The sequence below is a fragment of the Balearica regulorum genome, chromosome 12, assembly GCF_011004875.1.
Source record: "Balearica regulorum gibbericeps isolate bBalReg1 chromosome 12, bBalReg1.pri, whole genome shotgun sequence".
NCBI lineage: Eukaryota > Metazoa > Chordata > Aves > Gruiformes > Gruidae > Balearica > Balearica regulorum.
This window is the reverse complement of record NC_046195.1, coordinates 437,735-506,638: the sequence shown is the minus strand read 5'-3', so window position 1 is coordinate 506,638 and position 68,904 is coordinate 437,735. Positions and strand designations below refer to the sequence as shown.

The 68,904-nt window shown below is 50.3% G+C and overlaps 4 protein-coding genes, 3 non-coding genes and 1 pseudogene across 13 annotated transcripts in view; 4 read left to right on the top strand and 4 right to left on the bottom strand.

Moving 5' to 3' along the window:
- The window catches only part of SHF (Src homology 2 domain containing F), a 19,019-nt gene extending 4,243 nt beyond the window's left edge, over positions 1-14,776 (top strand). The window contains exons 1-7 of one of the 6 annotated variants that reach the window (XM_075764116.1): positions 2,252-2,273; positions 3,848-3,977; positions 5,055-5,273; positions 6,858-6,995; positions 9,946-10,117; positions 10,475-10,594; positions 14,015-14,776. In XM_075764116.1, coding sequence (XP_075620231.1) covers positions 3,944-3,977; positions 5,055-5,273; positions 6,858-6,995; positions 9,946-10,117; positions 10,475-10,594; positions 14,015-14,201 — 870 coding nt within the window. In that variant the 5' untranslated portion in view covers positions 2,252-2,273; positions 3,848-3,943 and the 3' untranslated portion in view covers positions 14,202-14,776. Of the gene's footprint in view, positions 1-2,251; positions 2,274-3,847; positions 3,978-5,054; positions 5,274-6,857; positions 6,996-9,945; positions 10,118-10,452; positions 10,595-11,249; positions 11,540-14,014 lie in introns of those variants that run through there. The other 5 variants (XM_075764111.1, XM_075764114.1, XM_075764115.1 and 2 more) reach the window with 5 other exon arrangements.
- An 11,268-nt stretch (positions 14,777-26,044) lies between these two features.
- On the top strand, positions 26,045-38,511 carry LOC142603574 (mitotic-spindle organizing protein 2-like). 2 transcript variants are annotated; one of them, XM_075765041.1, is made up of 3 exons: positions 26,045-26,218; positions 26,290-26,435; positions 38,236-38,511. In XM_075765041.1, exons 1-3 carry the CDS (start codon positions 26,076-26,078, stop codon positions 38,394-38,396), a joined length of 450 nt encoding a protein of 149 aa, XP_075621156.1. In that variant the 5' UTR covers positions 26,045-26,075; the 3' UTR covers positions 38,397-38,511. The 2 variants fall into 2 exon arrangements, with proteins under 2 accessions (XP_075621156.1, XP_075621155.1); XM_075765040.1 differs by lacking the exon at positions 38,236-38,511 and adding an exon at positions 26,507-26,848 and having other exon boundaries at positions 26,047-26,218.
- Positions 38,512-43,568: 5,057 nt separating this feature from the next.
- On the top strand, positions 43,569-43,640 carry TRNAM-CAU (transfer RNA methionine (anticodon CAU)). The gene has a single exon. It is a non-coding gene; the product is annotated as a tRNA-Met (tRNA).
- Positions 43,641-43,851: 211 nt separating this feature from the next.
- On the bottom strand, positions 43,852-43,925 carry TRNAI-AAU (transfer RNA isoleucine (anticodon AAU)). The gene has a single exon. It is a non-coding gene; the product is annotated as a tRNA-Ile (tRNA).
- A 73-nt stretch (positions 43,926-43,998) lies between these two features.
- TRNAM-CAU (transfer RNA methionine (anticodon CAU)) lies at positions 43,999-44,070 on the bottom strand. Its single transcript has one exon. It is a non-coding gene; the product is annotated as a tRNA-Met (tRNA).
- Positions 44,071-46,837: 2,767 nt separating this feature from the next.
- LOC104642510 (olfactory receptor 10A7-like) lies at positions 46,838-47,725 on the bottom strand. Its single transcript, XM_010311501.2, is given in 1 exon segment — positions 46,838-47,725. A coding segment is annotated over 1 exon segment (888 nt).
- Positions 47,726-57,702: 9,977 nt separating this feature from the next.
- On the bottom strand, positions 57,703-58,688 carry LOC104642511 (olfactory receptor 5AP2-like; annotated as a pseudogene).
- Positions 58,689-65,616: 6,928 nt separating this feature from the next.
- On the top strand, positions 65,617-66,567 carry LOC104642512 (olfactory receptor 6B1-like). The gene is given in 1 exon segment (XM_010311502.1): positions 65,617-66,567. A coding segment is annotated over 1 exon segment (951 nt).
- The last annotated feature ends 2,337 nt before the right edge of the window (positions 66,568-68,904 follow it).

The following is a 68,904-nucleotide window of genomic DNA, read 5'->3' as shown; positions in this document are numbered from 1 at the left end:
GTTGGCATAAATAATAGAGCGAGACCAGTGCTGCAGCAGGGATCTGGGTTTGCATTGCCGCGGCAGATAAATGTGTGAAAATCACTCACGTGCACAAAAAGGACGTGTGTCCAAGTGCCAGCGGTGCCCGGCTGCTCTCCGAAGGACTGGTCTGCACCAAGAGCTGCCCTGGGATGGTGGCTTTGCGTGTCAGGCTTTTTCTTCGCTTTGCACCCGATTTATTTTGAATCTAGCAAAGCTCGTGCTGTGGACGAGCAGATGAGGATGCCTCCGTACCGGGGCATCTGAGCGGCGCGCTGGGATCGGCCAGGCGGTGAGCAGCTCCCTCCGTGACACAGGAGGTGAGCGAAGCACGGAAATGCCTGGCCTTTGACCGAACCGGGGGACGGGGGACGTCTGGGCACCCTCGGGAGCTGCCCTGCCAGCAGCTGTGGCCCCCTCCTGCGCTGGGGGAGCGGCTGCGTGCACCGCAGCTGCCGCAGAGAGCCCTGCGCAGCTCGTAAAGTCCAGCGCTTGGATTAGGAAATGTCAGAGACGCAGTTTCCCGGGCAACCTTAATTCGGCCGTCCCTGTCCCTGTGCGAGGGCATGAGGGTGGAATCGGTGATTGCATGACCCCCAGCGTTTGCCCTCTGAGAGCCCTGTCCCGCTCCCGGCACTGGCTGGAGCCTCCGGCCCCTCCAGCCTCAGAGCTCCGGGTACTGTTCTCGCTTGCTCGATTGTGCGTCCCAAGGTTGCAGTGCTCCTGGAGACAGGAGTTGCCTTCCCAGCTTTTCTGTGGCTCTCCTCTGTAATATCTGACCATTTAAAAAATGAACAGGTTTACGTTCCCAGCACTCTATGATGGGGAGACTTTGCTCCTACAAAGAAGCATCCTTGAGATAGTGGAGAATTAAAGCCAGCGTGGCAAAACCCCACCAAACCTAGGGAGCTCAGAGACTGACCTGAGCCATTTGCCCTGGAGGTCTAATTGCCACTGAGTGCCTCTGTGCCCCCCTGCAAGCAAAGCACCCAGTTTTAGGGGGTCTCAGCAGAGATGTGGTAGGATTCCCCACCATCCTCTGCTTTCTAGAGCTGGAGGCACCGGAGCGGGCGTCGCTCTGTGAGCTTGCCGGAGCTCCTGCGTCCCTCCCTGGGGAGCCAGACCCAAGTGCTGAGGAAATACGGAGGGGGCTTTCCTCCGGTTGGGAAGCACGGCGGCCTCGTGTAGAGGAGCCTCTCAGCTGCCGAGCTGCTGTGCTGGTGCCCTGTCTTGTCCGAAGCTGCTCTGTGTTTACGGGGTGAGAGAGGGAGGTTCCAGGACTGGCGCCAGCAGCAAGCTGGGTCTATGTCTGTCTAGCAAAAAGCGTCTAGGAAATGGGGTTCACGGCAGGTTTGAAAGCGGGCAAGTTGGGCTTGGGGGCGGGAGGAACAAGCAAGTAACCCCTTTCTGAGCCCAGGCAGGTCAGCAGACTGTGTTTCACAGCCCCGCAGCATGCTTGGAGCCATGAGAGCTCTTTGCAAAGGGTGAGCATCGGGCATGGCGCTGCCCGTCCGCCTCGCGTGTCAAGCCTGTGCACTTGTGTGTGTTGGGACGCCCGCCTGTGTGCTCGTGCCTCCCTTGGCACTAGCGTATGTGCGAATGAGCTGTCGCCGGCGCGGGGCTGCGCTCTGCAGATGTCGTTGTGGCGGAGCGAAAGCCTCTTCGCAGCTTTCCGAGGCGTGGGTGCAGCCCGCGGGATCTCCCGGCTCTCTGGCGTGGCGGGCACCGATCTGCCATCAATATCTCGCTGTACAGCAAGTAGGGAGCACCTGCCTGCCGCAGGCTGAACCCCTCTTTGCCTTGGAGGGGGAAAAGGATGTTTAGAAAAGAGAGGGGCTTCCTGCAGTGAACTTGCAGTCGCTGTTGCTCCTCTCCCTGCCCTGCAGGCGTTAGGTCAGGACCCAGCCACTGAGCAGCTGCAAAAGTCACCAGCGACTTAAATTTCCTTGGGGGGGGGGGGGGGGCGTGGGGTTCGCCCCAGCGGTGGCAAGCGACAGGCTGCAGCCCCCTCCGTGTCCCCAGTGCCTGGCGGGGGCTGAGCGATGCCGCGTCTCCCTCGGATGACGGAGGCGAGAGCAGATTTCCTGTCTCCCGCTGCAAAGCCAGGGGCTGGCTGCTCCTGCAGCCCCGTCCCGGCTCGCTGGCACGGGGCCCTGCCTGCAGAGCCAGCCGGAGGTTTTGCTCTTTCCCTCTCATCCGACGGAGGCTGGTACCCCGAGCAGCCATCTGTCCTGCTGCTGCCTTGCTGAGGGGTGAGATCATTTGCTTGCTCTCATATTCGAACCCGCCTTGTGCTCGCCCGGGGTGGCTGGGAGCCCTGTGGCTGGCGGGGTTTGCTCCGGGGATGATGCTCTGCTGCTCACTCGTGTCCCGGTACGGAGGGATCAGGCTTGGAGAGCTGCCCCAGCTCCCCACTGCGTCTGCCGCTCGGGGAGCCCGGAGCCGGGATGTTTGCAGAGGAGGTGGTGAGCTGGGGCGCGGGGAGCTGCGTTCCTCCTGCAGCAGGAGGGGTGCGAAGGGTCGGGGCTGCGCAGAGGTGTTTACAGCTCCAGTTCCTGTTCCCTTTTCCTGCTGGGTTTTTCTGCTCGAGGCTATTGTCGGCCAGGAAGGAGGAAGAAGTGTTTTGTTTTAAGCTGGAGAGGAATGTGTGAACGGTGGCCCTGGTCTCCAAGGCTGGCCAGGAGCAGGGACAGTGTGGCGGTGAGGACAGAGCCCGGCACCGGCTGGGATTAGGCAGCCGCCGCACCGTGCTCGGGCCGTTTGGTGTTGGAGCTCTGCATAACTGGTGTAGTGGTGGCAAAACCCATCTCACCGGATGGTCCAGCCTGGGGTTTGCAGCTTGGTGGGTGAGAAGACCTCGGCAGAGGTGCTTGGGTGCACTCAGACCCTGCTGGAAATACCGGCTGGCCCCATTTTGGGACTGGAGGTGGGATGTACAGCTCCAGGCTTGCCGGGGGCTGCGGCATTGTGCGATGGGATGCTCTGGCCAGGAAGCTGCTGAGGTGCCGGAGCAGGCATGTGGCTGCAGCGCTGGAGGGGATCAAGCTCTGGGTCATGCCCCATATCCTACTGCAGGATCATCTCCTTTTTGCCAGTAAGGGCAACCCCTGGGCATTTTGTGCCATCCCTGTGACACGGCACTTGGGAGGCTCCTGGTCCTGCTTCCCAGTGACTCCTGACTGGGTGGAGGAGCCCCGTCTTGTGTTACTTGGGATGCGTGGGGGGACGCTGCAGGGCCCTGGGAGGGAGCGGAGAGGAAGCCGCGGGCTGTTCTTAGCCCGTTTGTTAAGAAATGTCTTCAAATGAGCCTGCAGGAGCCCTGGAAAATAACCAGTGAGTTCCCAGTTGTGCCAGTGCCAGCTGACACCCCCCCATACTGGGATCCATGCCCCTTCTCCGCCTCGGGTGAGGAAGTGTGGCTGCAATCAGGGAGAGCATCTGCGTGCCGTGGCGGGGGGACGGCACCGCCGTCAGCCCTGCGCCGCGGTGGGGGCCTTGACGGGGCGTCTGTGCGGGTGCTGGAAGCACTGAGCCGATGGTAAGGGAGGAGGCTGGGCCGCCTTCTGCTCTGCTTGGCTCCATCCCAGCTTTCGGGACAAAGGCTGGAGCGTTTCCACGGCTGAGCGCCGGTGCCTGGAAAGCCGCCGACTGCCAGCACCTGCTCTGCAGGGCTGCCATGATGCGGGGTCCGGGTCCTGGCTGCCGCTCTGGCTGCTGCTTGCAGAGCTCGCGGTGAGGTTTCAAGGGTTCCTGACCCTCCCCTCCCCTCCGCCTCCAAAAAGGCAAGGAGTACCCTAACCCTTCTCCTACCCTTCCCCTCTTCCAGCTGGCTGTCCTGGAGGACTATGCAGATCCCTTCGATGCGGCGCAGGTGGCTGGTAGCCAGGCAGGGCTGGAGAAGGTGACGGAGAACGATGGATACATGGAGCCATACGAAGCCCAGAAGATGATGGCTGGTAAGGTTGAAGGCTCCGCGCAGAGGCTGCTCTTTGCGCCTCTGGTCCCTGCTGTGTGAATTTGGTGGCCACCGTACTGCATTCCTTGCAGCCCGTGACAGCACCGGGTCCCCAGACAAGGCAAACCTGGGCGATTGCTGCGGTGGCACGCAGCCGCTTTGCAGGCAGATTCTTACGGCTTTAGCCACGCGCTGTGGGCTCGCCGTAGCCAGAGCACTCACAAAGGCTACCCGAGCAATAAAAGCACCTTGGCATTTCTGCCTGCGGTCCTGCCCCCTGGGACTATGGTGCCTGCCCGCCGGGCTTAGCCAGGAGAGACTTGACATTCGATGCGCCTGGCATAAAACTGAGATGGATGTGGGAGCTATTTAATTCGGTTAGGAGTGGGCCAGAGCGTGCCGTTGTCTGCTGCAGCAGCGGGGGCCCCAGTGGGCTTGTTTCTGGCTGGAAAGCAGGAGAGGTGAGAGCGCGCGCTCCCGAAGGCATCGCTCTTACCGCTGCGGAGCACACAGGGTCGCCGTGCCGGCTTGCGCGCTCCAGGCTCTGGCTCTGCTTTGCAGTCCCGTGGTTTTCCTGGAGCGACTGGCTTTTGGAAAAGCTCACGTGGCTTTTTTGGAGGAGGCCACTGCATTTCTTGGAAATAGTGGCAAGCGGCGAAGAGGCTGCTTGTGTCTGTGAGAGAGACTTTTGTTTTGCTTGAGGGAAGGGCATTTTATTAAACGAGCCACGCTAGGTGTCCAGGGAAGAAATCCAGTCTCGCTGCTCATGGGGAGTCAGGCTCTGGGATGCTCTGTCCCCGTGGACCCCACTTTGCAGTGCCACTCGAGACCAGGGATGCTGTACTGTGGGAAGAGGTGTCCTGGTGCTGTGGACTGCTCAGGACCCAGCTGCCCAGCAGCTCCCTCATTTCTGGCAGGCGCTTGCTGGAGGTTTGCGGGGACTCCTCCATCGCCGATTCTCCCTACCCCATGTCACCCTTGGGTGAAATTGAGCCCCATCATCTAGCAGGGCTTTGGGGACCATGGCCGGGCTGCGTGGGGCAAAAAGCTCACAGTCTTTTCCTTGTTCTCCTGCTAGAGATCCGCCAGAAGGGCTTACGGGAGGCTCCTGCTCGGCCGCTGCACCTCTACGACACTCCCTATGAGCCTGTGCTCGGAGGGCTGGATGTGGATGGCGACCGGCCGGCTTGCCCCAGGCCCAGGGAGTCCCGGCTGCCCGAGGATGACGAGCGGCCGCCGGAGGAATACGACCAGCCCTGGGAGTGGAAGAAGGAGCGGATCTCCAAAGCCTTTGCAGGTGAGTGATGGGAGCAGCCATAAAGGATGAACAGCAGCCATGAAGTGACTGATGCTGCGTTGCGTTTTGCAGGGGGTGATCTGGCTCCTTGGGGTTCCGTCGTCTTTTGGGGGTCGGTACTGTTGGCCTCTGCGTTTCCATGGCTCGGGGAGCACTCGTGCACTTGTGGGGGCTGTTTCTCTTCAGCAGAGAGCCGGGCTGGGTGGAGTGGTGGATGGAGCTGCCTTGGCAGCCTGTCCAGTGCCCATCTCGTTGCCTCTTCCCTGCCTCTAACTGATCACATCCTCTGGTGCAAGTTGACCCCCCCCCAACCCTGAATTTCAAGGGGGAGAGGCTTGACCCTGGGCTCAAGCAGATCCCTCCTTCCTTGGAGCAGGAGGAGAGCTGGGCGCTTCCCCAGGAGCCTTTGGCCAGGCGATTGTCCAGCCCCCCTGACCTATTTATCTGTGCTGCAGGATCGATGGTGTTTGTGTTTGTTAATGAGGAAATCCATGCTGTGCATTAGTGCTGGCTCCTCCGTCGGCGCTGGCTAATTGCCACGCTCTTATCTAGGATGCATTTTAATTGCAGCAGTGTGCGTCGGCTCTGCAGCCGGCGGTTGTCGGCGCTGCGCGGGGATGCTGGCGGAGAGAGGCGGGGAGATCGGGGCTTGGGAGTGCTTCACCTTTTGGGTTTGGGCTCTGTGAACTGGAGACGTGTGTGCTGGGCTTGATGCCGTGGCGTCTGCTCGTGCCTGGGGTTGTACTCGTGATGGGGGGACCCTCTGCCAGGCGCGAGGCTGGCGCCCATGGCACGCTGTGCTGAGGATTTGGCTTGTCGGGCTCTGTCATGAAACGCGGTGCGTTACCGGGCTGGGTTTGTGCTGAGGCGTCTGTGCTCTGGATCTGGGCAGATGAGCTGCCTTGCTTGATGTCCCTGGGTGGAGACGGCGTGTTCACAGGTCTGGTTTGTGTGTGGATGCTCCCCACGGTGCTTCGGGCTCGTTCTGAGTCCTGAGGGAATCAGGCTGCCATGCCCTGGGCCACGTTAGGGCTTGCTGCCTGTTTTCTCCGGGAGCCAGAGCAGGTCCTGCTGTGGCTCACGGGGCATTTCTCCTCTCTCCTGCGATGCCGGGATCTCTCTGCTGGCCCTTTCCCCCTCTGGGGGCTTGCGAGACCCCATACTGATGGGCACCGGGTACCGGCACGGGGCAGCAGCCCGCTGGCGCCTGGCAGGGGAACACAGACCTCCTGGATGGCCGGGAAGTGCCCGTGGCAAGACGGAGGCACAGGCAGGACAGGTGGCAATGGGATGCTTGGCCAAGGTCCCTCGACAGACGTGCACGTGAGACGGGAGGGATTGCAGACTCCCCTGCCACCCCAGAGAGGGTCGGCTGGGAAAGCCGACAGAGGAGTGGGGTCTCTTGGTGCCGGCGAGGGGACGATTTGGCCAAGCCAGCATAGGGCTCCCGGGAATTTAGTCCTCAGGTCTTTTCCCCCACAACTGCTTTCCTTCTCTGTGGGCCTGGTGTTGCTGACATTTTTTTTTCTAAGCCCTTTCTTTCTCTCTTTCTCTTTCTCTCTCTTACCCTGCCCCCCCATCTAGTTGAAATCAAGGTCATTAAAGACCTGCCATGGCCACCGCCGGTGGGACAGCTCGACAGCGGTGAAAGCCCCCCGGACGGTGAGGCCGGTGCCTCCGTCCCTCCGCAGCACGGCCAGCCCGGCTACGAAGACGCCAACGGTGGGTCTCGCGTGACAGCGGCGTGTCCGGGGGGGCTGCAGCTGGTGCTCGCCGCGAGCCTGCCTCGCTGCCCCGCCGGCGCCGAGATGCTGCGATGCCTCGGAGCTTGCCTGGACCTGGCAGGGCTCTGCCTGCGGTCGCTGCCAGACATCCACCCTCCTCCTGTGCCTTCCCCGAGCCCCTCCTGGCTCATTCACTTGTCCTGTGCCGGACACCAGACGTTTGTCCTTGCTTCTTCTGCATTTTCTCCAGCTCCACGATGCGTCTTCGCACGCAGCAGTCAGGCTGCACCAGGGGATTATTTGGTGGCAGAGTTATTACCTTCTCTTTTGTTCTCTCCTCTTTGCCTCCAAATTCCCAACGTTTGATGGCTGTCTTCTCGACAACTGCTCTGAGCCTTAGCTGATGTTTTCTTGTGACTTAATACCCAGGTCCCTTACAGGTGTGGTAGCAGCTAATTCAGATCCCACCACTGAAGCTGGGGTTGGTTTTCCCCGTGTGCCTCGCTTTGTCACTTAACACTGCTCCATCTCCTCCGCTATTTTATTACCTTGCTGCTCTGCGGCAGGAGGTCCCTCTGGATTCTCCGCTCTCGTTTTTGCTATCCTGAACAGCTAAATCTCCCCGGCACACTTTGTCATCTCAGGTTTGCCTTGTTGTGAAGCCCCTTCTGTGTGTGCCGAGCGGCAGAGCCCCTGCGTAAATTCCCCCTGGACTCCGCTGGCAATCTCGCGTATGAAAGTCAAACATCGCTGCTTCTCTTTTAACCCATTATTAATATTTTAAGAGCCTTGCTCTTACACTGTCGTGGATTAGGGTTTTTTCTAAGAGCATTAGGTGGGGGGGGTTTGTTGAAAGCCACCCAGACATTTGGGGTTGGAGAACTGGTATGGATCTGCGAGACGTGACTTTTTCCCTGCAAAGCGCCGGCGTGCCGTGTCTGCCCATGTGTCGCTAACGCTGCTCCTGGTAGGCACCGTGACGTGCCAGGTGCAGATGTCTGATTTCCTTATCTGCAGTTACCCAGATCCCTGCAGAGCTTCATCAAGAAAAAACAGTACGGCCTCCTGGGTGGGTTGGAGCACGAGGTTGCACGTGATGGATGATTTTGCCGCCAATCGTAGGGGCAGCCCAGAGCGATGCGGCTGCTCTGGCGGGGTACTGTCCCGAACCCCGCAGGGATGCCGAGATCAGTCCCAAAAAAGGAAGCTCTTGGCAGGGGGAAACTTCCCGATCCTCTCCCTGCAATGAACGCAGGTGTCAAGAAAAATTAATTTCTCTGCTATGCAGCCTCCTCTCTTCTCCCATCATTTATTCTCCCTGCAGTTGCTCTGACACGCATCCTGCTCCTGATGAACACATCAGTTTGTCATTTTTCCTGGTTTTAGCAGCACAGAGTCTCTTTTTTTCCCTGACTTGCTTTGTTGTGTTAAGTTTATCTTGGCAGAGTTTTGTCTTATTTTCTACTTCCCCTGTCTGGGGGTGACTTGAACTCCTTGAAGGATCTCTTCTTACTCCTAGGGGCTTGTTTTTAATATCCTGTTTAATCATGCACATGCCTCTGCCTCTCTGACAGGTGCAATGCGTTTCTTCTGAGCCTCTAACACGATGACTTTGTGCCGCCGGCAAACACTTCGGTGTTTTGATTGTCTGTCTTTTTAACGATCGCCCCAATTTCTTAAGGTGATGAGTTGAAATTGAAGCTTGGATGTTCTGTACAAGGGCAAGCCTGGCCAGTGAAAAGCCAGACTGCTGCAGAAGCAGGGCTTGTCAAGCCTTAATGCTAGGCACCTCCTCTCCAGGCTCCTTCTCGGGGGGGGGGGGGTTTCAAGCCATGCTAAGCCGCAGAGGATTTTGGCTGGGTTTCCTTCTGGCTGCGTTCCTCTCTCCTTGGCGCTGGCAGGGCTGGAGACCTGCTCGCCTGCGTAGGGCCCGGACAAGGCGTCCCTCAAAAAGCCACCTTAGAGGATGCCTTGCTAGAGAGAAAAACATCCCTCTCTGGGTATTTGCCTCTCCTGCAGCAGCGTGGCCTCGGCATCGCCCTCATTTTGCCTCCTGCTCCAGCAGTCAGGGAGCGGGGAAGCTGCCCAGCCCGGGACACCCCACTCGTCCTGGGGGCTGCGGCTCCGGGGCTCGGTCGCCTCCGGGGTGCCTGTGCCTCCACGGCATCAGCCGCCGGCAGCCTCGCAGCAAGGCAGCTCTGCCCGATCGATAAGTAATTTGTGCGAGGGGGCTCGCGTTGCAGGGGAGCAATAATGAACTCTCTGGAGGAGGGCGAAACAATATTGTTAATGCTGAAATCATCCCGCACGGAAATAACAGTCGGCGGGGGCTGGGTCCCTGGGGCATGTCTCAGTTAATCCCCTGCCGCTCACCGGGCCGCCGTGCTTTGTCCGTGCCCGTGGCTGGGCTGGTGCCAGGCAGGCGGCTGCGTTGGGGAGGCACCTTGCAGTCAAAATGTCCCCTTACCACCTCGGGGAATTTTTTTTTTCACTTGTGCTAGCAGAAATGTGTCCATCGTTTCCAAACTGAGTGCTCCCTTTAGCTCCACTTCCCCCCCCTCCCCTTTTATTTTAATTTAAATTTTTTTTTTTGTTTGTTATTGGAGAGCCTCTCCTTACTGCTTCTTACTTAACTCTAAGCCGTAACCGCTGAATCTCTGATTGCATTGGCAAAACCTCTCTGAACTTTTGAAACCTCGGGCGCTGCGAGGACCCACCCTGGTGCGGTGGGGACCCGACTTTTTCTCTCCTGGGGCACCGCAGCGAGCAGCAGTCCAAGAGCTGCCCTTGCTTAAAGCAGGGACACGGGGCAGCACAAGGGGACCCAGTGTGATGTGATGTGTTGTGGCTCTGGCTCTTCCTGTGGGCTCCCTCCGGGGGAGCAAAGCTGGGAGCCCAGCCTGTCCTCCTGTCCCCGCCGCCGTCTGTGACCTGTGTCTGTCTTACAGGTCCGTCGGAGGGGCTGGGGTACGGCCGCACCTCGCCCTGCAGGGAGGAGAAGGCCAGGGCAGCCCTCAGACATGGCTCCAGCAGCCTCAAGAGCACGAAGATGCTGATCGCCGAGCCTGGCCCCTTCGTTGGGGAGAGGATTGACCCTGCCCTGCCCCTGGAGAGCCAGTGGTGAGTCCTGCCTGCCCCGAGCGCTGCCCGACCCCTCTTGCCTGCTCTGGGATCCCCAGGGCAGACCAGCTTCATCCCTTCTTCCCTGGCCCCGCGTTTCTGCCTGCTTGTCCCTGCCGCCCGTCTCGCAGTCGTGGTGTCCCCGCGTGCCCTCTGCACCCCCCCTGAGCTACCCGGTGGAAGCCCTGCCCCTTGTCCCCCAGCCCCGGTGGTGCCACTCACATCCCTCTCCCTGAACGTGGCTGCTGTCCCCGGGGAGGTTCTGGGGGTGCTGGCATTGCTGCTGCCCCCGGGACAGTGTCCTTCCCGGGGTGTCCGCTCTCTGCCTGGCACAGCCAGTCCCTCTCCTGCCTCCAGCTGGTACCACGGGGCCATCAGCCGGACGGACGCAGAGACGCTGCTGAGGCTGTGCAAGGAGGCCAGCTACTTGGTGCGGAACAGCGAGACCAGCAAGAATGACTTCTCCCTCTCCTTGAAGTGAGTGAGCACGGATGGGGCTGAGGGGGGGGCGGCTGGACCCACAGCAGAGGTGACCCGGTGCCGTGGGTCACCCCTCGCGGGTGGGTGCCCCACGTGAACGTGTGCCCGTGCCGATGGGGTAACTCTGAGACGAGTGCGGGGTGGTCAGAAGTGGCTGGAGTACGAAGTCTGCACTTCTTTGTGGTGTGGCACAGGCTTCTGGTTTGGTGTCTGGCAAAAGTATCTCTCGGGAAGGCTTGTGGATCTGGAGGCATGCCGCTCTTCCCTTGGCAGTGCGAGCAAACCCTCACACGGGTAAAATGATGTGCCTCACTGCTCGAGTGTGTCTGGTTATAGCTTTCAGCTCTGGCTTCTTGTTACCTCCCTTTTTTTTTTTTTTTTTGTAGCTTAGTTTCATGGGAAAATAAAGTTTGTGCGATCCCGTTGTTGATGGAAACCCATCCCTGCCTCCCCAGCCCACATAACCCTTGCTGTAGACAGGCCGTTACGCTGCTTTGGTTTCGCAGCAGGGAAACCTCACCCCCACAGCATGGCTTGGTTTCTGCTTGGGGTTTTTTTGGGGGGCATCTTTGCACCCTTCCCAAGTCTTCCAGATTCGCTTAGTGCCAAAACTGCATGATGTTGCCCACAGCTCCTTGTCCAGCTCTTTCAGGACTCTTGGAACAGCCTGAACCCACAAAATCAAAGCTGTTACTGTCCTGGAGATGATGATGGATTAGCAAATACCTTCTTGTCCTCCTGCTGGATGAGTGCACTAGCTCTGTTCCTAGCAGATGTGAAAAAAGTATTTATTGAGCACTTCAGTCGCCTCTGTCCAACAACACGCTGCGTATCCCTACGCTTTTCTCAATTTACTTGAAGTTTCCCCAGTGGTCTCTGTACCTGCATTGCTCCCTGGTGGTTTCAGCCTCCCCCGTTTATTTCCCAGGGACACAATTGTGAATTAGATTGCTCCATCTCTCTCTTTTTTTTTTTTTTAATGCTCTTTTGCTGCCTTAAACACCAAGCCAGAGCAGATCTATAGCTGCAAATATTCTTTCTTCCTTCTGCACTTGTAGCTTTTTGATTAGACAGCAAGCCTTTCTGGAAAACCTCCCTCATTTCCTTTTTTTGTCAGAATTTTTACTGATGTTTTAATTTTCTCAGTATTTTTTTCCTTGCCCTGGCTTATGAGCAATTTTGAAACAACAGCTTCTGCTGGTTGATGAGCCGCGGTTGAGGCTGTGAGAGGTCCTCTCAACCATCGCCTCGTGTGTGGCATTAGTCAGCATGTGCGTTGGAGAGCCTGGGAGGTGGTGTTGGGGTTGCGGATGGGGCTTCCTGCCTCGCCAGCACGGGTGTCCCTTTCCATCTCTACCAGCCATTCACCCATTTCTTTGGGTTTTTTTTTTTCCCTTCTTCCTGCCCATCCTTAGCCTCGCGGCAAAAATGGCCAAATCCTCTTCTCAAACAGCATGTGCAGGCGGGACGTGGCCTTGCGGCAGCGTGCCACCCCCCCCAGAGGAGACTGCAGCCCATCCAGGGGCTGCTTGGGCACTGCCTGCCCACTGTGCCTCTTGCAGAGAGCCCACAGCCTTGGGAACGTGATTTTTTTATTCCGTTGCCTTTCTCTGTAGAGCCTTTTCAAGGAAAATCCCCTGGGACGCCTTTTATATAGCTGTAAGCAGGCTGTCTGCATCTCTATTTTTTTCTCAAACTCTTTTTTTTCCTTGAAGAAGGAGGCTCAGCTGAGGAGATGGTCTGAAAGAGAGCTCCGGTGCTGACCTAAAGCCCTTTTGTGCTGCTTTGAAGGAAAATATGCACAAGAGAGAGCAGCAGGAGCGGCTGTACCCATAGCGTGTCAGGTAGCTGGAAGGATTTAACCCTGCTGTGACAGTCCTGGCTGGTCCAGGCTAGGCAGCCCCACACTGCCCGTCATGGGCAGATTTGCAGTGTCGTTGCCTCAAACGCTCCGGGAACGAGTCCCTACTGGCTTGTGCCTCCATGAGAGTGGCTGAGGCCACGCTGCAAAGGTTTGGGTCCTTCCTCACGTCTGTAAGGTGCTCAGCAGAAGCAGCACCTGCCCCTTGTCCTCATCCTGCCCCCACTGCTGGCTGTGAGGCTGTCGGGTTTGCAGTATCTCTCCGGGGGTCTGATCCCAGTCACGTCCTTGAGCTTGTCACAAAGACCTGTGGAGCAATTTGAGCAAAACACAACCAGCATCGCCTCTCGGTGGACCCAGAGCCACTGCAGCTCCAGACCAGCACTGCTCCTGCACTGGGGTCCTGCACATCTCTCCCCTGCCAGCACGAGACAAGGGCTGGGTCCGTCCGCAGACAGGGTCCAGCGCCAGGGACAGCACCCGTGGGCGGCTGCGTGTGTTAGCGGTGTGCCTGTGGGTGCGTGCGCAGGATAAACCCGTGCGCCTTCACGCAGTGCCGTGCACGATGCAGCTCCTGCAGCTCTTCCCTGCGTCCTGCCGCTGGGACACAGGATGCGGCCGGCTATCGCTTTTCCTTGGCCCCTGGCAGGGGGCTGCAGCTCTCCCCCCTGCCCTCCCCCGGGGCAGCCGGCTCCTTGCCTCTCAGCTCTATAAATGGATTGCAAACCCATTCTGCTAATGCAGCTGGGCTGTCCATTACGGGCACCATCTCGAGCCGGGGGGATGGAACCGGCCTGCGCAGCGCTGGAAGCGGCTCAGCATTGCTGATGAGGTCCTGTCTGCTTTTAAGTCATCAATATTTTGCCGTAATGTGCATTCCAGACGCTGCAGACAGGCTGTGGCTCTCCTCGGAGACGCAAATTAATAGCAACAGGGCCATTAGCCCGTCACTTGGAATCAGCGCTCGTGGCAGGATCTGCCTGCGCAGCCTCACATGGCTCGGTGCCCGTGCTGTGCCGGGAAATGGCCTCGCTACGCTGAGCGGGTTTTATGGAGCCCGCAGTGTTGGCGTGGGGCGGGGGGGGGCAACGGGCTGCGGGCCAAAGGAGAAAATGCTGCTCTGCCACGCTGAGGCTGGGGATATGTGAGCCGAAGCCCTCCTGAGGTGCGAGCCAGGCGGTTGCGAAAAGGGGCGAAAGCCACTGCCCCTGCGTCACCCTGCAGTGAGAGCTGCTGCTGCTCCTGCCCTCACTTCCCACCCCAGCCTTGGGCACCGTCCTTGTCCCCGGATGGACCCCTCGCACTACTGCGTGGCCGTGCTCGCTGGGGGGGACGCAGTGCAGCGTGGCCAGCCGCAACCCTCCCTTGCGCCGTGGGCTTCGTCTGGAGTTGACCAAGAGCGGGATGGTGCGGGCAGGGCCGTGGCTGGGGACAGGAGCCAGCAGCATCCCTCCCTGCAGCTGTAGAGGCAGGCTGCCTGTCTCGGGGGGCGCAGGAGCTGACGGGAGGCTGGGGCCAGCTGCACCCCCTAACCCTACCTCGATCTCTCCTTGCAGGAGCAGCCAGGGCTTCATGCACATGAAGCTGTCCCGGACCCAAGAGAACAAGTACGTGCTGGGTCAGCACAGCCCGCCCTTCGACAGCGTGCCGGAGATCATTCACCACTACGCCAGCCGCAAGCTACCCATCAAGGGGGCTGAGCACATGTCCTTGCTTTACCCGGTGGCTATCCGTACCCTATAGTCCTCACCCACCACGAGCCAGGCTCGAGGCCAGGTGCACCCGAAACTGGCCCGTCCGCCGGGCCAAGCGCCACCGTGCCAAGGACAGGCTCTGGACCAGCAGCCCGCGAGCAGCTCGCTGGGCATGGCCGGTGCTGTTGGGGATTGCTGCAGCCGGACCCCTCGTCCCGCCCTCTCGGGGGGCTCCCGTGCACCGGTTTGCCTGCCTCCAGGCGGAGCTCAGGACGCAAGGACTGGAGCTGGGGCCTTGGAGAGGCCTGGGGGAGGAAAAGAGGGATAAATCATCCGTTAACAGGCCTGAGGTGCCTCCGTGAGGGTGCCTGGCTCTGCCCATGGGAGGGCACAGGCGAGGAGGCTGGCGGGGGGGGCGAGCGGGGGCCTGCCTGGGGCTAGCAAGGCACGGGGGGCCAGGCCAGCGGTGGCCCCCACCCGCACGGGTGCTCGGTATTCGCTGCCATCCTTTGCCAAATGTAAATAGTGACCGGTCTCAGCCGCGCGTGCAGCACCACTGCCTAATAAAGCGGTGCATGGTCACCTCCTGCTCCATGGGGACCGCGCGCCCGCATCCCACCTCAAGTAGAGGGTTGGTGTGGCAAGATGGTGGGGAGGGGGATTTTATTACACAAAATCTCTAAGCAAATTGATTTTTCCTTTGCTCGTGCATACTCAGACCTGTGTGCCCCAGCAGTCCGGCCAGCTCGCTCGTCTGAGACACAGGGAACAAGGGACACTGTGGTCACGTGCTCATGATATCTTTGGGACCCTTTGTGGGCAGCGATGAGCTGATTTTGGAATGCCTGTTATTCCCTGTAGAAGGGCGTGCTCCTTGGGATCTTCTGCCTCCTTGTTTTCCTTCACCCCTCCTAAGTCTTAGGCAAAATCCCTGGATTTCACAGATCTCCTGTTCTCCTCCTCTGGGTGTTTAGTGGCTCCAGTCCTGTTCTTTGTCTTCCTGACACCTTGTCTTTGGGCCAGCTTGTTCCTTCTCTTCATTTGACTGAAGCTACATCTGGTGCTTCTGTAGCATTTAATGCATACCTTGCCTTTTAACCTTGTTCCTGGTGTTGCTTGTTGCTGTACCCACGCACGTACGTTGCCTCCATCCGTGCTTCAGACTGAGCTCAGTCTCGCTGTCACTCCTCTGCAGCACGTTCCCTTTCCCCTCTGCTCCCCGGGTGGTCCCGCTGTGCACAGCAGAGGGGATGGCTGCAGCAAATTTGCTGCTGGACCAGCAAAACCTTTTGCATCAGTGGAGCAAAGCACTTGGGGCGTTGATGGGATGTGTTAGTGGTGGCTTGATGAAGGCTTTGTGAAAAAGCATCATCCTCCTCCCCGCTTGCTCCCAGGAAGGAGCTGGCCCTGCGGGTTCACTGGCGGGCGGATGGGGGTGATTGATGGAACTGCAGGGACCTTGTGTGGGTGAGTGCCGCAGCCACGGCAGGAACGCTGCTCTACCATGGGTTTTCCAGACTCGGTCTGTAGCTGGGGCATCACTGTCCTGGCTGCCCATTACAGTTTTGAGCTGCTCTGGGGACCGTCGGGCACAGCCAGTGTGGTCTCCGAGTGCACGCCATGGCTGGGAGCCTGCAGAAACTGTTGTTTTGTTCCGGGATGCCTCAGCCTCTGCCGCTCCTTAAAAGGCAGCAGTTTGAGCTCATCGGGTGCCTGGTGTCTCCTTACAGCCCTGCTTGGCTGCTGGCAGCTCCCCGGCTGCCTCTCTCCATCCCAGGGAGGCGTCTTGTCCGGCGGGGACAGAGGTGACTCCAGCTGGAGGGTTTTTTTCCCCAGCAGTGCCACACCAGAGCCTGCAGAAAGGGCTGGAGATGCAGGAATACATCTGCAGAGATGCTCTTGGATGCCCTTGCTGCATTTAAAAGGTTTCAAGGGCCCTTAGCAGCCCTGCTGTGCTCTGATGGCTCCAGCACAGAGCTCATCCCCGGGGGATACTCTGCCTTCTCCGTGGCGGTGACTGGCAAAGCAGAGGCTCCTCAAGTCCATGCAGCTGGGGAAGGAAGGCAGAGGAGAGCCTCCCCACATACTGTGTTGTGGGTTTTTTTCTTGAGAAACTGTGGCAGGGAGCAAACTGCCTGACAGCCAGTGCTGGCTGTGCCAGTGAGCTCACAGCCATATGGTGAGATGCTGCCCAAGCAGCCTGGCTCCATCTCGGGGGACATCTCTGCTGAGTGCTAAGCTCCCCAGAAACAGCCACAGACCAGCAGGACTGCTCTGGAGCTGGGCTTTTTGTGTTCAAGTGCTTCAGCTAAGCAGCTCTCAATGATATCCCCCCTCCGCCCTCTCTTCTCCAGGCTAAAGAATCCAACTCCTCAAGCATCTCCTTGTACAACACGTTCTCTGGCCCTGACCATCCTAGTGACCCTCTGCAGGACTCTCTCCTTGTACTTGGGGGTCTAAAACTGGACACAGTATCCAGTAGTGGCCTCACCAATGCCAAATAAAGGGAAATAACCACTTCCTTTGACCTGCTGGCTACACTGATACGATAACTTGGATTGGAAGGGACCTCAGGAGGTCTCTAGTCCACCCTCCTGCTCCAAGCAGTGTTAGCATTGACCAGAGTCAAGAAGGGTTTTTTTGGGAGAGAAGCAGAACTGCCCTAAGCCCAGCTAGGTTTTTTTTCCCCTCCTCATGGCATTACCAGGAGGGACTGCACCCCACGGATGAAGAGGGCTACAAATTCACTGCAACCTGAGGGCAACGCCTCCAGCCCAATGCAGCCTCCAGCTCCACATGGGCCCTCATAGTGGAGGAGGTCCAACAAGATGTCGGACCAGGGTGCAGGACGCAGAGCCATAGCGAAGAGCCAGCCCACGGCTTGACATCGGGTCACGGGATGGACGTGATCTCAAATGGGGCAGATCCAAGCAGGTCCCGGGTCCTGTTCAGACCTGAGGAAGTCTCATTTTGGGATTCCCACAGAAAGTATATGACTCTGGGTCTGGCTGGTGCATTGCATCCTCTGTGATGTGAGCTGATTAGGAGCTCCCCAGAAAATTTGGATTGAATCTCTCTTGCAAGGGTATTTTAGTGCTACCTTTTGCTGTCCCGTGACTGAAATGACTGCTGTTTGGAAATAAGAGGGAGGGCAGCCATGTGACAGGGCCAGAGAGGTGACGGAGGATCCCCATTCATGAGGATGCTAATCCCCAGGACGGACAAGGGTCTGAGCAACCTGATGTGGCTTTGAGGTTAACCCCGTTGGGAGCATGAACGCTGACCAGAGACCTTTGTAGCATTCCCAATCCACTTGTCCCGGCAATCCCCTGTGTCCTCCCGGCTGCCTCTGTTCCCTGTCCCTCCTCCCCGCAAGTGAAACAGCTCTGTCATTCATCGCCTGATCTCTTAGTCCCTTGCTAAGCCCTCCATAATCGCCAAGCTGCTTTAGCATGCTGCAGGCCCTGATAATGAAGGAAGGAAGTTTGTTTCATAATTGGATTAGTACTGCTGGGAACACGCTCTTGCACGGCGGTCAGGGCTGAGCTGGCGCGGACCCCGAGCCTTGTGCTGCTCCGCCTGGTTGTGGGCCAGCTTGGGGCTGCGCTTACTCCTGCGCAGGACTTCACTGGCCTCCTTGCAGGAGGAAGGCAACCAAGAGGGGTGAAAGGCTGATTCAGGGCAGAATTTGAGCTTGCCCTCCTTGGAAGCTGGGGTCTGTTTGCTGAATCTCTGTTGCAGTCCCTAATGTCTCCCACCTGCTAGAAATGAAGCCCTTGGGTTAGCCTCAAGCCCAACATCAGCCTCATCACCCACCCCAGCACACGCCATCAGGGCTCCTGAACACCTCATAGGCTGGAGAGCATTACGCTGAGATGTGTGTAGGCTGTGGTTCATCATCCATGCACCCTCCCTGCCCCTCTGGCCTGGAAAAGTTCCCTTAAGCCCAAGCCTAGTGATTAGTTCAAAACCCCAGCCCTAGAAGTGCTTGAATATCACTGAAAACACAGTGCCCTGTGTTCTGTCTCCAACCACAGCGATCTACAGAAGGATCAAATAACCCAACAACTCGGCTGCCAAAGTTTATAGCAAAGGAGAGAAATTTGTTCCTGATCCCTGCAGGCTACCAGCAAAACGTGCAGTGTAGCACATACATAGCACACGCATGCATGTGGCACACACATGGCCCAGCTGAATGCCTCCTTTCAAAGCTCATAAAGACCAACATATTTGACACAAGGGGCAAGTTTCAGCTCCTAACTCAGAGACCACCCTCGCTCAGTTCCTTCGGTATGTTTTCTCAGCATCATCTCAAACCAGTTACTTGCTCCTGGTACTCTGAAAATTGTCCCAAAACATCCATGCTTGGATGCCTCCACCTAATTTTCACTCAACATTTGTGAGCAGTTCTCTCCTCCTCCTTGCACAATTTTGGTAGCGTGTCTCCAAAACAGCACGCATGGGATGAGATCTTCCCAGTGCCTTGCTAGTGGTGTGGCTGCGTCCCTTCCAAAAACGTGTCCCAGCCATGATGACTCCACACTCCCAGCCCCGCACTGCTTGCTATTAACATTAGTGGGATCATCCCAAGACTGGGGTGGAGGAACAGTGCTAGAAGCATCTCGTTGCTCAGAGTCACCCTTTTTAATACAACCCATCATTTACTTGATTAGCTGGTTCCTCCTCTGCTATGTCCATACCTGTGACTTCCAGCATTGGAAACTGGTTCATATTGGGTGGCAAATGAAACTCCTTCCTTAAATCTAACCTACCTAAATGTGCTGGATCACCTTGTCTAAGTTAATTATAAAAAAAAAATCATTACATTACACTGAGACAATGCATCTGTGATAAATCCTGTTTCCATTTGCCTTCCTATCTTGAAGCTAGGCTTCCTTCAAAAAATCCTCAGAAATACATGAATGTCTAGATATGTTTTAATCCCTCTTTTCCCTTTTCTGGACATGGGAGGCACATTTGCTGCATTTGTTTGCTATTTGAGCCATATCCAGGTTATCCTAAATCTGGTCCTTCCTTCACAGTGAGGTGACCTTGCTCCTTTCCACCCTGATCTCATGCAGCACCTCCTGGTGGACCCTCATCTCATGCATTCAAAGCGTGTCCTCATCTGGTGGTTGTGCCTCAGGCATTCTCTGTCCTTCACATCTTGCTCAGCTTGATGACCTGCGCAGCTACAAGTCTTTCTCTTAATTTCCAGGGTAAATGTATGCATGCTGAATTTTTCTCCATTAAATGGTAGCGCACAGCAAGTCCTGATCTGTGCCTGCGTGGGACTGATGGGCTCTGCACATGTGTGTCCTCTCTCAGTGTTTGTGTACAGGGTGGCCTTGTTGCGCATGTACAGTGCACTGTGATTTACTGCCCATATGCAGCATTACAGCCTCTCTGCGCATGCACAGCGTGTCCTGATTTACTGCACGCATTAAGGGTTACCTCTCTGCAAATTCACAGCACGTCTGGTTTTAGTGTGCTCTCTCTGACCGTGCACAGCGTGTCCTGATTTACAGGGAAGGCTCCTGCATCTCTTTGCATCTGTGCAGAGCACCCTGAATTACTGCTCACACATGCCACTGCCCCTCTCCAAGGGGAACAGTCTGCCTGATTTGCCCCTTGTTGCATGCAGCGGTCTTGGCTTTACTGTGTGTGCAATGGGTGGGCACTCCATGTGGCGTAGTGTGGCCTCCATGTGCTCACGACATCCTAATTTATTGCACGTGCATTAGCTGCTTTCCCACGCAGGTGCCTTGCGGCCCCTGGACAGGCACATCACAGCGGTGCTTTCTGCATGTGTGCAAGGCACTAGTGTCGTGTCCCGACATCTGGGCAACTCCCAACTCTAGCTGGTAATTATGGTAAAGATTGCAGGCTCTGTGCTCCACCTAATTCCCTTTTCCTTCCACACACGCAGGCTGGCTGAGCATCCTCTACCCCCATCTGCTCAGCCCCTCTTGTAACCATGTCTTACAAGGGCTGAGATGCGGCCTGGCACCACCATGCTGGGCTGTCCTGGCTCGTGTCCTGCTCTGGAAACTGTGGGCTGTGTGGTCACTAGGTGTTAACGTCTTGCCAGAAGTAATGAAGGGTGTCTCTGGTTGGCTGCAGGACCCAGAGTCCTGTCAAATGTCATTTAAGTGTCCCAGGTGCTACCCAGATTGCAGCTCCAGTAACTGAGGGCTTCTCAGGGGATGTTTATGGGATCTCAATGACTTCTACTGACGTGTTGGCTTAGGAGAATGAAAGGGGAAAACTGGGATATCGGAGACCCCAGAAATGCTTCAGAGGGCAGAAGGGACCACGTAGTCCAGAGGAGAGCGTTGTCACTCGAAGGAGTTGCAGAATGTGCCCATCCAGGCCTACACCAAGAAATGTGAGGAAGGCGTGACCCACAGCCATGGCCTACAGCAGCCTGTGAAGGAAGCACGGGAGAGGCAGGGTCCTGTTTGTGATGCTGGTGAGCAGAGCATTCAGGGAGAGCTGCCAGTTGGAGCTGGCTGGGGCTGGGAAGGAGAAGGCACAAGCTGAGACTTCTCCGGTGTGTTGTAGGGAAGGTGGTTTCTAGTTTTCTTCTTTTTTTCCAGAGAGGGGCTGAGCTAAAAAGCATCTTGCCCTCTTCTGCTGTGGCTTGTAGCTAAGCCCCCAGATGCCACGGGCTGGGGGAAGTGGTCCAGGTGGGAACAGGAAGGGCTGGAGAGTGCATCATCCACGTGGTGAGGGCTCTTGCCCTTGCATTTGACTTCCAGCCAGTCTCAAAGGAAGCACCACATCATGCACCAGAGCAGGCAAGACAGCATGCACAGAGATGTTGCTTGGTCCCCTCTGCATCGCGGACCCTGCACTGACCCACTCAGCTGAGGGTCCCTCTCAAAGCCCATCCTTCAGGGCGAGCTCAGGCTTTATGGCTCTGGCATTGTCAGCCCTGCAGACAGCAGGGTAATTCGCGCTGGCAGCAGCTGCTCCCACTATCAGCACTGCAATAATTGTCCCTGCTGAGCAGGTCCCGCTCAGGGCCATTAGCAGTAAGATCCTTCTTTTATCATTGTACATCTCATTCCCATCTTGGCAGCTGCAGTAAATGTCTGTCTGTTAGCGAAGCCAAACACCCGTCAGGACGCAAGGTCAGGTCACCCTGTGGCGGGTGATGATTTTGACACGCTCGCAGGTTGCTCGGGGTGTGGAGTGGGAGCATCTCTCTCCCGTGGCTTGATGCAGGGATGAGACTGGGTCTGTCGTGGTGGCGCTGGGGGACGCAGCCATCCCTGCATCGTGGCCCCCCCCCAGCTCTGCTATCCATTCAGCAGCACAGCTGGAATATCTGTGATCTCTGCATGTGCCAGGACGGGGGGGAGCGGGGACAGGCGATCCCTCCCTGATGGTGGAGGCACTGCTCATTTCCATTTAGATAGAGGAATTTCAATCTCGGCTTGACGTCTCCTCACCATGGTGCAACTCAAGACGCAGATTTCCAATTTTCTTCCCCACGCAACGCCAGATGCTCTCTGCTGGCTTGGCAACTGAAGCACGTTAGAGATGCTGCAGCCTGGCAGAGATGGACAGTCGAATAGGTGAACACAGATGATTACCTGTGTGTAGCTCCATGGGGCAGCTGGCACGTATGGCTTCTCCGCACCCAAATTTGCTGCACTGCCTGTAGCCCAAAGTGCTCCTGTTGCCTCTCATAAGCCTCCTTCCCCACCCCTGTCCAGGGACAGGAGATTAAAACCCACATCCAGAGTCGGCCCCCTTGGTACTGGCTCCACATCTCTTGGGGGACAGACGATGGTCACACAAGGAGAAGTCACCCAGATGACCACGGCAATGAGAACAACAAGGTATTTCTGACTTCCAGTGGGAAAAATGTGAGAAGAAATCCAGCAAATGGTGGGGGTGAACTCTGATGGGATTCACCTCTCAAAGCGCGAAGAGGATCTTTGCCCAGGAACTAGCAGGGCTCATCAACAGAGCTTTAAACTAGGCTCGAAGGGGGGAGGGGGATAACATCAGGCTTGCCAGCGACATGTTGTGGGACAACGTGCCCAGGTTGGAGGGACGGGGTGCTGGTGAGGGCCCTCAGCCTACTGCTCAGAGACGTGCTGGACGCACTACAGCACGCTCGAAGCCTAGAGGAGATGAGCCAGGGGCTCCAGATGCAACAGGAACTAATGGGGTAACACTGGGAAGATACATCAAAAGAATTCCAGCCACCCCAGCCAATAAGCCTCATCGGGGGCACAACTGAAATGCCTCTACGCGAACACACGGAGCATGGGGAATAAACAAGAGGAGCTGGAGATGTGTGTGTACCTGCAAGGCTATGACCTTATTGGCATTACAGAGATGTGGTGGGATAGCTCCTATGACTGGAGTGTTGGGATGGAAGGGTACAGGCTCTTTAGGAAGGACAGGCAGGGCAGACGAGGAGGGGGCATCAGTGGCCAGCTGGAGTGCATGGAGGATGCACCTCATCCACGTGGGGATGGATGAGGAGCCGACCAAGAGCCTATGGGTCAGGATTAAAGGGAGGGCTGGGGCAGGGGACATCATAGCGGGGGTCTGCTACAGGCCACCTGACCAGGGGGACCGAGCTGATGAAGCCCTCTCTAGGCAGATGGGAGCAGCCTCACGCTCACAAGCCCTGGTCCTTATGGGGGACCTCAACCACCCCGACATCTGTTGGAGGGACAACGCAGCAGAGCACAAGCAATCCAGGAAGTTCCTGGAAGGTGTTGATGACAACTTTCTCCTCCAAGTGACAGAGGAGCCCACGAGGAGAGGTGCCGTGCTAGGGCTTATTCTCACCAATAAGGAGGGCCTGGTAGGGGATGTCAAGCTTAAGGGCAGCCTTGGCTACAGTAACCATGAAATGGTGGAATTCAAGATCCTCAAGGCAGCGAGGAAGGCACACAGCAAGCTCACTACCCTGGACTTCAGGAGAGCAGACTTTGGCCTCTTCAGGGATCTGCTTGGTAGAATACCATGGGACAAAGCCCTGGAAGGAAGAGGGGCCCAAGACAGCTGGCTAATATACAAGCATCACCTCCTCCAAGCTCAGGAGCGATGCATCCCAACAAAGAGGAAGTCAAGCAAAAACACCAAGAGGCCCCCATGGATGAACAAGGAGCTCCTGGGCAAAGTCAAACAAAAAAAGGAAGCCTACAGAGGGTGGAAGCAAGGGCAGGTAGCCTGGGAGAAATACACAGAAACTGTCTGAGCAGCCAGGGATCGGGTTAGGAAAGCCAAAGCCCTGATAGAAATTAGTCTGGCCAGGAATGTCAAGAAGAAGAAAAGTTTCTATAGGTATGTTAGTGATAAGAGGAGAACGAGGGAAAATGTGGGTACCCTCTGGAATAAAATGGGCGACCTGGTTACCCAGGATATGGAGAAGGCTGAGGTACTCAACGACTTCTTTGCCTCAGTCTTCACTGGCAAGTGCTTGAGCCACACTGCCCAGGTCACAGAAGGCAGGGACTGGGAGAATGCCAAACTGCCCACTGTAGAAGATCAGGTTCAAGAATATCTAAGGAACCTGAAGGTGCACAAGTCCATGAGACCTGATGAGATGCATCTGCAGGTCTTGAGGGAACTGGTGGATGAAGTGGCCAGGCCACTCTCCATCATATTTGAGAAGTCCTGGCAGTCTGGTGAAGTTCCCACGGATTGGAAAAGGGGAAACATAAGCCCCATTTTTAAGAAGGGAAAAAAGGAAGACCCAGGGAACTATAGGCCGGTCAGTGTCACCTCTGTGCCCTGCGAGATCATGGAGCAGACCCTCCTGGAGACTATGCTCAGGCACATGGAAAATAAGGAGGTGACTGGTGACAGCCAACACGGCTTCACTAAGGGCAAATCATGCCTGACAAACTTGGTGGCCTTCTATGATGGGATTACAGCGTTGGTGGACAAGGGAAGGGCAAATGATGTCACCGACCTGGACTTGTGCAAGGCATTTGACACTGTCCCGCACGACATCCTTGTCTCTAAATTGGAGAGACATGGATTCGATGGATGGACCACTCATTGGATAAGGACTTGGCTGGATGGTCGCATTCAAAGAGTTGTGGTCAACAGCTCAATGTCCAACTGGAGAACGGTGACGAGTGGCGTTCCTCAGGAGTTGGTACTGGGACCAGCACTGTTCAACATCTTTGTTGGCAACATGGACAGTGGGATCGAGTGCACCCTCAGCAAGTTTGCCGATGACACCAAGCTGTGTGGTGTGGTTGACACGCTGGAGGGAAGGGATGCCATCCAGAGGGACCTGGACAGGCTGGAGAGGTGGGCCCATGTGAACCGCATGAAGTTCAACAAGGCCAAGTGCAGGGTCCTGCACGTGGGTTGGCGCAATCCCAAGCACGACTATAGGCTGGGTGAGGAATGGATTGAGAGCAGCCCTGAGGAGGACTTGGGGGTATTGATTGATGAGAAGCTCAACATGAGCTGGCAGCGTGTGCTTGCAGCCCAGAAAGCCAACCGTGTCCTGGGCTGCATCAAAAGAGGTGTGACCAGCAGGTCAAGGGAGGTGATCCTGCCCCTCTACTCGGCTCTCGTGAGACCCCACCTGGAGTACTGCATCCAGCTCTGGGGGCCCCAGTACAGGAGAGAGATGGAGCTGCTGGAGCGAGTCCGGAGGAGGGCCACAAAGCTGATCAGAGGGCTGGAGCACCTCTCCTAGGAGGACAGGCTGAGAGTTGGGAGTGTTCAGCCTGGAGAAAAGGTGGCTCTGGGGACATCTAATTGCAGCTTACCAGTGCCTGAAGGGGCCTACAGGAAAGCTGGTGAGGGACTGTTCATCAGGGAGTGTAGTGACAGGACAAGGTGTAATGGTAAAGCTGAAGGAGGGTCAATTTAGATGAGATGTTAGGAAGAAATTCTTTACTGTTAGAGAGGTGAGGCACTGGAACAGGTTGCCCAGAGAGGTTGTGGATGCCCCATCCCTGGAAGTGTTTAAGGCCAGGTTGGATGAGGCTTTGGGCAACGTGGTCTAGTGGACCCCCTGTGGCAGGGGGGTTGGAACTAGATGGGCTTTGAGATCCCTTCCAACCCAAACCATTCTATGATTTGCACGTTCAGTTGCCCACGGTTAGATGGATACAGGGAAGCTCATGATCCTCGACGTGGTCTCCTCCACCACGTACTTACCATGCCTGTTCCTGCAGGAACAGAGAAACACCGGTTTCACTCAGCTAAAAATGTGACGGCTTGCGGCAAAGAAGCTGGAGAGGGTTGGTGGGAGCAGCCACCACCTCATGGGAGATGACCGAAGACTCCAGTCCAGAGGTCCGGGGCAGGTGTCTGCCTTGAGGAAGGAGGTCGGCTTAACGAAACCCAGAGGAAAGGGAGGCCACCGAGAGGCTCCCCCCAGCCAGCCGAGGGCACGTCCCGGAGCTGAGGCTGGGACGCACGCAGACACACAGTAAGTGGCCCACAACGAGCCTGAAGGCCCAGCTGAGGAAGACGCCTAGAGATCACCACGAGCGCGGCCTTACGGCCCGGGGAGCAGGAGGCCTTGCCCGTGGGAAACGCCGGAGGGAGCAGGGAGGGTGGAAGAGGCCCGGAGGCCCCGCCGAGCACCTCCACACGGCCGGGCAGGCCTCGGCTGCGGCTGGAGCGCGGCTGCCACCTGCCGGACCCGGGCGGGAGGAGCGGGGAATGGCCGGGGCCGAGCCCGCGGTGCTGGGACCAGGCCCTGGAGCGGGGCGGGGCCGAGAGGGGCGGGAGGAGCCGAGCATCGATGGGGCGGGGCCAGGCGGTGGGGGGCGGGGCCAGGCAGTGGGGGCGGGAGGAGCCGGGCGTCGAGGGGCGGGACCACGCCGTGAAGGGGCGGGGCTGGGCATTGAGGGGGCGGGGCCGGTCTGTGAGGGGCGGGGTGGGGCTGGTCCGTGAGGGCGGGGCGCGAGGCGCCGCCATGTCGGAGGTGGCGGCGGGGATGGCGGCTGCGGCGATGGCCGAGGCGCGGCTGCGGAGGAAGCAGTTGCTGAGCGCGGAGGAGGCCGAGCTGTTTGAGCTGGCGCAGGCGGCGGGCAGCGGGCTGGACCCCGAGGTGTTCCGGTGAGCGCGGCTACCGGTATCCCTGGAGCCCCCGGAGCCGCCGGTTCCGCCGCTGACGGGTGTCCCCGCAGGGTGCTGCTGGACCTGCTGCGCATGAACGTGGCGCCGCTCGCCGTCTTCCAGGTGCTCAAGTCCATGTGCGCCGGGCAGCGGCTGCCGCCGGGACCCGAGGGCGGACCCCCCGCCGCGCCGGCGCCGCTCCCCGCCGACACCCGAGGTAGGCGGTGGGCAGGGGCGGGCGGCGGGGGCGGCGGTGGCGGGCCCTAACCCCCGTGTCTCCCCGCGCAGAGCCCCCCGAGGACGGCCGGGCCCCCGCCGCGCTCCCCCCCGCCTCCGCCCTGCGGCCGCCGCGGCTCGGAGCCCGCCCGCCGCTCTCCCGGGCCCCCGCCGCGGCCTGCCCGCTGCCCCGCGGCCTGCCCGCGCCTCCCGCCGGCCGCACCGCTCGCCCCGCCGCGGGGAGGGGGCCGCGGGCCGGGCGGCCGGGCCCGAGGGGGGGCTCGGCCGGACCCCGGGGGGCCCGCTCGGTGTGAGCGGCGGAGCCGGGCCCGGCGGGGCTGTGGAGAGAGACCCTCCGGCCTGCTGCCCGTGCCCGTTTTTCCTTAATTTTTGTTACTTTTAGGCAATGTAGGGAGCGGGTGTGGAGGAGCGGTGCGGTGGGGGGGCGGCCGGGTTTTGTAGCCTCCTGGCTCTGCCCACCAAGCCTCTAACAAAAAAAACCCAAACCCAAATCCTTAATACACAAAGTTATACAATGCTGTTTCACTTGTATCTAACTAAAAAAAAAAAGTAAAGTTTCTGGTATGTTAGGAATCCCTGGGAGACGGGGGGAGCTGCTTCTGTCCCCCTGTACCGTGGCGGCTTCTGCCAGCGGTTTCGGTGCCCGGTGGGTGGCATTGAGGTGGGAATGTGAAATGGGAGGCTGTGGGGTTGTTGGCTAAAACATCTACTGCTTTCGAGTATAATTATCTCTTGTTATTACTCTAATTGCAGTGGACAGTAACAAGTGTAGCCCTGACGCTGTGCCATATATATATATTATTATTTTCCAAACCAGTTCTAATAAAGCTTGTACTTAATTCCTGAGCTTCTTGAAGTCACTTTTGGCTGGTAGCTCGCAAACTCTGTGGATTATTTCCAAACAGTTTAAAAAGAGGTAACTTAAAATAAGTCTGCTGTCACTAAGCTTGAATTCACTGTGAAAAGGCTATCCATTTCTCTTCAAAAACCTAGCAGAAAGGGGAAAAGGCCAAAACAGCAAGGTTTTGTGATTGTTGTCTGTGGTTGCCAAAGACAAAATTGCACACCAACGGCTCGGCTTGCTTCACGCCTCGGCGCTGCCATGCCGGTAACGTGGGTGTGCTTGTTTGGGAACGTGCAAAGTGGCTGAGGTCAGGGTGGGTTGTATTGCCGTGTCCTGTTTTCCCATCCTCTCTGTGTTTCAGCATGAAAACTCTGTCGTAGCTGATGGGTCTCCCTTGACCCGTGATGAATTTTGAGGCAAAGCTTGAAAAGTAACTGTCAGCAAGGACTGTGCTGGGAACACAGAGAATGGGGCAAGAAACAAAAGCTTTGTTGGCGTAGGTAACCAGAGTAGGGTGGGGGGAACGTAAGGTTTCCCTGTCATGATAGTGTATTACTGCTTAGTCTCACTGCTGAGGCTGCCTTGGTGGTAGGGGGTGTTTATTCTCATGGCTGTGCTTGCAAGTCCGGTGATAAGTCCTATGAAGTGAAGTTGAAAGAGAAGACTTGTTTGACGAACTGTAAGCAGTCATTTTGAGGGTAAGGTCGATTATCTGAGGCACCTTTACAATAGCAGAGCCTGCTGCTTCTGGTGTGAAATTCCACGTGGTAAATGGATGAGAATTACCTCATTGAGCAGCTGAGGGTAGCTGCAGGGAGACTCTGAGGAAGTTTGCTAAAGCCCAAGCTGGAACTGGAGTGAATAAAGTGTCTGGGACTCCGTGAACAGGTTCCCTGTTCTCAAGAGGTGATGATTTTGATTAAGAATTTCCTGCAGAGAAGTTGGTTGTGGTAAAGAGAACAGCCTTACATGTGATTGACAAGTGACTCTAAATATGCACAGGGGAAAAAGAAGACACCTGACTACTTTTTCCTGAGCAAAATGAGAGGTGCAGCACTTGGATATTTTAAGTAAGCAGCAGTGTGCTATTACGTTACCACGTTGAGCGAAAACGTCTTAAAAGAGCAGTGATTTTGAACAAAAGATGCTGTTAAATTTTGCTCTCTCTTCTCCGCCTTTGTTCATGCTTCAGGTGTGATGGGCCACTCAAACTATGAAGGAACTTTGGTAAGGTTTTTATTCCTGTCTGTTAATCTGGATTAGTTTTTGTTCTCTCATATATACTGTTTCTGTGGCACTTCCTGTAAAAATGAGATTTTTTTTTTTCATTTTTTGTAGCACTAGACCACTGCCACAGGCTAGTTTTGGCTAGTAGTAGGCCAGCTCAGATTTGAAATGGTCAGACGGCAACTTGTTTGTCAATCAGCATTAAATTCCACAAGAGGAAAAGCCAGAAACCCTAAGGTAGAGTTGATATGTGCTTAACCATCGTCTCCTACCAGCTTGGGATGCTGCAGAGAGGCTTTGAGTTTCTAAGTATCTGTTTTGGGAGCTTAATTGAGTTGTGCCCGCATCAATCCAGGATGCTCATTCTGCATCTTTAGCAGAGCATCTCCTGGTCCAAGATGGTGCCTGGGTCAGATTGCAGTCCCAGTGTCTGGGTCACACTTTCCTCTCCAGAGTTTCCCTTTAAAATCGACGTGTTGATATCCTCGAGCGCACTGGCACAGGCCCTGGGAACCGAGAGCGAAGCTTAGTGAAGTTCAGAGAAAGATGGTGCTAGTTCTGCGCTGCTTGTGGTAAATGCTCACGGCATTAGTTTGGCCTTCAGTGTCTCCCGTTGCTGCTTTATTTCACAAGGGTAAAATACGTCTTCAGGGCTAATTGATGCTCTGAGATCACCAGATCATATGCAGCTTATTGAGACGGGAGGATCGTGCCCATCAAGCCACAGTTTCACTGCAGACGTGGTAAAACATTAAATGCTGAACTTCAATTTGCTTTCTTTGCAAGCTGGTGCTTGGTAATGGTGATAAAGGGGCACTTTGGCCTCCGCTCTCTCCTCATACTCAGTCCTGACTAAATTCTGATGGGCAGCGCTTGCATGCCTTCCCAGAAGGTTTGGTCTTTCCATCTATATAAATTTTTTTTTCCGTTCGTTTTCTGGAAGCTTGTGTTATATTAGAGCTGTATCTTACTTTGACTGAAAACTTACCTTTTGAGTTTCTGTTAGCCCAAGTGACTTTACTGTCACCCAGCATCCACTGATGTTAGACAGCAACGAATTCCTTTGTGAGTAACCATTGAAAACCTAACTCTCTCAGAAAATTCTTTGGGTGGAACTTAAGCTCGGCGGCAGCTTATCGCAACCTTAGTCCTGCGTCCTCGTTTCTGTGAGTATATTCGGTACCGGTAAGATCTCATTAACTTTGAGAAGAGGATACATTTTGTCCAGCTCTCCTTGTGAAGATACATTTCTGTAGCCTCTCGGATGGAAGGCAGATGTCTGCTTGCTGTGATTTAGTCAAAGGAGGAGCTATGTTAGCTCAGTGCCCAGCCTGGCCTAAGCTGGGCATCAGCTGCAAGTGAATGAGCTTCTGCAGCTTTAATTGTAGCTTTGTGCGAATTTTGGCTAGTCTGAGTCCGCAGTGCCATGTAGACACTTAGAGCGAAGTGCCTGGAGTGTCGGAGGAAGATGTGTAGGACTCCTGGATGAAGGTCATGAAAACACAGGTGTCCAGAGAGATCTCCCAATTTGTGGAAACTGGTAACGATGTAAAGCAGAACTGGGCCATCAGTTCCAGCCTTATCTGTGTTTTACTGGATCACCTTAGGCTGAATTAGGGTTCGAACTATCTGTAGCTCAAGACAGGAGCTTGTTTTACTGTAGCCCTTGGGGGGGGGAAATGTGTTGCTGAAATAAAGATCCCATTAAAATGAGCATTTCATTAGCTGAGTAATTTTCTCCCCTTAAATTGGGGAAACAACCAGCTAGCTCAAACTGAAGAGGAGGAGGAATCACTCCTCTTTCCCTGAGCTTTCTAGTTCTGGGCACAGTCCAAGTCCCTCGTTCAGGAGCTGGGTAAGTGTTAATAGGATGACTGGGGGTGTCCGCGGAAGCGTTTGGCTTGCCTTGCCTCCTTTCCCTGTAGGAGCTGCTGCGGGGAAGGGGAACCAAAGCCATATCTGCTGTTGGCCCTGCCGTCTCTTGTTGGAAGACGCTGCTTCTGTTTAAGAGGAGGATGGCGCGATTTCCACGCAGGACCAGGCATTTGGAGATGGGAGATGCCTCCTCTGCACAGTCGGGACTGCTGATAAAGCCAGAGCTCCTTGCGCTAATACAAAGAACAGCGATTGTCCTGTATAAGCTTGCCGAGTTGCTTTGCACAGTGTCCTTCAGCTCTGCGTATCTGCTCTTTCTCCTGTGCTGAAGTAATCCAGGTCTCACTGAAGATTAGGCGAGACTGCTCTGCTCAAGTTTTATCAGCAATGATGAGATATCGGCTTAGGCTTCTCAGCCCATCGTGGTGCAGGGAGGTTTTTTTAAAGCAGCTAAAAAAAGGCTATTACAGCATTTCTGCACAACGCTGTTGGCAGGGAGGAGCTCTGGTGTGTGTGCCCCTGGTAGTTAGTTCAGCCTTTTTACAGCTGAAGCAACAGGGAGTCTAATATGAATGAGTTTATTTTGCATTTTTGCACAGAATATAGCCACAGTGTTCTGCATGGAGCTGTGTTTGCTGGTGACCAAATTTGTGATAGCTGGCTCAAAATTACTGTGTTTTGAGTATTGGAGCATCCATCTGGCATATTTTAGCTTAGATACAACTTCATGCAAGTTGCATTTGAAATGGTTGCTTAACAGTTGTTGATTTGGGAGGGAAAGAGCTGATTTTAAAGAGAAAGGATGTCTGGAAGAGGTGTGCATACCCATTAGGACAGTGGTGTTGGTTTTGGCCTAGAATAGTTATGTGTATAGTTTAGCTTTGTGTTAAATATGCTGTTTTCTTACATAATATATCCATGCTTTCTCTTCCCATCAGCCAAGCCTCAAGACCCTGCTGGTTTCCCTGAAGTTTTCTACCTCTCTATTGACATGCATGTGTCAATGCCCTGCTCTTTTTTTTCTAGGCTGATGAATATTCTCCAAGGCTTCTCTGGCTCTTTGCGCTCCAACTGTTTTTTCCACATTCCCCACTTCCCCAGCTAAGTGTCTTCCATGAAGTTACTTCCTAGAGTTTTGCCCCAGCTGCTAAATGTGTTGTTAACATGAGCTTGCTTTTCAAAAATCTTGTCTCTCTTGTGGACCTCTCATCTGGTCGATGGATTTTAAGACTGCAAAGGAAGGATCGCAGCCTCCTGTTCTGCGTAACAGGGGTTGGAGTGCTTTCCTGCCCTGTGAAACTCTACGTCACACTTAGGTGCCTGTTGGAAATGCCACCAAGCCCACCGCCAGCCATGGGCTTGGTGGAGGGTTCACAGGGTGCATTTTCCTTGTCTGTACGGAAAAATATGCTTCTTCTGTCCTTGTAACTACTTTCTTCCTGTGTAAATCCTTAGATATGATCAAGGTTTCTTCTAAGTCCTGCTGTTTAAATATTTCCTAAATATCCCCCTCTCTACTCTGCAGCTTGTTGCCAACTTTGTCCTCTCTATGTGTTCCTCTTGCCATCCTTGTGTTTTCTTGCCTTCCCTGTTCATCCCTTTTTCTCACTTCTTCCTGTACCTTCTCTGTGTGGCCAGCCTTTTGGGATGACGACTGTTGCTGCAGGGACCCACAGTGACTGGCATCGCTCTTGGGTATGTCTGGCCGGCCACGCCAGCTGCTTTACGTCCCTCTGGTACTCAGCCTCACGTCATCTCGATGTTCATCTTGACGTGGGATTTGTAATCCTTCTGTGCTCCTTCTGTATTAAAGAAATAAGGTAGCTGACAAGGGTAACGCTATGTGGAGAGAATCCCCCCAGAGATGCGAAGGATTTCTCTAAAATGTACTTAATCTGGTTTTTATACATCATATAGTATTTTTTTTCTGTTAGCTATTATGTTTTAATTGTAGATTAAATCTATCCATGGGAATCTAACTGATAGCAAGGCATTCTTAAATCATGCCATGCACCAGTAAAATTGTACTCAAACACTTCATGGTCCGTATGCCTTCCCTGAAAAAAAAATAAAAAAATCTGTGGAGTGATCTATAGGTGACTTCTATGACTAATCAAAGGACTAATCAAAGTCCTGATCATGGTTTTCTTACTTAGTTGCTTCACTCACACCCAGGTTTTTTTCAGTACTTCATCAATACCACTCCAATAAGTGGATTTCCAAAATTCACTAGAGAGCACTTAAATTGCCTTCGAGATGTTCGCCCTGCAACTCTTACTCCTTCTAACTCTCTCTACCATAAGCAGTAGAGTTCAAGCCTTTTGAATTAGAGGTCTTTATTCTTGTTTTGTGAAGTGATGGACGTGGTAGTTACATGGGGCAAGAAGTTTATCTTCAGAGCATTCCTGATGTGCAGTTGTTGCTTCCCCTTCCCCCCTGGCTCCCTTTCCAGAATGTTTTTTTTATTTTAACTTTTCAGTATTGTAGGCATTTCTTCAGTCCATCAGCAACTGAATAGTTTCAATTTACAGACCTTGTTCATCTTACGGTACGGAAATTACGATATAGTGTTTTATGGATTGCAGGCGCTGATGTCAGTTACTTTACAACTCATTAAAAACTTTCTCAGCGGCACCGTGCTTTCTTGGATGGTTCAAGGTCCCTTGGTTAAAAGTTCCAGTTCCTTTCCTCTCCTGTGCGGTTAGAATAAATTTTTGTATTCTCAAAAGACAAGTGATGAATAGTGAAGTAGTCTGTCCTACTTCATCAGAAGGAGCAGACAAACAGCTTTTATTTCTTTTTCCTTATCCCAGGAATAACTTGCAAAAAGTCTAGGCTGGAATGCTCCAAACCTGACGTGGACCTGGTCCCAAAAGAATAGGTGGCTTCATTGTTCCTGTGAAAATATATCTTGCTCTGAGTAGCGTACCTTGAAAACTAGATATACTTGTTATTTTATGGAATCTTTACCTTTTGGTAAAAAAAAAAAAAAAAAAAAAGGAAAAAGCTGTATTATATTCTGTGACGCAGCCTGCACTACAGTCTTTTGGGAAGGAACCTGCCGAAGACTTCCTCCTCCCAGAGTAATTTTTTAAGGGCAAAAATGTATTATTTGAGATGCACACTTCTTCCATACTCTTTTAAGTGTACTATGTTATTTGCAGTGCTATGGGAGCCTGTTGCAAACTTGCCAAATGTTTTAGCTATGAGTATATGGCTACATCTGTTGGAGAAGCTGGTGGCTTTTGAAGAGGAAACTGTGCAGAAGTATTCCCTGAAGGTATTGAGATCCCTTCAGTAGCCTGAGTGCTTCTGTGTAATATTTTTATATATACTCTAGGCGTGATGGATGTGGATGGGCAAGTTAATGCAGATGGATAGCTAAAACCAGGACTCAGGTGGCGTTGGCCGTGCTGTCAAGGTGAGCAGGTAGCAGAGAGGACTGGCCATCTCTGGGCAGTGTAGGTCTCTCTCCTGTTACTCTTTCCCTGCAGAAGGTTTGCAGGTTTACCTGAGGCTGTGAGGATTCCTCTCTGCTGGGTATTTGAGCTAAACTCTGCACTGGGATAATTTTTTACATGTGTCTTTTCAGGCTGATTTTTAAGCTTTTTTTATGTTCTGCGAGGCAAGAACTGACAGAAAGAAAAGGGATTTGGAGGAATACTGTCAATGCCAGACTCGTCATGTGTGGCTTTGTAGCAAAGTAACGAGATGTGAGTTTGTGAGTGACAACTAATTCATTCTTCACCCCCAACTGACCAAAGAAATGCTCAGAAAATCTTATAAATATAGACTGAGTAGAGCTCTCTGAGAAAAATGAGGGACCTCTTAATCTTTTCTTTCTGCCATCTACGTGCAAGAGAAGGGGAGGCAAGTGTGGTGGTGAAAACTAGTAAAATGAGGAGCAACCAGGAACCTATGAAGATTTGTTGGGAAAAGGCTGGTGCGTTTCATGCTGATCAGTGGATGGGAGAGGAGCTCCTGTGGTTCTGCTGAGCAGCCTTGAAGGGAGCCATCTCCCAAAAAAGAGTGGAGAGATGACAGAGAACTTCGTATTTGGTAAACCAGACACTTCACGGGTGGTTAAGTTGGCAGCCTCCCAAGGTAACACAGATACTAGCGTAAGGGAGATTCCATCCATCCTGTAGATGAGAATGAAGTATTATTTCAGAGTTGCCTTGGAAAAGGACTGTCAGATTGATCAGGCTAATGCAGACCTCTGTTCTGGGAGGGGGGAATTGCTCTGTACTTTGACCCACCTTCAGACGTCTCATATAGAGGCTTCTTACCCGATGCGTTAAACTGAGATGTTTGAGCACCTCAGGAGGCTTGTCAGTACCTTGAATAGGACCTGGGACTTGTTAATTTAAGCTGCTTTTGTAGTGGCATTTAGTAATGCAGTTGCATACCCAACCTGTTTTGAGGAGACAGGCTTGCTGGGGAGGAGATGAGGATACAAGTTCTGTGCAGGTGATTTGTGGGCCCGTGTAGGTCTCAACTTCTTTTGTGTTGTCTTCTTTCTGCAAATCCTTCTCTTCAGATAAGCGTTGCAAGAGAAAACATGCTTAAATAATGACCCTCTGCTCAATGCATACTTAAGGGCTTAGTTAACTGCTTTGGAAGGTGCATTTGAAAGCCATCTTAGTTTTTTTTCCTCTTCCTTGGTTTCAAAACAAATCAGCTGGATTTGTTGAGATGTATTTTGCCAGTCTTAACTGTCTGCTTTACTCTGTCTTCTCAGGGAGGCTGCTTTAGCAGCTGTGACATCTAGCTGCGTCGGAGACTTTTCCATAGTTGGGAGGTGTTGAGAAGTGAAGTGAGTCCTGTTGCTGTGCACGCTTCTTTTGGGCAAAAGGTGTCTCCTTAGTCCTCTAGGTAATGCGTAGTGATTGCAGAAAGGAGGGACTTCTGCTCTTACAAGTTGGTTTTGTTTTTTTTTTTATTCACACCTAAAACTGAGTCTTTGCCTGCCTAGAAAGACCAGCTGGTTTACTGTGCCTGGTGTAAGCCCTGCTGTGAGGCAGAAACAGGAGCAGGATTTTGGAGGATTTAGAAGTACTCTCGTGGTTGCTCTAGCCCATAGTCGCTGCCAATACATGCTACAGGAGATATTTTGAGATTATCGCAGCCCTGATATCCCTGACTGCGTTACAAGTAAATGTTCCAATAGCTATTTATTTATGGGTGGGAGGAAAATCTGTAGTCCCTGTTACTGGTCAGGGGCAGGAAAGGATCCCCTGGGGAAAGCAGTAAGGTTGAGTAGAGAGTAAAAGAGAAGAGCTTTAGATTTCCACTTCTGAAAGGATATTTAGGGTTGGGGTTACTTTCCTAAATCTGATCAGTCTTTACTTGCCTCCTGCTCGACATGAGAAGGTGCTGCTTCTTCCTCCCTCTGCTACTTCAGGCTTCCTCTTCTTGCCCTGTGCCACCCTGCAGACTCCTGCCTCAGTGTCTGGTGGTGGTCCTCTCCTAGAGGTGGCTGTAGCCTTTTGGTCTTGGGTTTTGCCAAAGACGATCAGCACTAACGTGTCCAGCGAGCAGCCTGACTGCAGTGGGCACTGCTGCTTTGACGTGGGGGGAGCTGGCAGTCAGAGGTAGGTAGGGCACACGTCTGCCACTGCTTGCACGCACATGCTGTTCTTCTCGGACTCTGGATCTCGAAGATAAACGTGTAGCTGCTTCTTTTGGGAGGGAGGTATTTGATTTGGGTTCTCTTTTGGCTTGTCTCTTCCATCCATAGCTATTTGGGCTGCAGTACTCCTCGACAGCCAAGATAAGGACAAGATAAGGACATCTTGTGAGACAAAGAAAAATATCAGTGCAATCCTTTTGTTGGTCTGTAGTACTTGAATTACAGAGAGTTTGTAGTTGTTCAGCTGCTTTTGTGCTTTGAGTTAATTGAACCTGTTATCTGTGATAGTGTTTTACCTGGCAGAAGTGCACAACCCCTGCCTGTCCTTGCATGCTTCATGAGCTATTCTTGACTGGTTCAGGGGTCTAGATAGGATGCTTCCAAAAACACTGTTGTTTTTTACGCTATTGAAGTAACTGGTTTTTGTTTTACTGTGATTTTGAGGCTAAGAGGATGGAAGGCATGTGCTTTGAGTGCAGCTTCTCTTTGATAAAGTGATTCTTTCTCCCCAAGTTGTTTCAGCTAGGTCAGAAGATGAAGGGCCTGACTCCCAGTTATGCTTAATGGTACAGTTGTTTTGTGTGTGCACATGGTTAGAGCTGTCGTACACAGGTTGAGGACCGGATAGCTGCATGTGAGAAAGGGGAGGGCATTCACCCTATAGAGAAGTCCTGGATTGCTAAAAGCATCATGGTGAACTATAATGCTTTTTGTTCCTGCCAATTTTTCTGTCAAGCACTGTGAGATCGTGTATTGCCTTTGTGCAATTTGTTTGTTTTCACGGACAATACTTGCATTAGTGGAACTGCTTAAAGTGCTTGAGCTGTAAAGAAAGAACGCAAGGCTGGTTGGCTGGCTTGGGCTGATCGCTGCTGGCGGATCACTAGCATGGTTTACAGTAATAGACTTTTTTAAGAGCACCTGACTTGGCTGGGATAAGTGAATGTGTTTCTTTTGCCACCCTAGTCTGTCAAATTTGACAGATACGGAGGGGCCACATACTCTTTATTTGGAAGTTCTCAGGTTGTCTTTTTGTGCTCCAAGGTGTTAACTTGTGGTATTGATGTGAGTCCTGTTCTCAAACAGCTGCTCTGATGAGACAGGATGGTTTGGTAAGTAAACCAGGTGTATCTCCAGTCTGTGTGCTGTCCATAGCACAGATGATCAAGGCGATGATTTCCAAAGCATGCCTGGTGAGACTCCAGTGTGTGGAGTAGTGTTGGTATCCTAGAAGTTGTTCTGATACTGATTGCTAAAATGTCACTCTTAATTTTAAGTGCATGCCTGTAACTACAGCTCACTGTATTCCTGTGTTTTGTTTCCTCCTTGCTATTACTAATTTTTTATGATGCTTCTTGGAGCTTGCTATCTTGAGTAAAACCTGTAATCCTTTTGCCTCGTGTTTCTTTTTTTTTTTAATCTTTCCTAATGTGAGTGCTGCTTCTCACCTGAAGTAGTTCTCTCCAGTGCCAGAAAAAGTCAAGTCTCCCTCACCCCTCCTGTCACTTGTTTGCAGCACACCTTAGCCTGCCGTGCTCTCCTCTGGCTGGATCCCGCAGGGTGGGCTGCGTGCTCCTTGCCTCCCTCAACTTCCATCTTTCTACCTGTTGTTTCTCCCCGCTGTCGCATTGCATTTTAGAGATGGTCAGTTGCACCTACAGAAGGATAACTCTTACATTCTGAACGTGGTAAGAAAATCCGTGAGTAGGTCCCATGTAGGAGTCTGTGCTCCTGGAAACCCCAGAAGATGATAGGAAATCCGAACTTGCTCATCAAGACACAGAAGTGACGGGAAGAGCAGGGTTTCTGATCTGACAGTGTGACTACAGGCTTCAGAAAGTGGTGGCTGCTGGCATGTTGGTTCACTTATTCCAGCCTCAAGGTGTTAGGTGCTCTTCTTGAACTGCTGTTCGCAGTGCTGGTGCTCCTGTGCCAAATGAAAGCAAGTGTTTAAAGAACAAAGTGGCTGGTTACTTTGTAAATTAAACCTGATGAAAATAAAGAATGCTCCCACTGCAACTTGTTTTGGTTTTGCAGCCCTGATACCTGTTGCTTTCTGTGTTGGATGCTGGGTACATTTGTGACACCTAATCCAATTTTGCCTTTTGCATGACTTCTTAAGGAACGCTTGCAGCTTAGATGCTGTGTGGGTGACACGTAGGGTCGGGACTTGAAAATTAATGTATGTGTTTGTTTATTCAGGGAGAAATAAAACCAGTTCTGCTGTCAGCGGGACCCAGGTTCTTGCAGAAAGGAGCAGCCGGGAAGGATCTGCCCAGAGGATGCCTCGGCAACCGAGTGCCAGCCGGCTGCAGAAAGCAGGAGCTTCTGGAAAGAACAATGGAGGAGGCAACAGTACCTAACTAAGGTCTTGGGACCGATGTATTTTGATGCTTGGCAATGTATATAAACTGTGCTTGTTAAAATTGCTTGTGTTGTGTGTATTAACCTGACAAACATGATTTGTAATACATGGAACAGAGGCATTGTTTCTTATTTGCAAAACTTCCTTTGGCAACACAGACTTACCTGAAGGCACCTGGGACAAAGAAAGAGGTGTGAAGCCTAGAAAAGCCTGGAGTAGTGCTCAGGTTGTTCCAGAGAGCTCCTGACTCACCTTACAAGCCAATACTCCTTGTGGCCTCCTTCCCTAAAACCTGTTTTCATATGTTCACGCTAGCTGTAACTGCAGAAAGTCTGGCTGGCTGAATTACGAGGTGGATAGTGCTGAGGTGGGTCATACACTGGTATCGCTGAGCCCTGCGTGATGGTGGCTTGCACTGGAAACCTGGTGGGCGTCTGTTCTTGTACTTTAACTGGTGGTTAAATGCTCATCTGGGTTTCAGCATCTCAATCTGAAAACCAGCTGGACTTATCACGCAGCATAATCACACAACACTTAGTCCTTCCAATGATGCTAATGTGATTATTCATTTATAAACAGTTACAGAACCCTTTGCCTAATGAGCCAGGTTAAATGAGGAGATTATGCCAAATAGGGGAGAGGATAGCTTCATGTCTTAGCTATTTTAGCTACTTGCCTGTATCTTACATGAGGTGGATTTGTTAGAGCTTACGTCTTGCTGTTCATCGTTCCAGAGCATATCCAGGCAGTGGCTGTGCCTGCTATAGCCTTGGTAGCTCAGGAGCTGTTGGTGAAATCCATTTCCCTAATTAGGAGAAAGTGCCTCCATTCTTTGTGGGGCATGGTGTTTTCTAGACTCCAGGAGATCTCATTAACCTGGTTCAGCAGGTGCTAAAATCTCTTCCTGACCAAGAGGAAAAACAACTGGAGAGTACAATACTCCTTTGCACAAGTTGTTGTGCAGAATGTTAATGATCCTCAGTTCATCCTACCTTACAGATTCCTCCTGGACAATACTGCAGGTGAGGTTACTAGGCTGTTGTTACTTGAGGAAGTCGGTGTCTTCACCGCATGTGGATGTCTTCACAGCTCCATGGATTGTGGTTCCTTCAAGGAACACCCACTTGCTCTGGCAGGGGCCCCAGTGGATTCTGTTGCAGCGTGGTCCTCTCCGTAGGCTGCAGAGGACAGCCTGCTCCGTCACGGTGTCCTCTACGGGCTGCGGGGGAATCGGCTTCGGTGCCAGGAGTACCTCCTGCCACTCTTTCTTCTCTGCCTTTGGCGTTGGCGGGATTTTCTTGCATATTTTATTTTTCCTCACTCTGGGCAGTGTTTTGGCCTTTCTTAAATATGCTCCTACAGAGGTGCCACCAGCTTTACTAATTGCTTAGCTAAGGCCACCCCTGCAACCCCCACCCCCCCCAGCCTTGCCACACAAACTCAACACACCTATCTATGGAGATCAGAATTTTTCAGGGAAGGGAGTTAGAAATGGGACTGAAGTAGCTCGTGGCTTGCAGTTGCATACCTTGAAGCTCTGCTGTAGGAAGGGAATGCAGATGAGAGAGCTTACAAGCTGCTTTGCATTTGCAAAATCAGGGTGGCTTGTGCTCTGATCTTGTAAGAAAGTAAGTGTACGTACTTCCCCCTTCACCCCCCCAAAAAACCCCCCAAAGCCCAAACTGCACCACACAAAGTGGGAAGCTGCAAGTTGAATCTGCTGGTGAAAAAGAGCAGTTGAAGGGCTCTTAGGTGAGTCATTACTTGTGCTCATTGTCCCTAGAAACCCGGCGAGCTGGCTTGAGATGTGGCTGGAACCTCTTCTCTGCAGTATATTGACCTTCCTTGAGAATAAAAGTACCCAATGAACATGGGTTTGCCTCCTCTTTTTAACCTGTTCTGTACCTGTGTTTCTTTTATTAATCCCTCTGCAGCTTGGGCCGCCCCCTGTGTTGTACCTACCCAAGGTAGGTCTCCAAGCCTCCACTGCATCCTCCTGAGATCTGTGGCACGCTCCTCAGCCTGCAGATCATTGCTCCTTCTTTCCTGGCATCCACTTTTCATGGGCAGGCTGTCCTGGTTTCCTTTCCCTACAGCCTAGCTGAATAAAAGTGCTCAGTGCATGCTTTTATGTCCTCTTCCTTCAAAACATCTGCAGCAGGTGAAGCACCTGAATAAGGGAAACTAATTAGTGTAGAACAATTTTAAAACAGAGTATATAACTTGGCGACACTTGAGTCAGGCCCCACAAACTCAGGCTTTGCCTGTCTCATGCTCCAGTATAAAAAAAACCAATAAAATAGTCGGAATGTAGAAACAGGATAAGAGAAGCTGTAAATTAGGGAACAGTCCTTGGGTATGAACTAGAAAAAGACACAAAGTTGAGGCACCCTGATAAAGGGGGGCCCAATATGCCAACAAGCCTGGGACCATCTGGGCAGGACGGATAACAAGGTTGCTGAGCTTGCAAAACGGAGATAATGAAGAAGAGGTCGCCCACTGAAGAAGAGGAGAAAGAGGCAGATTTGAGGAGGATGACCCCTGACGACCACCCGAGAAAGAAACTGCACAGGCATATCAGGACATTAGCATATATTCATGAGTTCCCAGAATAATAATGAATATGTATTAAATTTATCAGAAACCTAATGAATATGTAACTCGTAATATAAATCACGAACAATTTGTTTCTTGTCAAGACGCACGTTCGTGGAAATATCCCAGTGCGACTCCCAGCGCTGCGATAAAGGATACCTGCTTCATAGTCACGTTGGCTATTGAGTGAATTTTTTTGATTCACACCCCTGGAGCTCACTCATGTTGCTCTTGGAGCACCTTGATCTAAGGGGTTCTCCACCATGTTCTTTTCCCTAACCTGGCTGCTTTCTGTGATGTGATAATTGTCTTGGATGATGTAAGAGCAGTGGAAGTAACTCGCCTTCAGGAAGCCTTTCAGTGTGGTCTCCCAGTGTGACTCTGCTGAGGAGATAGGCCTGGACGGGTGGAAAATTGGCTGAGCTACAGCTAAGTTGAGAGTGCCCCTAACCCATGCAGAAGCGTGCAAAAGTTCAGACCAGCCTAAATGTTCTCAAGGTGTGATGGTGACACACCACAGGGCACCTTCTCCAGCAGGTGTTGGAGCAGCTGTCCCCGCCAGAGGCTTCAGCCCAGACAGAGTTTTGGCTGGTGGATGAAGCCCTGAGAGGTTCTGTGGTTAAAGGTTCGTCTTCATGAATGTGTTGGTTTTGCGTGGCAAGGTTTTGGTAGCGGGGGGGCTACAGGGGTGGCTTCTGTGAGAAGCTGCTAGAAGCTTCCCCGGTGTCTGACAGAGCCAATGCCAGCCGGCTCCAAGACGGACCCGCCGCTGGCCAAGGCCAAGCCAATCAGCACCTCTGTGATAACATATTTAAGAAAGAGAAAAACAGTTAGAGAGCGCTTTTGCAGCCAGAGAGAGGAGTGAGAAGATGTAAGAACATCTGCAGACACCAAGGTCAGTGCAGAAGGAGGGGGAGGAGGTGCTCCAGGCGCCGGAGCAGAGATCCCCCTGCAGCCCTTGGTGAAGACCATGGTGAAGCAGGCTGTCCCCCTGCAGCCCATGGAGGGGGGATGAGGGGGTGTAGAGATTCCACCTGCAGCCCGTGGAGGACCCCATGCCGGAGCAGGTGGAGGCACCCGAAGGAGGCTGTGACCCCGTGGGAAGCCCACGCTGGAGCAAGCTCCTGGCAGGACCTGTGGATCCGTGGAGAGAGGAGCCCACGCCTGAGCAGGTTTGCTGACAGGACTTGTGACCCCGTGGGGGACCCACGCTGGAGCAGTTTGCTCCTGAAGGTCTGCACCCCGTGGAGGAGACTCACGTTGGAGAAGGCCGTGAAGGACTGTCTCCCATGAGAGGGACTCCATGCTGGAGCGGGGGAATGATGAGAGGAGTCCTCTCCCTGAGGATGAAGAAGCGACAGAAACAACGTGTGATGAACTGACCGTAACCCCCACTCCCCGTCCCCCTGTGCCACTGGGGGGTTGGAGGTTGAAGCCGGGAGTGAAGTTGAGCCCGGGAAGATGGGAGGGGTGGGGGGAGGTGTTTTAAGATTTGATTTTATTTCTCATTCCTCTACTCTGTTTTGCTTAGTAATAAATAAGATGAATTCCCTCTCTAAGTTCGGTCTGTTTTGCTCGTGATGATAATTAGAGAATGATCTCTCCCTGTCCTTATCTCGACCCACAAGCTTTCTGTTATACCTTTTCTCCCCTGTCTAATGAAGGAGGGGAGTGATAGAGCGGCTCTGGTGGGCACCTGGCCCTCAGTCAGGGTCAACCCACCACAATGAACAAAGAGGAGTGGAGGAGCAATGAGAGGTGGAGGAACCGCAGGAACTCACCACAGTGCCAGTGAGCCCCCAACCCGGGGCCGTCCGTGGGCCAGGAGGTGACACCCATCACGATCGTCAACAGTGGCAGTTCTCCAGATCGTCTCTTGGACTGAGGGGGGTGACTGCCTCGGGGTGGGGGACACATTATGGGATGTAGGGGAAGAGCATTTTGGGATTGTGCAAGGCTAATTATGGGATGTTTGGGGAGAGGAAGGATCAAGGTGGTTCGGGGAGCCACAGATGTGGGAAAATAGAGGGACAGGCATGTGAAAGGTGAGGTAAGGGAAACCTCTCCCCAGGGGCCGGCTGCGAAGCACTGAGCTCCCAGGTGAGCAGTGACCTTGGTCTCCTCTCGGGAGCAGCAAGCTGTGACGGTGACGATGGTGATGATGTGTTTTGTGTATTCTGCTTGTTCTCATTGGTGATGCTATCAGGATGCTTAGTCGGGTGCACATATTGCGCACTGACCAGACACTGACTTTCTGTGCAAAGCCGTTTTTCGACAATTCTTCGCTGTTTAAATGGGCCCCGTTGGTTGCAGCACGCTGTGGGGTTTGTCCTTGAATATGAATGAAAACCTGCAGAAGAGAGGTCAGGGAAAGTGTGGGGAGAGACGAAGGGGCGAAGCTCCCCAGGGGACCGTCCCAGGGCTGGGGGTACAGGCAGGACCTCCATAAGAACACTCAGGATTGCAGGCAGGATCCCCATAAGAACCCCCCAGATGCAGGCAGGACCCACCAGGTGCAGGCAGCAGGGGCACCTTGCAGTACCTGTATACAGGCAGCGGAAGCACTCTGTCAGGGAGCAGAGTGGCGCAGCGGAAGCGTGCTGGGCCCATAACCCAGAGGTCGATGGATCGAAACCATCCTCTGCTAACTGCCTCATTACCTTTTCTTCATTTTTGTTTTTCCTCTCCCGTTTTTGGTTTGTTCGGGGTTTTTTTTTGTCCCCTTGGCCCTGCGTCTCCGCACGCCCCGGGTTACGCACCCCCTGAGAGGGTCTTTGTGGGTCCCTTCGCGATCGCCGCTCGGCGAGACAAAACAAAAAGCCAAGGGAAAGAAAATTTTAAAAAAATAAAAACGTCTGTGGCCCGTACGGGGATCGAACCCGCGACCTTGGCGTTATTAGCACCACGCTCTAACCAACTGAGCTAACCGGCCGCGCTGCGCCCCAGCCCCCCGCGGCGACCGCAACTGCCCTGCCGCGCGCGGGGCGGGCAATAAATAAAGCAATTAGCAGAGGATGGTTTCGATCCATCGACCTCTGGGTTATGGGCCCAGCACGCTTCCGCTGCGCCACTCTGCTGTCGCTACAAGTTCGTGTCATGTCTACATCCTCATCCCCGCCCCAGCCCTGGGGGATGCTCCCATGGGGGGTTCTGCCTGCACCCCACTTCTGGGGGATGCTGCAGCCGGGCGGTCCCGCTAGGCCGGACGAGCGGTGGTGGTACCCTCACCCCAGAGGCACGTGCATCCCGTGCGAGGTGACGTTAACAGCTCTGCTGTGCCGCAAACTGGGTGACTGTGAGCGAACGCCCTGTGGTGCGTGGCTGTCCCACCTGCTGAAGAAGCTTTGAACTTCTCCTGGGGCTGGAGACCAAGTCCCCAAAGCTGAACAGAGAAAAAGCCCATCTAGGATCTTCTATTTTTTGGCCAGCCTGGTAGGAGGTGCCATTCACCTGTGGGACACAACTGGTGATGCATAAGATTTTGGGAAAACAGGCAAGTGTCCTGTGGGGAACGTAAAAGAATGAAGGTGGGTGTTATTTTTGCACAAGTTGCTCACAAATTTGGGGGGCTGGTTTGCAAAATTGCTGGCAGTTGGAAGATGTAAATATTTTTGGAAAAAAACCAAAAGAGAATATAAATCCTGGGACCTGGGCTATTCAGCACATGTATTGTTATTGTGCACATCGCACACCTCGTATCTACCTCAGACTGCATCAGTGTCTTCATACCAGCTCCATGGAGCTCCTCTTTGTTCATGGAGATGAACCTTTAACCACAGAACCTCTCAGGGCTTCATCCACCAGCCAAAACTCTGCTGGGTTGAAGCCTCTGGCAGGGACAGCTGCTCCAACACCTGCTGGAGAAGGTGCCCTGTGGTGGGTCACCATCACGCCTGAGAACATTTAGGCTGGTCTGAACTTTCTCAGGCACAAAAGGAGGGAGGACCCCCATAAGAACAGCCCCAGGTGCGGGCAGGACCCCCATAGGACCCCCCAGCTGCAGGCAGCGGGGGCACTCATGTCTGAGTCCCAGAACTGGGCTGCTGTAGAAGGTGCAGATGGCACATAAAGGCAAACTTTTTGACCTTGAAGACAGTGAAGCAGTGGAGCAGGTCATGCAGGGAAGTTGTGCAGCCTCTGTTCTTGGACGTTTTGAAGACCCTGCTCTGTGAAGCCTAGAACAATGTGGTCTGACCCTGCTTCAAGGATGAGGTGGGACTAGAGATCTCTCAGGGTCCCCTCACTCATCTCAGGGTTGTTCTGTCTCAAGACCTGTGTCCACATGCTCTGGTCACCTGTGACATCTGGCAGAACCTACCTGCTCATACCTTTCCCTTGGAGCTGCAGTGCTTGTCCCACCTCTTTCCCATGGGAAAGTCCTCACATTCCCCATTCGTCCACACTTCTCCCACTTGCTGGAATGGCAGCCCCCAACTTAGGGAGCATATCATATAGCAGATATTTGCATTTTTTGCTTTTCAAGACTGCCAAAAGATGGACATACAACATGGAAAAGCATTTGGCAAAGTGAAAGGACCTGTATTTCCTGTTTAAAATGTGGTAAATTCCCCAAATTTCCACCTTTTCCATGCAAATTCTCCTTTCTCCAACCCATTCCCTACCCAAAAGCCCCTACCAGTTCCATAGCTAAAACTCAGTTCCATATCTAAACCTCACTTCTCCTCAAATGTCCCTGCTCAATGTTCTGGCCACACAGCACATCCTGACACTTACCTAAGCAAACACCACAAAAGATGATTTCTGTTCTCCTAAGTGTTCTTTTTTGTCTAGCCTTGGACTTTTCCCAGCACTCCCTCCCCTCCTTTCCTTCACACCATTGAGGCCAGGCTCATTAGAAGGAGCCCAGGCAACACGCAGACAAGGACACAGAAAATGGGTGTGTGCTCACATTTCCAGCCCAAGTGTCCACCGACCAGCAGTCATTCACACCCACTCGTAGTGCGTGGCTTTTCCCCACGGCACAGCCTGACAGCTCAGGCAAATCAAGTCTTCCTGGAGGTACCTCATGTTTTATCACTCCACTGTTGCATCCTGAAATACTGCTTTCTTTCATACCCGTGTTCCCACACTGCATGAATGGGTCTGGAGTTGTACCTCTGCGATACGGTTCTGAGCTGTTCTTGAGTAAGTCTTCATGGTACTGGATTGCAAAGAGTTGCAAAGAGCAATACTCACTTCTGACAGCCTGTGGGGTCATCCTGGAGATATCCGAAAGCCATCTGGACATGGTCCTGGGCTTTAGGTGGCCCTGCCTGAGCATGGGGGTTGGACAAGATGATCTCCAGAGGTCCCTTCCAACCTCAACCATTCTGTGATTCTGTGACATCATGCAGTGGGATCCCTAGCCACCCACACACTGGGTGGTTACATCCAGTCAACTGAATCTCTCTCCTTATCCTTTACTTTCTGGTGTGAGGAACTGATTACCTTGGGGTGAACTATATCAATTTGCCAGCATTTTGTTGGTGTAAAAAAATGCACAACATTTTTTTCTGACTTTGCTAGAATTTTGCTACAAGTTAGGTTTATGTATGCTGGAGTCATGTGTTCTTAAGACAGTGATTTATGTTAGACATGCTTGAAAGCTAACCATTGTGTAGAAGAAGGGAAAAAGGCTTAAAGATTTTGCAGTTAATGTACAGATTTTATGGCTTATTTCTGTAGTCTGTAATATTTTTGACAGTTACATTAAATATATTCATTTATTCATTATACAGATTATGTACATTTCTCAGTATTTTCCAACAAAAGCTAAAATGTCCAAACCCTTTACAGACTTTGAGGAACACAATTCTTTGTGGTTTGTTTTTTTTTTTTAACCTTTCAAGTGTGAACAATTCTCAGAAAATGAGGCTGTCTAGGCAGAGGCACCTTGCTGAAGAATTGTCTCCTCCCAAACGTCTTCCTCAGAGCATGCTTTACTTCTTTGTTGCATAAGCTGTAGATGATTGGGTTCAGCGTAGGAGTTACGACTGTGTAAGAAAGAGCCACCAGTTTTCTGCTGTTTGCCAAGAGACCGGACTTTGGCTTTAAATGTATCAAGCCAGTTGTGCAGTAGAACAGTGTCACCACCACCAGGTGAGCAACGCAGGTGAAAAAAGCTTTGCGTCTTCCTTCGGCAGATGGCATTTGGAGGATGGTATGGATTATCTGGACGTAAGAAGCTGCTATCAAGATAAATGGGATCAAAACAATTATAACAGTAGCAATGAACACAAGAAGCTCGAATAAGTATGTGTCTGAACAGACCAGATCTAGAACAGGAGCGATGTCGCAAAAGAAATGTTCGATCTCCTTTGAGCCACAAAAGGGGTAGCTAAATAGCCAACCAGTGAGCCCTACAGAAAACGGAATACCAGCAATCCAGCATGCTATGACCATATGGAGACACACTCTCCTGTTCATTGTTATGGCGTAGTGCAAGGGGTGGCATATAGCCACGTATCAGTCATATGCCATGGCACCCAAGAGGAAACACTCAGAAGTGATGAAGAATATGACAAAGTAAAGTTGTAGGGCACAGGCAGAAAAGGAGATGACCTTTCTCTCCAACAACAAATCCATAAGCATCTTGGGCACTATGTTTAGCGTAAAGCAAATTTCAATCAAAGCCAGGTTTTTGAGAAAATAGTACATGGGGGTGCGCAAGGCAGGGTCAGTGGTTGCCACTACGATGATGAGAAAGTTCCCTGTCATCGTGATTAGGAACATCAGAAGAATTCCCTCAAAGAGGAATACCTGAAGAGCGGCGAGGTGGGAGAACCCCTTCAAGGTGAAGTAGGTCTGGTTTCTGAGCCCCGGTGCTTCAAACGCTTCCATGCAGAAGAGAAACAACACAGCCTAAGCCAACATAGAAGACATGAGAAGAAAAATCTTTATAGGTATGAAGAAAAAATAGCGAGCTGCTCTGAAACTGGTTACATTATTTAGTAAGTGGGACAATCAAATATAGCTGGGCAAATAACATTTTGTGAGGCACACTGAAAAAAAAAAGCAACACATGACAAAAATGGGGTAATAAAACCCAATGAGCTTCAGTGCAGAAGAACTAAAATTTTCCTTATAGTTTGTCTGTTTTCCTTTTTAATTAAGCTAAAATGTTGGCTGTTCAACTGGTATTTTCTGAAATATGTTTTAATCAACAATTCACCTATTCTATTTTCTCTGTGCAAAATACGAATTCATTTCCTACAGAACTGAAATCTAGTTCAATTCTCTGTTTTTAGAAAAAAGAATGTTTTGCCCTGTTTTCAGACACATGCACCTATATATGTATATACAGATTTCAAATAAATAAAGGAAAATAAAATTATTGATGGTGTAGCCATATGTTTGAAGCTTGGAGGATGGACAGAACATATATTTTACTATTTGGTTTTATCACTGCTAAAATAAAAAATAATGACCTGCTAATTTTGTGATTTTTTTTTTTAAACTATCGTCATTCTTCATTCAGTGCCACTGGACAATTGCTTATGAATTCAGTAATGTAAGAAACTTTCTTCTTGTAGACCATCCGCAATCTACCTGTCCATATTTAGATATTCGTGACGTAGATAACCATATCCAAGGTAAACATGTGAATTATGTTCTCAGTTTACATGTCTTTATGCCAGCTACAAAGGTAAGTCAGAAGCTTTGATTGTATTTCTCAACCCCGTTATCTTTTTTTGGTGTCACTGTGTGGGGGTGCCATTCATTAGCCCAGAAAGGAGCAGCTACATGCATTGCAGAAAGCTGGGAAAGGTCCTCCCTGACAGATCGCAGTTAAGGTACCCTCCAACCTGCACTTTTATTATCGACACAGATTGACCTTCCTATGTTCTTTCACAGTAAGGTGAAGTTACAAGTCTGCATTGTTAAAAAACAGAACCCCTTTCAGTGTGTTACCATCATGTTCCCTCTGATCATCTTAATGGTCCTCTTCTGGACTATCTTCTATTTATCAATGTCTTTCTTGTATACAGGTGTGTTGGTTTTGCGTGGCAAGGTTTTGGTAGCGGGGGGGGCTACAGGGGTGGCTTCTGTGAGAAGCTACTAGAAGCTACCCCTGTGTCTGATAGAGCCAGTGCCAGCCGGCTCCAAGACGGACCCGCCGCTGGCCAAGGCCAAGCCAATCAGCGCCTCTGTGATAACATATTTAAGAAAGACAAAAACAGTTAGAGAGCGCTTTTGCAGCCAGAGAGAGGAGTGAGAAGATGTAAGAACATCTGCAGACACCAAGGTCAGTGAAGAAGGAGGGGGAGGAGGTGCTCCAGGCGCCGGAGCAAGATCCCCCTGCAGCCCGTGGTGAAGACCATGGTGAAGCAGGCTGTTCCCCTGCAGCCCATGGAGGGAGGATGAGGGGGTGTAGAGATTCCACCTGCAGCCCGTGGAGGACCCCACGCCGGAGCAGGTGGAGACACCTGAAGGAGGCTGTGACCCCGTGGGAAGCCCGCGCTGGAGCAAGCTCCTGGCAGGACCTGTGGAGCCGTGGAGAGAGGAGCCCACGCCAGAGCAGGTTTGCTGACAGGACTTGTGACCCCGTGGGGGACCCACGCTGGAGCAGTTTGCTCCTGAAGGTCTGCACCCCGTGGAGGAGACTCACGTTGGAGAAGGCCGTGAAGGACTGTCTCCCGTGAGAGGGACTCCATGCTGGAGCGGGGGAACGATGAGAGGAGTCCTCCCCCTGAGGATGAAGAAGCGGCAGAAACACCGCGTGAGGAACTGACCGTAACCCCCACTCCCCGTCCCCCTGTGCCGCTGGGGGGGGCGGAGGTTGAAGCCGGGAGTGAAGTTGAGCCCGGGAAGATGGGAGGGGTGGGGGGAGGTGTTTTAAGATTTTGGTTTTATTTCTCATTCCTCTGCTCTGTTTTGCTTAGTAATAAATAAGATGAATTCCCTCTCTAAGTTCGGTCTGGTTTGCTCGTGATGATAATTAGAGAATGATCTCTCCCTGTCCTTATCTCGACCCATAAGTTTTACCTTTTCTCCCCTGTCTAATGAAAGAGGGGAGTGATAGAGCGGCTCTGGTGGGCACCTGGCCCTCAGCCAGGGTCAACCCACCACAGTTCTTTTTGGCGCCCAACGTGGGGCACGAGAAAATCGAGATAAGGATAGTAATTGGAAGAGGTAACGGGCAAAACATTGACTGAACGTAACTTGAGAGTGATATAGTGGTGAAGGGACTAGAGGTAGATTTTGTGTGTAGATTGTCCACTCTTGTTTGATGTTGTGATAGTGTTGTTTTGATTTTGGTGTGGGGAATTCTTTTTCTTTTTCTTTGTTGATGTGATTAGTGTTTGTGAAGTTTTGTGTTGAATGTATATTTTAATGGTAATTCTTAAATATGTGATTCACAGAGGCGAGGGGTGGAATGTGTTGGTTTTGCGTGGCAAGGTTTTGGTAGCGGGGGGGGCTACAGGGGTGGCTTCTGTGAGAAGCTACTAGAAGCTACCCCTGTGTCTGATAGAGCCAGTGCCAGCCGGCTCCAAGACGGACCCGCCGCTGGCCAAGGCCAAGCCAATCAGCGCCTCTGTGATAACATATTTAAGAAAGACAAAAACAGTTAGAGAGCGCTTTTGCAGCCAGAGAGAGGAGTGAGAAGATGTAAGAACATCTGCAGACACCAAGGTCAGTGAAGAAGGAGGGGGAGGAGGTGCTCCAGGCGCCGGAGCAAGATCCCCCTGCAGCCCGTGGTGAAGACCATGGTGAAGCAGGCTGTTCCCCTGCAGCCCATGGAGGGAGGATGAGGGGGTGTAGAGATTCCACCTGCAGCCCGTGGAGGACCCCACGCCGGAGCAGGTGGAGACACCTGAAGGAGGCTGTGACCCCGTGGGAAGCCCGCGCTGGAGCAAGCTCCTGGCAGGACCTGTGGAGCCGTGGAGAGAGGAGCCCACGCCAGAGCAGGTTTGCTGACAGGACTTGTGACCCCGTGGGGGACCCACGCTGGAGCAGTTTGCTCCTGAAGGTCTGCACCCCGTGGAGGAGACTCACGTTGGAGAAGGCCGTGAAGGACTGTCTCCCGTGAGAGGGACTCCATGCTGGAGCGGGGGAACGATGAGAGGAGTCCTCCCCCTGAGGATGAAGAAGCGGCAGAAACACCGCGTGAGGAACTGACCGTAACCCCCACTCCCCGTCCCCCTGTGCCGCTGGGGGGGGCGGAGGTTGAAGCCGGGAGTGAAGTTGAGCCCGGGAAGATGGGAGGGGTGGGGGGAGGTGTTTTAAGATTTTGGTTTTATTTCTCATTCCTCTGCTCTGTTTTGCTTAGTAATAAATAAGATGAATTCCCTCTCTAAGTTCGGTCTGGTTTGCTCGTGATGATAATTAGAGAATGATCTCTCCCTGTCCTTATCTCGACCCATAAGTTTTACCTTTTCTCCCCTGTCTAATGAAAGAGGGGAGTGATAGAGCGGCTCTGGTGGGCACCTGGCCCTCAGCCAGGGTCAACCCACCACAACAGGGATTCCAAAATGGGACCCCTTCAACCATAAATGACCTCGCAAGTGCCAAGCAGAGGGGAACGGGTGCATTCCTTTGACCAGCTGGCTAGCTCTTGCTAATGCAGCTGGCTAGGTGGTTACTCCTCTCCAATGCAGCACACACTGCTGGCTCATGTCCAGATTGCCATCCACCAGGAACCCCACCTCCTTTTCTGCCGAGCTGCTCCTCAAATGGTCAGTCCCAATCTATACCTATGCATATTTTGTGCCATGGCCAGGACTTGGCATTTGTCTTGAACTTCATGAAGTTCCTGTGTATGGCTCTCTTCCCCGTCCCTAAATTTATTTCCTATGGAAACTCCTGAGGATGTTCTCCATTGTGTCTTCCCAGTCACTGAAGAATATGTGAAACAGCATTAGTCCCAGTATCAACCCATGAAGAATGCCTCTTATAGCCAGCTACCAGCTAGACTCAGATTGTCGACCACTCTCTGTTAAAGCCTTGACTGTCCAGACCATCCTAATGTTTTCCCATCCAGTTTAGATCTTGCCAGTTTGGCTACAAGGCTACTATGTCAAGAATTGCTGAAGTTATTAAGTGACATCCACCACTCTGAGTCAATCATCTTATCATGCAAAAGTGTCAGGTTGGTCAGGCATGATGTGTTTTTTTGGTAAATCTGTGATGTTACACTTCCTTTCCTGCCCTTCATGCGCCCGGACTTGGCTTCCAGGAGGATTTGCTCCATATTCTTCCTTGAGGCTGAGGTGAGGCTGACATTCCTAAAATCTTCTTGGCCTTCTTGAAGACAGGCACCTTTGCTTTTTCTCTGTCACTGGGAACCTTGCATAGGAGTTAGCAGGGCTCATCGAAAGAGCTTTAAACTAGGTTTGAAGGGGGAAAAGGATGAAAGCAGGCTCAGTAGAGATAAGCCTGGTGGTGGCACACCAATGTTTGAGGGACGGTGTGCTAGCAAGGTAGTTCAGTCTGCCATCTCAGGGGACGGAGATCCATGCAGCAGCAAAGACGCAAGGTTAGAAACCACTGAAGCGCCTGAGAATGGTCATGTAGGAATCAGGACTTCCCCCCCTAAAAAAGTTGGTGGGATCACTAGCCCAACTGAAGTGCATCTACAACAATGCATGCAGGATGGACAACAAACAGGAGGAGTTGGAAGCCATGCAGCTATGGTATAATTGCCATCACGGAAACATGGTGGAATGACTCGCACGACTGGAGTGCTCCAACAGATGGCTATAAACTCTTCAGGAGGGATAGACAAGGAAGGAGAGGTGGTGAGGTGGCCCTGTATGTTAAGGAGTGGTTTGACTGTCTAGAGCTTGACGATGGTGATGATAGGGTTGAGTGTTTATGGGTAAGAATCAGGGGGAAGGCCAACAAGGCAGATATAGACCACCCAGCCAGGATGAAGAGGAAGATGAGATATTCTAGAAGCAACTGGGAGAAGTCTCACAATTTCTAGCCCTTGTTCTCATGGGGGACTTCAACTTACCAGATGTCTGCTGGAAATAGAGTATAGGAGAGAGGAAACAGTCTAGGAGGTTCCTGGAATGCGTGGAAGATGATAACTTCCTGACATAGTTGATCAGTGAGCCAGCTAGAGAAGGTGCCCCACTGGACTTGTTGTTCGCGAACAGAGAAGGACTTGTGGGTGATGTGATGGTTGGAGGCCGTCTTGGGCACAGCGATCATGAAATGATAGAGTTTTCTATCCTTGAAGAAGAAAGGGGGGGTCAGCAGAACTGCCACCTTGGACTTCCAAGAGGGCAGACTTCAGCCTGTTTAGGACCCTGGTTGGCGGAGTCCCTTGGGAGGCAAAGGAGTCCAGGAAGGCTGGACATCCTTCAAGAAGAAAATCTTAAAGGCACAGGAGCAGGCCGTCCCCATGTGCCAAAAGATGAGCTAGTGGGGAGGAAGACCAGTCTGGCTGAACAGAGAGCTTTGCCTGGAACTCAGGAAACTCCCCCCCCAGAGTTTATGACCTTTGGGAGAAGGGGCAGACAACTCAGGAGGACTACAAGGATGTCATCAGGCTATGCAGTCAGAAAATTCAAAAGGCCAAAGCCCAATTAGAACTTAATCTGGCTACTGCTGTAAAAGACAATAAAATATGTTTCTAAAAATACATTAGCAACAAAGGGAGGGCTGAGGAGAATCTCCATCCTCTATTGGATGTGGGGGGGAAGCACAGTGACAAAGGATAAGGAAAAGGCTGAGGTACATAATGCCTTCTTTGCCTCAGTCTGTAGTTGTGAGACCAGTTGTCCTCCGGGTGCCCAACCCCCTGAGCTGGAAGACAGGGATGGGGAGCAGAATGAAGCCCCATAATCCAAGGGGAAATGGTTAGCGACCTGCTACAGCACTTTGACGCACACAAGTCTACGGGGCCAGATGGGATCCACCCAAGGGTACTGAGGGAGCTGGTAGAAGTGCTCACCAAGCCACTTCCCATCATTTATCAGCAGTTCTGGCTACCTGGGGAGGTCCCAGTTGACTAGAGGTTAGGCAGTGTGATGCCGATCTACAGGAAGGGCTGGAAGGAGGATCTGGGGAACTACAGACCTGTCAGTCTGACCTTGGTGCTGGGGAAGGTTATGGAGCAGATCATCTTGAGTGCCATCACATGGCATGTATAGGACAACCAGGTGATCAGGTCCAGTTAGCATGGGTTTATGAAAGGCAGGTCCTGCTTGACCAACCTGATCTCCTTCTATGGTGAAGCAACCTGTTTAGTGGATGAGGGAAAGGCTGTGGATGTTGTCTACTTGGACTTTAGTAAAGCCTTTGACACTGTTTCCCACAGCATTCCCCTGGAGAAACTGGCTGCTCATGGCTTGGACGGATGTATGCTTCTCTGGGTAAAAAATAGCTGGATGTCCAGTTGTGGTGAATGGAGTTAAATCCAGCTGGTGGCCAATCACAAGTCTGGGGCCAGTCTTGTTTAATATCTTTATCGATGATCTGGACAAGGGCATTGAGTGCACCCTCAGTAAATTTGCAGATGACACTGAATTGAGTGGGAGTGTTGGTCCATTTCAGGGTAGGAAGGCTCTACAGAGGGATCTGGACAGGCTGGATCGATGGGCCAAGGCCAACTGTATGAGGTTCAACAAGGCTCAGTGCCAGGTCTTGCACTTGGGTCACAACAACCCCATGCAACGCTACAGGCTTGGGGAAGAGTGGCTGGAAAGCTGCCTGGCAGAAAAGGACCTGGGGGTGTTGGTTGACAGCTGGCTGAGTATGAGCCAGCAGTGTGCCCAGGTGGCCAAGAAGGCCAACAGCATCCTGGCTTGTATCAGAAACAGTGTGGCCAGTAGGACCAGGGCAGTGATCGTATCAGCAGATGAGATACCCATTTACATTTCCCTTACAATCTACGAATAGAAGCAACAACAATCAGATGTTATTTTTGTTCATCCTTCAGAAATAATCTGAAATAAACTAATTGCTAGAAGTACTTAATTCTCTTACATCTCCATGAAAGTCTTAACATATAGCTCAGACATCACTGTGTACATTGCAGACATCTGGACATCTCAGATGCATTCTCTTCTACCCTTTAAAAACATTAAATCACTTCTTTTTTTCTTGAGCCATGTATACTAATAAGCGTTTTTCTTGCCAATTTTCATTACCAAATAATATAGAAAGTACTGGTATACCTCAATTTTCATGAGAAGCAATCCAGGGTTCCTGATACAATGCCTTTGCTCATGATTTCAGATACTGGGATACCTTTTTCTGCCTTTTGGGCAACACTTCATGACTGTGAATAGTTTTCTGTAGGATCCCAAAGAGAGAGTGAGGTTCAGCTGTTCTGAACTACGTGTTATCTTACATTGCTTCCTGAGACAGGAACTCCTCTCTGGATTCATTACCAAGTATACTCAGAAGACAAAAACAAGTCTCCCCTGGTATTGTAGCAGACTGTGAACAATTTAAGTTAATGAAAGTTATCTTTTTTGGGTTTTCAGTTGTTTGTTGGTTTGTTTTTTTTTTTTTAATGTTACATGAGTAGAGGCAATAAAGTATAACAGTAATGAGGTTAGAATTTAAATTTAAAATAAAGTTTAAATACAAAGTGTGACTCTCCATTTGAAGGTAATGGGAGGAGGAAAACATTGTTTGGTGGATACCTTGTTTGAATTATTGATCAAGTCTGTCTTGATGGAGAGAAAGGAACCCCAGACCAAATCAGACCATTTGTTTCAGACACCTGTCTGAGGATGGGTATATCACCTTTTGAAGGCACCTCTCTCTTTTTATTATCAGGCAGGTAGTAGCAGCATGTCATTTATCTAAAATGTCTGTATTTGAATGGATAAATTCAGGTGAAATGGATCCTACTTGAACTATAGTTCTTCCAAAAATTAGAAATTAAGCCTGAGGTTTCCAAAACTAATTTTTGAAAATGATCCTAGACACACATTGAACAAAGAATTTTGTGCATGGTAAGGAAACCTGAGACCAAGTGAAAGAGATTCACCATACCTAATTTCAGACTTCTGTAATCCAGTGGTTTAGTTGTTGTTGACATATCTAGTGACTTTTAAAATACTCTAGAGTATGCAAGCTACCTGCTCAAGTCTGGCAAACATGATAGAGATCCACAGGCAACCTGTCCTCCTCGAGCATTACTGGAGACCAGCTAAGATACTGCTGGGTGTCTCAAATGGCACCAAAGGCTTATGTTTGTCAAATGGTTTGCATCCTAAATTTCTACATCTGAGCTTGTCAGAGTCACTTGCCCTATAATCAAAGGAGAGGAACAGACACTTCTAAGACGTAATTCACCATAGCCTCAAAAGTCCAAAACGTGCAGAAAAGTCACAATGTAGAAATGTCTTTTTCATTTAGCGAGTAAGTGGGGAAACTAGGTGACTAACACACGTGCAGAGTTTGCACTGCAGATGTCTAAGGGTTAATGGATATCCATTATGTTAATTAAAGCAATATAGACATTTCTGGGCCTGGTTAATTTGGCCTATTGTAGATATATGCTTTGCAGCAGATAGATGTATATTCTTGAATTTAGAGCTCTAATTAATTGCCTAAACTTAGCCAAGGCATGAGAAAGCTTTTCCTGTCTCAGACAGCTTTGGGTGGCAAGTGGTCCCTATTCCTTCCTATTTCTGCTCATCCCCTCTCGAGTTGTTCCCTCCTCCAGACCCCAGGGATGTTTCCTATCAGCCAATTCTTGCTCCGCTAACTGTTCTCAAAAGCTGTATTTCCTTACTGTGATGGCCACCCCTGTTCGTAGGCTGTGTCTTCTCAGTGCTCATTGCACTGCTAGACACTTGAGTGAAATGTGAAGCTTCGCTAACCGCTATTCCTTTTATTTCTTTAACCATGTTAAATATAAGAAGACACATAGCGATCACAATTCCATAATCTACAGAAGATTTCTAACCAGCTTTTCCTATTTTCTAATTGTTATCAAAGAGAATAAAACTACACGTGAAAAATGAACTAATTTCAGATTGGTAAAGATGGTCCTTTCGATTTCCCTCCCCTCCTCTCCACCAAACACCAAAAGAGTGGGCATTCCTCTTTGGAACTTGCTGCAATGTTGTTGTGGGAGTTCTTCTTTCCCTTTCAGGTTTTAATTGTCAGTCCAAGTATGGATAGTATTTAATTAATTTTAGACTGGATGTCTACATTGTGTGTTCTTCTGTATGACCTAGCAGTGCTTTAGTATGTTGAACTGAGCCCTTCTAGAGCATGGTTTATATTAACCAAAACCAGAGATCCAAAATAGACCAGATTAACCACATTCAAGCAAATGTTTCTCACTCTCTTCATCTGCAACCAAGGGAATCCACGTAATTGTATTGGATGTAGACATCTACACCATAGTAGATGTAAAAACTAAGAGTAATCCAGAATGCAGCATTAATAAAGAAATGGTGTATCTGCTATAAATTGAGTTTCAGCCTATTCTGAACTGAATTTTGGCTGAGGTGAGGAAAAAGCAAGCAAGCAGGCGGGTGAGAAGATATCATGTGCAATAATGCATATACAATGACATTCATGGATTTATCCTGCTTACTTTAATAATTACTTTACATTATTCACTACATATTCATGTTCTTCCTCCATACCACCCCCGAACTCATAGCAAGATTATTTACCTATTCTGTTTCTCTGCTTATTTATTTTTTAAAATGTACAGCTATATATCTCCAAGCTTTATTCAAATTAACTATATTCACATGGCACGTAATTGTGTCTGAACCTGTAACTCATTAAGGATTATTACCCTCCTTTTTTTAACAGAAAGCAGCTCTCTGAAAGCCAGCAATTTATTTGTCTGTTTTTGCAGAGCTTCCTTTACTTCTTTGTTTCTCAGACTGTAGATGAGAGGATTGACCAAGGGAGTGAGGATGGTATAAAAAACAGAGAAGACTTTGTTCGGAGATACTTGGGCATCGTGATGAGGAAGCACATAGACAGTTACTATTGACCAGTAAAACAGAATCACCACAATAAGATGTGAGGAGCAAGTGGAAAAGGCCTTTTTCCTTCCGGTGGCAGAAGGAATTCTCATGACTGTGATAATGATGTAGAGATAGGATGAGAAGGTCAACAGAAACGGAGGCAGTGAGCACAGACCCGCCACAACAGAAGTCACAAGTCCCGCCACGTGACTGTCACTACAGGAGAGTTTTATCATTGGGAATGAATCACAGAAAAAATGTGAAATTTCATTTGGCCCGCAGAAATCTAAATTTGAGATCAGGAATGTTAGTACAGAATTAGCTAGAAAACCACCTATCCAAGATGCAGCACCCAGCTGGAGGCAGAGCTTGCCGTTCATACGGGATGGATAGTGCAGGGGCTTGCACACTGCTAGGTACCTATCGTAGGACATCACTGCGAGGAGATAGCACTCCGCCGCTGCCAAGGACCCAAAGAAATAATATTGTGTAAAACACCCACTGACTGAAATACTTCTGTCTCTACCCAGATAGCTAATCAGCATCCTTGGCAAGATATTTGAGCTGTAGCAGATTTCCAAGCAGGCCAAATTGGCCAGGAAGAAGTACATTGGGGTGTGAAAGTGCCGGTTAACCACCATCAGCACAATGATGAAGATGTTTCCAGTTATGGTCGCAATGTAGATTGACAGAAACATCAGGAAGAGAAGAGAATCCAGTTCAGGGCCGTTCCCAAATCCCAGGAGGATGAACTTTGTAACAACCGTTTTGTTTTTCCACTCTTGCTTTGTCATAACTTTTATTCTAATGATAAAATGGAAAATGTTAGCACCAGTGAAGATCTTTGCAGTTAAGACTCAAATAATGAAAGTTTCTTAACAGAACAGAGAAGCAAAGAGTAAAAAAGTTTGCATTATCAGACCTGTCACCTGATTTCTATGAAAATTTCTCACATACTGAGTCACATTACTTATTACTCCACGTACTGAGAAGAGCACTTAAACCTGAAGTAACGTCTGTGATTCTTCTCTGGCATGAGGGTACTTTCTAACATGTTTCCAGCCTGTGCAAGTAAATTAAAAATCAACTTCTCTCATTAGATGCCATCACAAGTTTTGCCATATCCCTTTCTGTTGTGGAAAAAAAAAAAAAAGGAAGTATGGTCTGATGGCTCAAATAGTAACACAGCCACATTTCCATCGCTAATATGAATTGACACGTTATATATTCACTATATATAAGTATGTAGCATGACCTTTAATGCAAACATTTTTCTTATTTGAAGGAGGCTGAAAAAGAATCCAACTTCCACCAATGAAAATAAGTATGAGGAACATCTATACCATTCTCAGCACATGTTTTCCCTGCCAAAAACCCCCAAACACATAGAAAAGCACCTTTCAGTTGTCTCACCCTTCAGTCTTGTTAATGGGTAGAATGAAGGATTCCAGGTTTAAGGAGTTTAATTCACCCTATAACAGACAGGATGAATCATCTTGTGAAAGTACTTATTTCTTGTCACTGAGAACTCAGAGAGAGTTTAATTTCCAGACCCTTAATCAGAAAAATTCTATTTTAGATAAATCCTACTGCTTGTCATAGTGCTCTTTTTTATTTTCCTCTCGTGTACTGAATCACCTCATTCTCTAGATTTCCTTACAAATCCCATTTTCCAAAACTTCTGAGGCTTTGGCTGATCTTTTCTGGATTTGGTTAGTACAAAAGTACTAACAAACAAACAAACAAACAAACGAATAAAATTCAGTGGCCAAAACTAGACACAATACTGTGGTTAAGGCTGTACTGGCAAAGGAACTGAACAGAAAATCTGCTTCTTTTTTTCTTCTGTATAGACTCTTTTTGTCAGCTCTGTTTTTATCCAGATGTGCACGGAGTTGGGAGAGGTATTGGCAATGCATTAACAGGGTGCATTTTTCAAGCCCGTGCACCCGGCAACACAAATTCCAACTACTACCCTTCACAGACTGGGAGGGACAATCTTCAGCCCTGGGGTCCCAAAACACATCCTCTGCTACGGGTACAACTTTGGTGGGTTTTTTTTTTTTTCAGCCCATTGTCTTCCCAGATCTAGCACCCCAATATAGCAGCATCTATCTGAACCATCTTCAGTGGGATTAACGTCACCTACTTTGGAACATCTGCATCTAAGGCACTCACCTCGGGGTCCTCTTATAGCGTACAGAGAGAAGTGCATGCTTTGGAATGTAATCCGTCCATTACGTTTTATATATCTACTTTGTACGAGCTAAATCATCTAAGGAATTTATCTATTTCTTTCCATTGGCAATAGTGGGAATTTAGATATTAGCTCAGAAGTCAGCTTGTGTCATGCAGACTGCACCTCCTTTTTGATGTTGCTCACCACGTTTAGGTACTATAGGGAGGTGACCAGATACTATAGGAGTGAAGGTCATACAAGGACACCCATCCAATAACTTACATCTGGACCTCTTATGACAGCATGACTTTGTAAGACTTGCACATTTCTACCCACAGATCTAATTTTAAATTTTCCTTTAAACTCTTATTCATTCCAAACCCCAGTTTTTAGCCAATTTGCCAATATCTGACAACCGAAAATGTTGGAAGTGTTTCCCGTTTCTGTGTCAATCAATAAACCTTTCAGACCAACACTGAAACTTCTTACCTGAAACCACAGGAACATTGAAATCCAATTAAAAAATCTTTCAATTCTCAAGGTTTTGTATGCGTCTTAAAGAAAATAAAGAGTTTGATTTTCTCATGAAAAAAAAAGTATTAGAGTTCCTTTTTCAGCAAAGACCCCCTCTCCCTAATTTCCATATTTTCTTTTTTTTTTTTCTTTTCTTTTAGCCAACTGAATATACCAAGTCTTCCATTCTGTCAGGTAGAGAGTGTAGAGAGTGTTCCTCCCTTCACCTCACTCCTTAAAAACCTTTTCAGAGCGAAGACTAGTGAAACACCCCAGGGGATAATCAAGCAAACAACAGCCTTGGAGAGGTTGTTGTCATCAACATCATATGCACATAAATAACCGTTCTTTTCCTGTACGCACTGGTTGGAATTAGCATTTTCTTAGCCTACATTTTGATTACTTTGGGGCCTAGATGGAATTATGTTGATAATATAATAGTTTTTAATCTCGGCTTCCTAGCTTGCATTTAAGAAGGCCGGGTAGACTGTAATTTGCTAATCAATGTTCAGACTGCTTAGTCTCCAAGGCCAGAAGGAAACAGCTTAATGAATAAATATCTCTTGGCAACATCTCTTGGCAAAGCACAACTTTGCATCAGCTTGGTGAGCCTCAAAAAGAAAAAAAAAATCATAAGACCATGGGGAAATTCAAAGACCACATGAAAAAAGTGAAGTCCCCAAAAAGTAGAAGGGGAAGTTGTATTATGTAAACACCGCTAGATGGGAGTGTAGTCAAAATAATCTGAAATGCCAGTTTCTACCACAGTGACTTTGGCCTGTGTGGGTGCAGAGTTGGTCCTCGCTGAACTGCAGAGACTGAATGTATCAGTTTTGATTACTAACATGAGATGGAATAAATCTGTCTCAAAAATACAAAATCTACCCGTTGACTTTCACATGGGTTACCCTTAGTTTCCCACCAAGTAGCCACTCTGTAAGTTCCATGATAGAAACAAAATGCTTGTGTTCAACCAGATAGTCTCAGCTACATCACTGCCATGGTTTCTGTGTGTGAAGGTCATCTAGAGGCTTTAGTCTGGAGGACAAGACACACCAGTTGGAGGACAGGACACACCAGAAGACAGATCTCTGTTTTTGGTGCCAGAATGCCTTCATACAATTAATTCACACACTACTAATATGTACCTAGTCTCAGGTAGTTATTTACAAACTCCATCCAGAAAATGAAGAGAGATTGGGCAATGTGAGTCTTCCAATATCAAAATTGTCACCTGAAGAAGCTATGGAAACTCTCAAGAGATCTGTCTCTCTCCACTGAGAGAGCTACACTGAGACTCTCGTTGATTCTAGACATCCAGATATCTAGTTAACGTATTCAAATGTTCAAGAGGCTAAATTTGGGTGACATGACTCCAGCTTCTAAGTATCCAAGAGATTTCTGTCTTCCTTTTTTAAACCTGAGAAGCACTTGCTCAGTAAGCAAAATACTTGAGTCCTAGCTGCCATGTAGCTCAGAGTCATTACCCCCAGCTCCCTTACGACCAGATGGTACCTCAGCGCTGCATGCCTATGGCATGATCATTGTAGGTTCTCTTCCACCTGCCTTAACGAGTTCTGCCATGGGGTGGAAAGTAATGCAAGGTTCACAACTGCTGAAAGGGACTCAGCCAGGGACCATCCCTGCCCGCAGTGGTGTTCCGTGCACATTGCGTTCAATGTAAAATGCATCATCTGCTGCTCGGGAAAAAAAGGCAGGTTTTGCATTTCTCAGGTGAGTACCTTCACTTTTGTACACAGAAGGGTTATATCTGAAACTCTTGTGAACCAAACAAAATGAAGATTTTTATGAATTATGTTTCTTCAGAAGCATTCATATTGTAACCATATAATTCCAACTCTGAATTGCTTTTGGATGTTGTTTTAACCAGCATTTAGGCCAAGGAGTGTCTTCCCGGTACAGATACCATCTTCCTGAGGGATTTATTAAAATTTCAATCTGCTTTTGAGCTATGAGATTACTTGAAATACAAGGCAGCCAGTCATACTGAGCATTAGCAGCAAGTTGGCCCTGGAGACAGGTAACAAAAATGAATGCTTTTAGGCTGTATAGAAAAGGAATTTCAGAGAGATGTATAAGAGCTTCTCACTTTACCTGTTGGATGTGGGTGGAAATCTTTGCAAAGATAAACTCAAAGAACACATGACCACAAAATGAGATTTCTGCTTACCTGAACCTGAAGGTTAAGACTTTATCTGGCCAAATTTGTCACTGAATAAACTCAAGTTAACTTTGCTTCACATGGAGCTTTTTCTCTTCCATGAAATTCAAGCTATATGAAACTTGGATTCATTTACTTCAATCTATGTGTCCAGTGTCATTTTAGGTTCATTTGGGTTTCTCTTCTTGCCTGCATCTTGCTCAAGAAGGATGCAGGTCTATTGTAGGTATTGTGTCACCTCTGCCATCAGTCCGCAGAAGTCTCAGACAGAGTAAGATCTATGTTCAAGTAGCTGAATACTGGACTCAGCCCCAGAATCAAACCCTTAACATTGTGGTTTCTACCATGTAGGCATGTACACGTGATTGTGAACGTCTAAGCTCCCATTTACAGCCTGTGGAGATTGGGTCAATGTGGCCCAGAGAGCTATTCGGCTGATCAACATACAGTGGGATTCAGGTGACAAATAAAGGAGCCAAATACCATTTCATGCACACTAGGGTACCACAGATATCCCTTCAACAATGGTATGGCATAGGACCTATGAGACATCCTTCTGGAGTGATAGCTGGAGTTCTGATATTTTGGGGCATCTGAAATAGTTGTAGATGCCTATGTTTAGGCATTTTAATTAAGCTCCTTGCTCAGGAGACACCTGAATTGGAGATTTCTAAAATTAGATGCTTGAGTTTGGGTGTCAATTACTCATGAGGACTCAGTTCAAAGTTGTTTATCATGGGTAAAAAAGGTGTATTCAGGTGTTTTGGGGAAGTTAACGGTTATTCAGAATGGGAAAGAAGTGTCCATTGACCCTCAGCAGGAACAACAAAAAGGTGGGGGTTTTTTCCCTTTAATTTAGGACAGCAACATCAATAACAGCAGGTCAGTCAGACAAGTGCACTGAAATAATTTCCATTTGCTGTCAGAAGAAAAAAATTGAAGCCCAAATTACAGGAAAAAATACGTACTTCAACTTTTTTTGATTTCTGCCCCATTTTTATCCTCTGCCTGATATTTGCCATGTGTTTGACACTGAAACCAAGTGGCAAAAGCACTCAAGAGGTCTGGGGTCTAGCCCAGACCATGCTGAACTCTCCTTCCCTCTCAGTGCAGACTGAGAAGAAAGCACTTCAAGGTTTGGTATCTGCCAGGGCATCCATGCTAACAGTCTGTTTGTATCATTGCCTTGGCATCCATGCTTTGACATTTGGACTTGATGATCTTAGAGGTCTTTTCCAACCTTAACGATTCTGTGATTCTATAGTTTTTTCACACCATTGACTTGGCCTACTCTGTCTTTACCCTGGGGTGCTGGTCCCTCTTATAATCCTCACAGCACACCTATTTCCACATTTGTCTTCTTTCTGGAGCTTTGCTTTGGATCCTTTTGAGAGGGAACTCAGTCAATGTTGACACATGAGTTGTCCCCATCATCTGCTTCAGATCAGAAATCCCAGTGTGGAAGCACCAGCTGTGGTTTGTTCTCTGAAATGCTACTGCATGCCCTCGTGCCACACGAGTGCCTGCAACACAAGCATGTTGTAAAGACACCATTCAAGTAGGTTGTGATACAATCCCCCCCTTATTCGGTATAACAGATACCCACCTCACAGTATATTCATCAGATACCTAGAAGTCTTTGGAAAGTGGAATATAATTGAAGATAACATGTGTGTGGGATGAAGAAAGCAAAATTTATTAGTAAATTTCATTACAGTATTAACATATTATAAACTTCAATCAAGAATGTCATTGGGAAGGTCCTACCCAATCAATAAATTATTTAAAATTTCCACTAGTAAAACTATGAAAGGAGATTTTTGTGCTCATACTCAAGAGCATATAATGAGTCACAAGGGACTTCTGAGTTCATCTTGGCTCCAATACGTATGGAGATTTATTAAAGACAAAGCAAACACTTGGGAAGATCAAGCTCTTGGCTTTCATATAAAGATGATGAAAGGAGAAGACAGCCTGCAGAATCCGTGCTGCATCCCACAACGTGATGTGTGCAGGTGTCTGAGAGACCCCAGTCTGTAACTGGCTACCATGGAGGTAAGCCTGACAAAGGAGAGTATGTAGACTTGGGAAGAAAGTGAATGAAGAACTGACAAGAAGATTAATTTTTTAATTTCTGTGTTTTTCTATTAGTGGAAATAATTGCCCATGTGCCGAACTGTAAGGCTCATCAGTTACTAGCATGATTTTATTACGCCAGTCACAGCTTTATCCAAACGTCCCACTATTTGTTAAGTGGCGAGACATTGAACAAACTGAACAAACTTCATAGACAGTCCTCCCCACACCTAAAACTTCCCTACCTTGTAAATCCACTGGGTCACCCAAGATGCAAATTATAAGAAAACTTGTGTGAAGATTGTCTGGTTGCAGAAACTGATCTGATGTGACCGCAAGCTAATGCCATAGTTTAGGTGTAGGTAGTTTTGAACACCTTTCCCCATGTTGGCATAGCTGGGTGACATGCAAAGGAACATAAGTATATAAATGCATATCCAGAGCACAACAAAATAAGAATTAGGGTATGCCTCTACGAGACAGGGAAATAAGCCAGGACATGGACCCAAAAAATGGCATGTAATTATCCGTAGTTCTTAGAAAAGAAGAAAATTGTCTTGTCCATGAGGCATATCAGCAGTGATTGAAACTGAAGAAAGACAATTTGTTTTTTCATAGAAAATATTGCTGAAATTATTTAAGAGTTGGAATTGTAAATCAGTTATCGGGACATAGAGATTGGAGCCAAGAATTAATTTGATTCATGCATGGAAACCAGTTTTTAAATTTTTATATTACATTTTAGTATTTGCTTTCCCTGAGATTCAGCGTGATGTCAGCTACAGAAAAGCAAAACCAAACCCGCATTACAGAATTCATCCTCCTGGGATTTGGCAATTTACCTGACCTTCAGGTTCCTCTCTTCCTGCTCTTCCTGGTGATCTACGTGATGACAGTGATTGGAAACATTCTCGTCCTCCTGTTGGTGGCGGCTAATCAGCATCTCCACACCCCAATGTACTTCCTCCTCAGTAACCTGTCCTGCTTGGAGACGTGCTACAGCTCCACCATCCTGCCCAAGCTGCTGGCCAGCTTCCTGACAGGCAACAGAAGTATTTCCTGCAGCAGCTGCATGACACAGTTTTTCATATTTGCTTTTCTAGTTGGGGTAGAGTGTTATCTCCTGGCAGTTATGTCTTATGACTGATACTTAGCAGTGTGCAAACCTTTGTGTTACATCACTGTAATGAATCACAAGCTTTGCACAGCACTCACTGCAGGGGCCTGGGTAAGTGGTTTTATGATCAGCTTTGTTATCACACCGTTGATGATACAAATGGTGTTCTGCAATCGCAGTGAGATTGACCATTTCTTCTGTGACTTCAGCCCTGTGATAAAATGCTCCTGCAGTGACACATTTCTGATAGAAGCTTTAACGTCTTTGCTGGCTCCCACACGTACCACGCCGCCCTTTCTTTTTGCTGTAGCATCCTGTATTTTAATTACCATCACCGTCCTGAGAATCCCTTCAGCTACAGGGAGGCAAAAGGCATTTTCCACATGCTCCTCTCATCTCATTGTGGTCACTCTTTTCTATACAGCTCTCATCCTTGTCTATATGTTACCAAAAACTTACAACCTCACAGCTTTTAACAAGTTGTTCTCTGTCTTCTACACTGTAGCGACACCCTTGGTGAATCCACTTATCTACTCCTTAAGAAACAAAGAAGTCAGAAGAGCCCTGGCAAAAGAAATCCAGGCATTTATGGGTTTATATAAATGACATGACAAGAGCTATGCTTTGTGGGGTTTTCGGGGTTTTTTGTCATTTGTTTTTTTTTTGGGGGGGGGAGGCAGACTATAAAAATATAAAGCATTGGAGGTGATTTCCACAGCAAGTATATGGTCACCGATGTAGTAATTTGCCTAGTCACAAGTGGAGCTGAGTGGTTTTTTTGAAGGAAAAAAACCCGCTTTTTTCAGACTTCCTCAAAAAACCCTGTAAAATAGTAAGCATAGCCCAAAATAATCTTCATTAAACTCAAACCAGCTTTGTCATGTTTTCATATTATTTCCATCACTTAGAAATCAAAATCGACAGGAAGAAAAAAATGTGTCTGATGGCTGCGGAGACGTGGGGCACAGAATGGCCCCGTGCATCAACGCAGGGCGCAGAAGAGGACCCTGGCCAAGCGCCATGTGGTGTGGCAGGAGTCAGCTGCCCGAAGGCAGAGATGCAGTGTCCTTTAGGTGCCGTGGGGATGCTTCCCTGGACTGTGCCCACTGCTGCTCTGAAAACGTGTAGGTCTCTCGTAGGGCACAGGTCATTTCTGCCAACCTTGTGAAGATGTCATGGACGTCCCAGTGCTTCTCCTGTGCCGTGGGATAGAATCATAGAATGAATCATAGAATGGCTTGGGTTGGAAGGGACCTCAAAGATCATCTAGTTCCAACCCCCATGCTACGGGCAGGGACACCCTCCACTAGACCACATTGCCCAAAGCCTCATCCAACCTGGCCCTGGATGCCCGTGCTCTGCCTGCCCGTGCCATGGGGAGCTCGTGGCAGTGCAGGTGAGAGCCAGGCTGCACTGCAGCAGCTCGGGTATCTCTTCCTTAGGAGCCGCCTTTAGCAGTGCAGCTGCTGGCAGCGCTTCCCTTGGGACAAAGATGATAAAGACATTCGTAACGCTATAGTGACTCTACAGAGAGGAATCTGAATATTAAAGGTTAGTGTCTGTTTTCGTGGCAGTAGCTAGGGCTACATTTGAAGTTCATGGAAAGAAAGGGGCTTTGCCAAGCAGGGAACATTCATCTCAACTAAAGGTTGATGGTATGAATTAGACTTTCAGGCATCACTTACATGTCTAAGGTGACGTGAATCTTTGCTCACTATGATAGTACAACACAGGTCAAACCTCACCTAAATTTGACAGCTAGAATTTTGTAATGCAATCTGTGGGTCCCTTGTGGGCAGAGATAGGGAGCTCCTTGTTCTCACCCTATTGGCAGTGCCACTGTCCCTTCACCAGTTATTTAGGGATCAGGAGGAAGCTGAGCACTATAGGTGCCAGGGGTGGTCACCTTTTCTGCTAAGTTTAGACACCTGAGAAAGAAAAGCAGTGCCAATGTGGGAACGTGGGGTTCCTCAGAAGTCAGTGGAAATCCACAAAAACCTCTTCCATATGTGATTTACCTTGTTCCCAGATATGTAACTCAGTTGAGATGGGCAAGTCACTCTCTGGAGATGCTTATTTCTTTCCGAGGGCTGTAGAAAGATCCTAGGTATGAGTCATAAACTTAGAAAGCTGACCTGTGACCTCCTTAGGTATGGTAAAATTAGTATAAGAAATATTAATTCAAACTAAATATGCTTCTATATTCCCTCTGGATCACCATCCTTTCTAACTGTACTGTGTATAGATGTTTGGGTTTTGGTAGCAGGGGCTGCAGGGTGACCTCTGTGAGGAAGGGCCAGGGGGCCCTGTGCTCCACAATGGATACGCTGCAGGACACAGCTGAGCCCATCAGCCAAGCTGGTGGCACCTCTGTGAAAACATATTCCAGAAAGAGCAGAAAATTCCAGGCAGAGGGAAGAGGCATGAACAAAAAGAGTGAGAGAGAGCAGAAGGAACATCAAGGTCAGAAAAGCAGGAGGAGGTGCTCCATGGTATCCAAGCAGATATTCCCTGCAGCCCATGGAGGACCCACATCAGAGCAGATAGATATTCCTGAAGGACCTGCAGCCTGTGGAGGACCCAGGCCAGAGAAGAGGAGAAGTGAGAGGGAAGGAGCGGCAGAGAGAAGCTGCTATATACTGACCCTAGTCACGCCCACACCCCAGCACTGCTTACAAAGATGATGAGGGGACTGGAGCATCTCTCGAATGAGGAAAGGCTGAGAGACCTGGGGCTATTTAGCCTGGAGAAGACTGAGAGTAGATCTGATCAACACTTATAAACATCTAAAAGGTGGATGGCTAGAGGATGGGGCCAGACTCTTCTCAGTGGTGCCCAGTGACAGGACAAGGGGCAATGGGCACAAACTGGAACACAGGAAGTTCCATCTCAACATGAGGAAAAACTTCTTCACTCTGAGGGTGACCGAGCACTGGGACAGGC

Coding starts and splice junctions, on each gene's coding strand:
- LOC142603574 (XM_075765040.1), top strand. CDS start 26,076: ATGTCGGAGGTGGCGGCGGGGATGGCGGCTGCGGCGATGGCCGAGGCG. Junction 26,219..26,289: donor CTGGACCCCGAGGTGTTCCG/GTGAGCGCGGCT, acceptor GTGTCCCCGCAG/GGTGCTGCTGGACCTGCTGC. Junction 26,436..26,506: donor GCTCCCCGCCGACACCCGAG/GTAGGCGGTGGG, acceptor CTCCCCGCGCAG/AGCCCCCCGAGGACGGCCGG.